Source organism: Tenrec ecaudatus, chromosome 7 (genome assembly GCF_050624435.1).
Source record: "Tenrec ecaudatus isolate mTenEca1 chromosome 7, mTenEca1.hap1, whole genome shotgun sequence".
NCBI classification, from domain to species: Eukaryota; Metazoa; Chordata; class Mammalia; order Afrosoricida; family Tenrecidae; genus Tenrec; species Tenrec ecaudatus.
Window position 1 is genome coordinate 36,517,658 of NC_134536.1, and position 60,948 is coordinate 36,578,605.

General features: G+C 43.1%; 1 protein-coding gene across 1 annotated transcript; it reads left to right on the forward strand.

The window, feature by feature from the left end:
• The first annotated feature begins 18,695 nt into the window (after positions 1-18,695).
• Positions 18,696-55,498, forward strand: SLC18B1 (solute carrier family 18 member B1). The gene is made up of 14 exons (XM_075554528.1): positions 18,696-18,931; positions 21,499-21,638; positions 30,705-30,800; positions 32,352-32,425; positions 33,844-33,991; positions 38,177-38,333; positions 47,644-47,780; positions 49,197-49,298; positions 50,787-50,878; positions 52,366-52,461; positions 53,194-53,268; positions 54,522-54,615; positions 54,715-54,764; positions 54,998-55,498. The coding sequence occupies exons 1-14, from the start codon at positions 18,889-18,891 to the stop codon at positions 55,062-55,064; spliced, it is 1,371 nt and encodes a 456-aa protein (XP_075410643.1). The 5' UTR covers positions 18,696-18,888; the 3' UTR covers positions 55,065-55,498.
• Positions 55,499-60,948: the final 5,450 nt, after the last annotated feature.

Consider the following 60,948-nt stretch of genomic DNA (forward strand, 5'->3'; position numbering starts at 1 on the left):
GATTGTGAAGCTGAGTAAAAAATCACTGGATATAGGCTCTGCTTACATTTCATTAGCATGATTATTGCTTTAACTAGGGCACTGATTACTGTGTTACACGCTCTTTAATCATCTGACACTAGCTCCTTTTACCCATTAATCCTGCTATTTTTGCTGCATAACTTTTAGGACATTTTGTTTTGTCTTCAGGTGCTCTCACTGCAGGTTAAAGCAGAAACACCTGTCACCAAATAATCATATGACATCTACAAATGAGTGGGTAGTTTTAATGACTGCACAAAGACAACCCATGATGGAATTAGTGGCAAATTGTTCAGAATATTCAAGGGCCAAACAACTCCCATCAATCGACGTTTCACATCTTTTGAAACGAGAAAATCAATAGTACACTTGAGTTTTTCCCATAGTGCTGTCCTTGTAAGCTGTGTTCAACATCACAACAGTTTCTGCGGCATTTTTTTTCCAGAGCAAGAAACATAAATTCACAGCCGAACCCTGTTCTCTTAAATTGGCCATCACAAAAGGAGGTTCCAGAGAAAGTGTTTTACAAAAAGATTCACTGTGACCAGAAAGACCCTTCCCAGGCCAGTGGGTGCACTAACACAGATTGAATTGCTTGATGCTCGCCTAGTGGGGAAAAATACATAACTGCAAAAGCTCTGCTCCACCCAGTGCAATTCCGGTTTGGGGGAGCAGGGGCTACCCCCTCGTATAACCTTGTTCAAGGGGAGTGAACAATATAATTGTACATGAAAGGCGATAGTGGATGGTGGAAGACAAGGCATACATAAACAAGAGTTGCTGGGGGTATGGTGGGAGACGGCGGGGATAAAGGGAGCTGATATCAAGGAGTGCAAGAAGGAAGAAAATGTTTTGGAATTGATTGTGGCAGCAATTGTACAGTACTGCTTGATGTGAATTAACTATGAAATGTCTGTAAGAATGCCCAATAGAATTATTTTTAAAGTCTATGTAATATTAGTTTTTGAAGAATGTATGTTGATGTATTTTAAATTTTTTAAATTGCCATAAATAAAAGGTGGAAGGGCATCAACTTAGTCCACATGGATGAAGCACACCAAGGATTGGAAATAATAAAACACAAAACAGAAGGAGGGAATTGTATCAGAGCTTAAATTATGAACACTTGGTTGGCAGAAGGCTATGGATGACATTGGAGATGAAAATCCATTTCCAGGGTCCCCACGTGGGTAAGCCTCCAGTGAATCCCCTCTGACCACAAAGTCAAGGGATATGGAGAGCCGTGCTGTCCAACAGAGCACGCTATAAAGAGTTATGGCAGATGGAGGTAGATAAAAATGCAATACCTGATCATGTGATCTCCCTTTTAACCTATTTAATTTTTTTCAGTTTTTAATATTGTGTACTTTCTCTTTGATTAAGATTTTTCTGTTTTGCCTTGTTGTTGTTTGTGTTCTGTTTGTATGATTTTCTCTTTAGGAAATCCAGGACAGATAGATCTGTAGAGACCGTGACTGGGTGGCAGGGAAGATGAGGAAACTAACAACAATAGTGTGAGAAGAAAATGTTCTGAAATGATTGTGATGTGTTCATAAATCTTTTTACTATGATTGAATAACTAAGTGTATGGTATGTGAAGTATTTGCCAATAAAACTATTTTTTAAGTAACACAAAATAGAGAGGATATTTGTAAAGGCACTGCATCAAAAATAATTGATTGACCAAACCATTTCAGGAGGTAGCATATGGCAGAAAACTGATAGTACTGAAGGAAGGAGTCCAAACAACAATGAAGGCATTCGTGTAAACAAACTCTAGGAATTGATCTAGGAATTGATGGACTATCAACGGAAATGTTTACAAAATCTGATACGGCACGGAAGCCATTACTCATCTATGTCAAGAAATGTCCAAGATAGAAACCTGGCCAAACACTAGAAGAGATCCATATTTGTGCCCATTCCAGATAAAGATGACCCTTTCGAATGTGGAGATTATGAAACAACATAATTAGCATCACTGAAAGCAACACTTTCTGAGGGTAATGCAAGAGTGGTTGCAATAGCACATGGACATGGAGCTGCCAGAAATTCAAGTCGGATTCAGAAGATGTGGAAGGAGGGACATCATTAATGACATCAGCGGGCTCTTGTCTGAAAACAGAGATACTGGAAAGATTTGCTAAGTGTTTCATTAACTGTGCAAAGATTTTTGACGGTGGATCATAACAAGCTGGCATTACAAAGCATTGGAATTCCAGAGCATTTAACTGGGTTCATGTGGAACTTACACATAGAACAAGGGGATGTGTTTTTGGACAGAACAAAGTGATACTGCACAGCTGAAAATCAGGAGAGGGGTGTGTCATGATTGTGTCCTTTCACTACACTGATTCAATCTGTATGCCGAGTAAGTAATCTGAGAAACTGGAATGAAGAAGAATTTGACATCAGGATTCAAGGAAGGCTCATTATCAACCAGCACTATGCAAATGACCCAATCTTGCTTACTGAACGCAAAACAGCCGCAGAGCTCTTAGAAAGATCAAACAATAAAACCAATAACATGGATCACAGCTCAACGTAAAGAAAACAAACAAATCCTCACAACAAATGCAATACATAACATCATGATAAGTTGTCAAGATTTCTTTTTATTTGGATCCACAACCAGTGCTCATGGGACCAGTAGACAAGAAGTCAAGCAATACATCCCAAGGGGAAAATTTGCTGCACGAGACCTCTTTTAAGAGTTGAAGAGCAAAAGTATCATTTTGAGGATTAAGGTCTGCCTAGCCAAAGCCATGGTATTTTCATCACCCATATGAAAGCTGGACAATAAATAAGGAAGGCTGAGGGAGAATTGATGCCTTTGAAATTACAGTGTTGGTAGGAATATTGAAAGTACCATAGAGCGCAGATAGCAACTGGAAACACGGGGAATTCAGGACAGATGATCCCTTCAGGACCAGTGGTGAGAGTGGTGATGCCTGGAGGGTGGAGGGAATGTGGGGTGGAAAGGGGGAATCAATTACAAGAATTTAATATAGCCTCCTCCCTGGGGGGTAGACAGCAGAGAAGGGGGTGGGGGGGAGACATTGGACAGTGTAACATATGACAAAATAATAATGATTTATGAATTACGAAGGGTTCATAAGAGAGGGGGAGTGGGGAAGGAGGGGGGAAATGAGGAGTCGATATTAAGGGCTCAAGTAGAAGGCAAATCTTTTGAGAATGATGATGGCAGCAAATGTACAAATGTGCTTGACACATGTAGTATGTATGGATTGTGATAAGAATTGTACGAGCCCCCAATAAAATGATTTTTTTTAAAAAGAAAATACCATAGAGTGCCAGAAAGTAAAGCTCTCTTGGAAGTGTAGCCAAAATGTCCCTTAGATGCAAGGATGCTAAGATTTCCTATCATGTGTTTTGGACAAGTTGTTAGGAGAGACCAGTCCCTGGTAGAGATCCCTTTCTTGGTAAAGTCGAGGGTGAGTGAAAAAGAGGAAGACCTTGAACAAGATGGGTTGGCACTGTGGTTGCAATGTTGGACTCAAACAACAACTGTGAGGTGGTGGGGGACCGGGTAATGTTTTGTTGCTTTGTGCATAGAGTTGTTGCGAATCAGAACCAATCCAACAGCACCTAACAAGAAACAACAAGCAGGAGTGTTGTTATTACTGGCTCTCTTTCACAAGTCATAAAACAGAGGCTTACTGGGATATCACATCTATTAAAAATGGAAGCTGGCATTTGAACCTAGATGTCAGTATCTATCCTCCTAACCCTTAAACCATTTGAATGTTTGCCCAAATGGGGGAGGAAGGTAACTAAGAAGTCAGGAGATTACCATTCATTTCTTGTGCTTGGAATACAGTGAAAAGTTCAAACTCACTAGGTAAAAGGGTCCCAGAGCTGAAGAAAGGGAATATTGCAGTACAGGAAAGCAGTAGAAATATGGAGTTCTGAATCTTCAAAATGTACCTGTCAAAGAGGGAGTAGAACAGAATAAAAAAATAAATAAAAGGAAACTTTTTTAGAGATGTTTTAGGTCGGAAGGGTGTGGTCAAATGAAATGCATTCCCACTCCTGCTCACTCTGAGGCCTTTGTGCAATTGACTTTGGCAGACTCGGTGCTTTTCTGAGCCTGCAAAAAGGTGACACTATTACACTAGTATTGAGAGGATTCAATAAAATGGTTGTTTGAAGTGTTTACCACTGGGCCTGTGAAGTAGTTGTGGACCTTCTGAAGAAATGAATATGACAGTGTTCATAGATAACACTTTCTTCTGTCCTAACCCTCCTGTGCTAAGGCATTAAACAAATGTATGCTGAGTGAAAGAAGTTTTTGGATAGATGACATACCTAAGGACAGTCATGTTGACACCTACTGTCATAAATTAATATCTGTTGTAAATTCATTGTTAGTGCTGGATATCCAATAAGGGCTACATTTATAGGAAGATTTTTACATGTCCCTACATTTTGGGGGACAAACTACAGACTAAATAAAGAGGATGAAATGCGAGTCTAGAAAAGAAAATAGTTCAAAAATATCCTGAGGCAGCTGAAGAACATATTCATGTCACCCTAATTTATGTAGATATTGGTTTAGACATATTAAAGACAATGAGTTGTAGCTTGAAGAAGGGTTTGAACTAGAGAACAGAATCCCATTATCTCAAGAAAAAAATCAAAGGAGATAGAATTGAGTAAGAGAGAAAATAATAAGCAAATTAAGAATGTGGTAAGTAGGAATGAGTGGAATTAATGAATAAAGATGGATTCAGTACAGGATTCCCAGTGGTACAGTGGGCTGAGGGTTAGTCTGCTAACAACAAGATCAACAATCTAAATCCACTTCTTGCTCATCAGGAGAAAGAGCCAGTCTTGATATGTAAAGGTTTGAAGTTGTGGAAAACCTGCAGGATCTACAACAGTTGCCCTTTATTTTTTTGTTCCTCCCCGTGCCTTCATTTGCCAACACGAAACTAAATCAATAGCATCCCGTTGATCCGAGCTTATAGGGACCCCATTAGGTGGATTAGAAATGCTCCACAGGGTTTCTGAAACTTCAAATCTGTAACAAAGCACACTGTTTAATATTTTATCTGCAGAGCAACTGGTGGGTTTGAATGCTGACCTTGCAGTTAATAGTCCATGAGTCTTGGTGGAGTGAATAAGGTATTGGGTTACTATCTGTGGTAATCACACAATTTCTTGTCAACTTGATAAAAGAATGAAGAGATGGAGTCTAGCCTGTCAATCAGGTCACAGCCTAATGATCCCTCCTTGTGGGTGTGGCCTTCTCATGAGGATTCTGGGAACTTGCTCTCTCTTTCACCATCAAAGAGGTGGGTCTCTCTCTCTCTCTCTTTCTCTCTCTCTCTCTCTGCTTCACCTTCCTGTTGATAAGTCACATGGAGCCATGATGATGGCAGCCAGAGCCATGGAGATAAGTCCACTGCCATTGGACCTACAGGACTTTCCTGCATTTGACATCAGATTCAGGTAGCTGCAGGTCGATGATGTAGAAAATCTAGCCACCACACATTCCCATCTGTAGATAAAGACTGAGGATATTTCAACATACAAGTGTAGGAGGTACATGCACATTAATATAGATACCAGAGCACACAAGAGTTACAGTCAAGAAAACTGACATATCAAACACTTTGTGGGATGAAGTTCCTAGGTTTGAAGCTGAAAGGTTAGACTGGAAGGACAGCTACATCATCTGGTACAGCATGAACAATAGTTCATAACAATCATGTTCTGCATCCTACTTTGGTGATTAGCATTTGGGATCTTAAAAGCTTCTGAACAGTCATCTAAGAGACAGCAGTCAATCTCTTTCCATCTAGAGCAACAGAGAGTGAAGGAAACCAAGACTCAATGGAGCATTAGTACAAAGGACTGATGAACCACAGCTGACATGATCCTGAGACCAGAAGAACTAGATGGTGCCTGACTACCACTATTTAACACTCTGAGTAGATTCACTATAACTGGTCACAGACATAACGGGAGAAAAATTAGAACAAGAAAAATCAAATTTCAAAAAGATTAGACATACTGGTCTGATAGGACTGTAGGAACCCCCAAGATCGTAGCCCTTTGTTCCTGAAACTGAAGCCATTCTGGAGACCATGTTTCAGCCAAATAATCAACAAGCCCAATAAAATACAAAACCCCAGGAGGAATATGTTAGAATAGTCCATGACATGAGAGCAGTCAATGACATGAAAACCAAAGGACAAGATTAGGCCCAAAGCAAGTATGAGAAAACAGGAATGGGTGTAAAACAATGAGGCAAGGAACCAGGGAGCCCAGTGCTCTATGGAGGAGAGTTCTGACGCATTGTGGCAAATACAACCCATGTACAGGAACACTTCTGTCCAAATTAAGTGGAAAATAGACTTATCTGTAAGCTTTCACCTTAAGCACAATTGATTTTTTAATTATTATTTTTTACATCATTTTATTGGGGGCTCTTCTTTCTAAAATCCATTTATTGGGAGCTCTTACAGTTCTTATAATCCATACAAAAATCATCTGCCATGTCAAGCACATTTATACATATGTTGTCATCATCATTTTCAAAGCATTTTATTTCTACTTTAGCCCTTTATATCAACTCTTCATTTTTCCCTCCCTCCCTCATGAACCCTTGATAAATTATAAATTACTCTTTTCATATCTTACATCATCTGCTGTCTCCCTTCACCCACTATTCTGTTGTTTGTCCCCCTGGGAGGGGGTTGCAAATCCTCGTGATCTATTCCTCCTTTATTCCCCCACCTTGTCCTTACCCTCTTGGTATCTCTATTCTCATTATTGGTCCTGAGGGGGGTATCTGTCCTGGATTTCCTGTGTTGTGGGCTCTTATCTGTAGCAGTGTACATGTTCTGGCCTAGTCAGATTTGTAAGGTCAATTTGAGGTCATAATAGTGGGGGGGTATATTAAAGATCTAGAGGAAAGTTGTATGTTTCATCGGTGGTATACTACACCCTGACTCGTCTCTTCCTTGTGACAGCTCTGTAAAGGAATGTCCAATTGTCTAGAGATGGGCTCTGGGTCTCCACTCCATATCCGCCACTCCTTTCACATCGGTATGATTTTGTTCTGGATCTTAGATGCCTGATACCTGATCCCATCGTCACCTCATGATCACATGGGCGGTTGTGCTTCTTCCATGTGGACTTTGTTGCTTCTCAGCTGTTTATCTTCAAGCCTTTAAGACCCTAGACACTATATCTTTTGATAGCTTTCTTCACCACATTTGCTTATGCATCCATTGTGGCTTCAACAATAATGTCAGGAAGCTGAGCATCACGGAATGTCAGGTTATTAGAACAAAGTGTTCTTGCTTTGAGGGAGTGCTTGAGTAGAGACCCAATGTCCATCTGCTACTGTAATACTTAACATAAAATATATGTACATAGATCTACTTCCCTATCCTTATATACAAATATATTTACAGGTGTACATGCCCGTATTTAAGTCTCTATAAATGCCCTTTGCCTCCTATTTCTTTCCTCTATTTCCTTTCCTTTCTCCTTGTCCCTCTATCATGTTTGGCCTTCATTTCGGTTTCAGTAATTCCTGGCTGTTACTTTGCCCTTGATTAAGCACCAGTAGGCATCCTACGCCCTTCTCTCCATCAATTTTAATTCACTTGTTGTTCCCTTGTCCCTGAGTTGATTAACTCCCTACCCCTTCCTTTCTCCCACCTCCCCTTCTTCCCTGTCCCCTGGAACCATGGATTCCATTGTTTTCTTCTTGAAATTGTTTATCCCGCTTATCTTATCTAGATAGACATCAAGACATTAATAAGCGCAAAGACAAGGCAAAGCCAAACAAAACAACAAAGGAAGACAAAAACAAACAAAAATAACAACACAAAGAAAGCCAATGACAAAAAAGGAAAAGCCTATAAAAAGCTCTAGGTCTGGTTTTTGACTGTTAGAAGTGTTTTCCACGTAAGTCTGATGGCATGCCACACTCTGTACCCAAAGTCTATCTTTGGTTTTCGCCAGAGACTTCATTCTTTGCTCCCCTTGCTGCTATGTAGCGTGCCCTTAGTGTTTCACCCACTGTGATGGGGTCATATCAGGCACAATTCCTGCACTGTGTCTTCAGTGTTATCCCCTGTACCATGAAGGTTCAGTGAGGGATGCTGTGTCTTATGGTGGGGCCTGCCCTATATTCTCTCTGTGCATTGTTGGCTCTGAGCAGGCAGATCATCCTGTGGGCTTGGTGGGCCAGGATGTCTTCCATTCACTCTTCTTCCCTCTTCATTTCTCTTGTGTGTTCTGATCAGAGGTGTTCCTCTCCCCAAGCTGTAGCTTCAGTGCTGTCCTCTGAAGTGCATTCTTCTGGTTGCATTCATATGGTTGAGATTGGGGCTGGCCCCATAGACCTCTCTATTGGTTCCCTGCTACATGCTGGTTTGTTGTATTCACATTTTGGCACACTGAGTTGAAGGCTGGTCTCTCTCCTTCTCCTGTGGAGATATAAACAATACCCTCCCCTTGGGTGGGTTAGTGCCCTGCTCTCTGCATATACATGCCTTTTCTTCTTCTTCTCTTTCTTTCCCCCTCCTATTTAGTTGGCTGCCATATGTATCCCTGGATTACCTGCCGTAGTACCTGGACCTCACCCCAGGGAGATATGTATACAGTAGCTTTTCCTCTATGCCCCTTTTGAATTTTTAAGCTTACTTCAGTGGACTCATGTTGTACTTGTTCTTTTGTGCTTGACTTACTTTGCTTCACATAGTTTCCTCCAATTCTTCCCATTTGGTGATGTGCTTCATGTGTCCATCACTGCTTTTTAGGGATGCATAGTACTCCATTGAATGTATGTACAACACTTTTTTAATCCATTTGTCCATTGATGGAAATTTGCGTTGTTTCCAACTCCTTCCAATTGTGAACTGTGCCACGATGAACATTGGAGCACAAATGTCTGGCTGTGGCTTTTTTCTTGCCTTTTCTGGGTATATGCCCAGTAGAAGAATTGCCAAGTTGTATGGTACCTCGAACACCATCTGTTTTAGATATTGCCGAATTGATTTCCATAGTGGCTGTATATACCTACAGGTCCACCAGCAGTGGGCGAGAGTTCCTAGCTCCCCACAGCCCCTCCAACACTTGTTATTTTCTGATATTTTGAATTGAGCTACCTTTGAGGGTATTAGGTGGCATCTCATAGTTGTTTTAATTTGCATTTCTATTATGGCTAACGATCATGAACATTTTCTCATATGTTTATTGGACATTCAGATCTTTCCCTTGTGAAGCTTCTATTCAGGTCTTTTGCCCATTTAGGTAGCATAATACTGTAGATTTTAGTAAGAAGGCCTTTGTCGGATGTGTCATTGCTAAAGATGGTTTCCCAGTCTGTGGGCTGTCTTATTACTCTCTTAGTGAATTCTATGTTCACAGGTGTTTTATCTTCAGTATATCCCACTTGACAATTTTTGCCTACTCTGTAAATGTGTCCTTCCCTATTTCTGATAACCTATGTATTCCCTGCATCAAATTTCTAAGGATTGTCCCAAATACCACATTGATGATCCTAAAAGTTTGGGGTTTTACCTCAAGGTCTGTCATCCACTTTGAGTTTATTCTTGTGCATGGAGTGAGGTAAAGGTCTTGCTTCATTTTTCTGCAGGTAGATATCCATTTTTTCCAGGACCACTTGTTGAAGAGGGCATCTGCTTCCCATTGATATTTTTGTGGCACTTATCAAAGATCAGTGGTCTGTATGCTTATGATTTTATTTCTGGGTTTTCAGTTATTTTCCATTGGTCGGAGTATCTATCATTATACCAATACTACGTTGTTTAGACCACTGTGACTGCATAACAATTGCTAAAGTTAGGTAAAGCAAGCCCTCCCACTTTGCCCTTCTTTTAAGGAGATTTCTATTTCTGGGCTTCTTCCCTCTCCAAATGAAGTTGGTAATCAGCTTTTCCAATTCTTTGAAGAAAGAGGATGGTATTTGTATTGGTATATCATTAAACATAGATAGTACCTTGGGCAGAACTGACATCGATATTGTATTGAACCTTCAGATCCACGAGCATGGGATAGCCTTCCTTTTGTTGAGGTCACTCTTGCTTTCTGGTACTAGTGTTCTGGAATTTTCCTCATACAAATCTTTTGTTATTTTAGTCAGGTATATTCTTAGGGATTTCAATTGGTGCTTGCCTCTTGTGAAGGGTACTTCTTTTGTGATCCCTTCTTCCGTGGTCTGGTCCAATGTGTATAGCAGTCCAATAGACTTCTGTTTGTTGATTCTTTGGAGCTTTCAGGATTTCCCATATCATATCACCTGTGAATAATGATACTTTCACCTCTTCCTTCCCCAAAGAAATACCTATGGTGTCTTTTCTTTGCCTAGTACTGTGTAATAATCCTTTGATTTCATTAGGGTCCATTGTGATGTCCCCCGTTTTCCCTCATCCTGGCTATTGATGGCTATCCTTCCTTTCTTGGGTTAGGTTTGCCAGCAGTCTGTCACTTCTGTTAATCCTTTCAAATAACCGTCTTTTAGTTGCATTATTTCCCCATCGTTTTCTTGTTTTCCCTCTCCTACATCTCAGCCCTAATTTTTATTACTCCTTTCCTTTTGCTAATAGTTGGATTGTCCTGTAGACTCTGCTCTAATGGGTGTAAATTTTGTGGCAGCATATCAAGCATAAGTCTGCCTTCCTTTTTACTATGCACATGCATTGCTATAAAACTTACAGTGATAAATGTCTTTGCTGTATCCCAAAAGTTGTGGGGTTTTGGGGGACAGGTGGGAATTCTCCAAGCCCTTTGGTGTGTTGTGAAGGGCAGTCCTGATTTCCCCAGTGGAGTGTATGGCCACTGAGTGAGGGCAGGATCTCCCCAACTGGGAGGTTGTAGTTGCCCTAGCTGAAGGGGAATGGCCAGTGTGGGGTCAGGTACTGGTCGGGGGACATTAGAAAATGCCTGCCTGTCCCTATCCGACCAAGACAGCTAACTTCAAAGGGCCCCAGATCAATGAGCCATCTGTTCCACAAGGCGGAACAATCAAAGCACCACCCTACCTCACAATTTTTATGGATGGAGGTGGCTTAAAGCCCCTGTAGCTGCAACTCCTTCTTCTTCCTTGTTTGCCCACCTGTGGTTCCTACCCCCTCCCTTTATTGTTTGCCCACCTGACAAGCTTAAAACTTCCTCTGCACCACAGATAAGCATGGCTTCACGGGTTCCCTGCTGGAGGCCCTTGGAGCTCACCTGGAAGTGCAGGGCTCCCATCTCTCTCTCCCTCTCTGCTCCCATCTCCCTCCTGGGCAGCACAACTTCACTGACTCCTTGCTGGAACTGTGAATCTCACCCAGGAAGTTCAGAATAAACTTCACCTTTTCCTTTTCTCTGCCTTGGCCTCAGTTTCTCTTTGAGGTGAACCTAATAGCCTGGAGGCCAGAAGTGGTGGTTGAAAGGAAAGAGAGGGGAAGAGAAGAAACAGAAAAAAGGAACAAATCAAAGAAAAGGCAAAAATAAGAACAAACAAAATGACAAAACAAGCAAAAAGAAAGAAAGAAAAAACAAGCCTGCTGAAACTGATGATAAAAATAGAAGAAGAAGGAAATAAAAGAAAAAAGAAATCAAAATGAGAGATTGCTGAGCCTTGATTACCTGACTGTGTGGCTGGAGAGGTTTAAATCCTGCTCAAAGATATCAGGTCGGTGTTGCTGCTTTGGTGTACAGCCCCACAGATGCTGGGTGGAATTACCCTCATAGGCAAATGGCAGCAGAAGTCAGGCAGAAGCTCCTGCAGCTGCGTGTATTGCTGGAAATGACTGGTGTAGCTGCCTTGTGCCGTATGCAGCACTGCACTGGTGGGAAGAAGTTCTCTCAGCCATGGGTAGGGCTGTAGGGGACAGGCAAGGGATCCCCCAGCCACGAGAAGCAGCGTAAAAGGTGGACATGATTTCCCTAGCCACGTGTAAGCCCACCAATTGTGGACAGTAGCTTTCCCCGCTGGGCATGTGAAATTTCCCTAGTTTATGTTGTGAATGGTGAATGCCCCAGTAACTCAGAGAAGTGTTTTGTTTTGTTTCAGGCCAACTGGAACTGAATTCACCCCCTGGCTATGGGCTGTAGTTTATGGTCTGAGAAACTGTGTTCTGAGACTGATGTTAGCCTCAATGGCACTTTGTTATGTTGAAAGCTACTATCAAATATCTCCAATCTCCTAAGGAACATCATACTTCTGGAAAGTTAGAATTTTTAAAGATAATTAATTAATTAAATTTTGTTGACATATCATTCATGTACCATAGAATTCAATGTTTTAAATCTATTCAAAAGAATTGGAAGCTGCCTCCTAATTTATAATAAAAAAATTAGTAAATAACTTTTTAAAAAGGAAAAAAAAGAAGGAAGCCTCTAGGCTTTGCTCTGGAGATTACTTCTGGCATCCCTTAGTTCTGGCTACCTTGTTACGCTAATGTATACTAAAGGACAGTGTTCTGGGATTGGAAGTTTTTACCAAGAAAATATTTTTTCTCCTTTTTATATTGGGCTTGTTGGGTGCACTGATTTGGGGGCTGTCATGCTGACCCCCCAGGGAAGAAGGACTATCTTATCAGAGAGGTTGTTTCTTTTTGGCCAACTGGAACCGAAATTTCCCCCCAGTTATTGGCTGTCCATTTGTGCTCTGCCAAAGTTCAACTTGACTCAGGTAAATATCGCAGCATTCTTCAATAGCTGCAAATCGATGACTACCGTGCCAACCCCTAGCCTGCAAGTGCAGGGTAGCTAGCCCCGCAGGGAACTCTGGTGGATGGGGGCGTGTGACTAATTTCAGAGGCTCTTTTTTGAGTCTGGGATTAGATAACAGTCTGGGGTAATCACTGCTTGCTGTGGGGCTAGGAAACAGGGAGGGCTCAGGCCCAGTGGAGCCCCCAAACCAGGACAATGAATCAAGAATGTTTCAGCACATTCTTTATTCGTCTTGTGAGTGAAAATATTTTAAAAAGATGAGGGTCTGGGCCGGACACTAGGCCCCTGATTCTATTTTTAGATTCTATTTTGGCCTCCCAGTCTTGGTCTCCTTACCTCTTAATTTTATGATGTGGCAACAGGAGCTCCAGAGTGGGTAACTCTACCTGGACGCCATCTTGGCTTCTCTCCTATTGGGGGCTCTTAAAGCTCTTATACCATTCCATACATCAATTGCATCAAGCAAATTTGTACATATTTTGCATCATCATTTTCTAAATATTTACTTTCTATTTAAGTCCTTGGCATCAGCTCCTCCCTTTTTCCGCCCTCTCTCACCTCCCAGCCTTGTGACTTCTTGTTAAATTATTATTATTTTCATATTTTACATGAACCACTGTCTCCCTTCACCCATGTTTCTGTTGCTACTCCCCCCACACTCCTGGTATTACTACTCCCATTTATGTTCCTGAGGGGTTTATCTGACCTGGATTTCACGTGTCATGACCTCTCATCTGTTCCAGCGTACAAGCTCCATTCTAGGCAAAACTGAAAGGCAGGACTGGGGTCATGATAGTGGGGGGTGAGGGAGTCTCATAGAACCAGAGGAATATTATGTATGTCATCAGTACTATACTCTTCCTTAGCTGACTCAGCCCTTCTTTGTGATCCTCTGTGAGGGGATGTCTTATTGTCTACAGCTGGGTTTTGGCTCTCTGCTCTGACCCTCTTCATTCTCAACAATATGTTTTGATTGTTTTGTTTTGGGTCTTCTGGTGCCTGTTACTTGATCTCATGAAACACCTCAGGATTGCACAGGCTGGTGTGCTTCTTCCATGTTGGCTTTGTTGCTTCTCTGCTAGATGGTCACTTGCTTAACTTCGAGCATTCAAGATCCCAGATGGTATATCTCTTGATAACCGGGCACCATCAGCTTTCTTCACCACATTTTCCTGTGCATCCATTTTGTCTTCAGCGATCCAGCCTGAAGCGTGAACAACACAGAATTCCAGGATGCTAGAACAAAGTTATTCTTGCATTGAGGGAGGTCTTGAGCAGAGACCAAAAGTCTGTCCACTTCCTTAATGTATTGTCATATAAATATATGTACATAGGCCATTATCTCTATTTTTATGAATTTATTTGTTAAGACTTAAAACATTTTTTAAACCAAAAGACTTTACATATTAAAAATAAAGTTAAAAACATATATATATTTAAAAGCTGGTGGTGGCATTGAGAGCCCCAGAATCAATAATCACATGTGACCAAATAGAACAGTCCAATAGATTTTCTTACCCAGCATGTGGATGCAAGCAGATCACTGGGCCTTCTCATTTGGAGTTGCAACCTGGGTACTGAATGGTAGCTTTTAGGTTAACAGTGGAACATTTAACTATCGTTTCTTCAGACTCCTTTAAATAGTTTGTAAAGTTAGAAGGTCACTCCAAAAAAAGTCTCCAATTGGAAAACCCAGTTTATTAAGGGGGTGGAGGGGTGGGGAGTTGTACCTGGGAGTGGAGCTAGACTATCAAATAGTCATGCATGAAGCTCATCCCAATAGTATACAGAGGCTTTGAGGGTTTTGTGTAATTCACACCTAAGCTTTCATAAATATGACTAAGACTGTTTCCTCATACCCATGTTTTCATTGCTAGCTCATGCTGCCCAGAGCTCTGTTTGGTGCTGAGGCTCCGAGCTACCGGACTATATCAGAATTCACAGGAAGGAGACACTCTGAGGCAGATCATACTGAAGATGCATCAACACTCAGACTCACTGCTATCACTGACTTTGAGCTCACCCCTCTGGTTTCTGAGACTGTGACTGTTAGGGGACTAGAAAGCCCAGTCCTTTCCCCACGGACTGCTGCTGGCTTCAAACTGCCAACCACAAGGCTTGAAGGCCAATGAGTAACCACTACACCACCAAGGCTCCTTACTTGGGATATATGAAAACTAATTATAAAGCAGTAAAACAGGACATTTATAAATGAAGTGGAGATTAAAAGTCAATAAAGCAAACTCTAAATTAACATTAAAATGGTTTCTGACACCTCCCCCTCCCCCGAAAACAGGATGTGAGGCTATCTGGGAAGCTATGGCTTAGAAAACAGACCAACTAATTTAAGACATTAAAAATAAAAATGACCCAAAGGAATCATATGAAAGTAGGTCAAAAATATTGCTACAAAATCATAGACACTTTCATTAAACAGAAATACCCACATGTGCAGCTTTTGCTTCTGTCTTTCCTTGGAATTTAAACTGGTAAGTTTTATTATCAACTGTAACAATTCTACAAAAACTCTTTGTATTGCAGCAAGCATACTTTCTATCAAAGCTTTGGGCGGACACCACTTTGAGGCATCAAGTACAAAGAGTTTCTTTCTTAAGTGCCAGTTTTCTCACACACACAAACATGAGGTTTTTGGTTTTTTTTTTTTGCTTTCCCTACTGTAGTTAAAGGGTCGCCGTAAGTCAGATGAAGTGGGAAGTATTTGGTTCTTCACACAAGGTGTTAATCAAAGGGAACGCAGCTCTTGTTTCTTGACGTATTTGCCATCCAGCCCTATTAATTTCTGAAGATGGACTCTCCATCTGTGTGATCTTTCCCTGAAGAATCCTGTGCCTTTGATTTGCACGCCATTAAGATGGCAGCTTTGGCAAACTCCAGGGACTCAGCTTGTGTCCCGTCAAATGTGTTTTGCGTTTGGGGTACACAAAGAAGTGTAAGGTGGATGGGAAAAAGGTATCTCAATGAAATTCTCAAAGAACAGCTTGAAGAATGTGAGATAGATTGTCATGATGTAAAAGTGTTTTAAAATTCCTTGAGGCAAATTTCTCGTCTTTTAAAATTTATGATGCAGTTTTTAATTTTAAAAATTATTCTCATAAAAAATACCTGTGATCATCCAGTGTCAAAGAAAATCTATCATTAGGATGCTTGGAGTCCCCAATAAACAGTTGTCATAATCGTCTGAGCTGATCTTGCTCAAAAGCCGCTCTTAAATTAGGTTTTTGTTGTTGTTAAAAGCACCCTGATGAGACTAAGGTAAGCATTTCACAGAGAGAACTTACCTGTTTGCAGCCCATCACTGATCCGAGAGACAGGTTTAAACAGGGTTTTTTTGGAATAAATTTATCCGTGTCTGAACTGGATACCTAATGGCAATACTTTTGGACTTTACTTCATCTGTGTGTGTAACACAAATACCCTTTATGTAAATTAAAACCACATGGACACAAAACAAAAATGCACACATTTATGAGAATGTTTGCAAATAAAAACACACATATTAAATATGCCAGAATGTTTGCAAATGGGGATGGTGGGGTAGAGAGAGTGGAAAATAAATAGGTGACAACAGAAATACAATTTCAGTGGAAAGGGTGGAAAATAAACTTGGGGAAAACTCCCTCGAAAAGGTCACAAAAAAGAAAAAAAAAACAGGAGAGAAAACGTGTAAGAAATAAGAGACTGCCTTTACAATTTTCCAGAAAAGAACCGACACAAAGGGATGTAATCATCAAAGAAATACTTGCAGAGCGTTTCCCTTTATGGTCTGATGTTAGATTCCAGAGGGCACAGGAGCACAGGGTTACATGAGTCGGAGAGGCTGGCAGGGGTCAGATGATGATTCTGCTGGAAGGCTGCCGGGGGAGTCTTGGCTGGAGCAAATCCTTCTGTTGATTGAAATCTGCTCTAAAGGCTCTGCTTGCCCACCAAGAACTTGTTCAAACCCTTCAAGACCCTGAGTAGCATCACTTCCTCAGGAAGCCTTCCTGGGCCTACTCAGATAAAGCCAACTGTCCTTCACATCCATTTTGATGAAGCCTTTAACCCATTGCGTTCTATTGAATTGCTGATCAATGTTTGTTTTAGCTAGTAGGCAGAGAGAGCTTCATGATGGCGGAGGCTGGAGGAGGCTCATTTGCCTTTAAACTCACAGTGCCTGGTACACAAGGTAGGAGCCTGGTGGCCTAGTGGAAAAAGTGTTTTGTTGCTAACTGCAAATGACCCACAAAGAGTTACAGTATCAAAAACCCACAGAGACCTGTCTACACTGTCCTATAGGGTCGCTATGAGCCAGAATTAAATGGGTGTCAATGAGTTAAGTTTTTTGTTTTTTTGGCACAAAGTAGTCTTTGTGTTTCACCCTGGCACCAAATCAATAATTTCTCAGTCTCTGAAACTTAAGTCCCTCCAGATAATAAACAAGACGAAATTAGATTTTACTTCTTTTCACTTCTGTTTTCTTGCTAGAAAACTGAGTGTAAGTGCAAGAAGCAGTAATCCGGCTGGCGTGTCAGTCTCATGCTCAGCACTAATTACAATTGGAACGGCCTGCCGCTGCACTGGCTAGGCGGTGTAATCTCAGTTATAGAGAAGAGGAAGCAGGCAGTCCCGCGGGTCGGAAGGCCACATACAGCTAGTGACCCAGGCCTGCCGGAATCTCTACTCCTCGTCATTCCCACCTGCTTCTTCCTAGTCATTTTTGCCAATATTTATGCACTCCGGGTGCTTGGAACAGTTAATTCATGCACAGTTTTGTAACGCATGGCTTGGGCGAATGCAAACACCACAGCGTTTACCCACAGTGAAAAGTAACACACTCTTCGAAATAGTCGGTTCGGGCCTTGTTTTCTGATTGATGTGTGTCTTTGAATTCAGGCACTCGCTACTTTCACTTTTCTACTTCCATGATTTGAAAAAGCGAACAAAATAAATCCACTGCCCTTTCCGCCGCATAGTGATCTGATATAGGGTTTCCGAGTCTGTAACCCTTTACAGAAACAGTCTGAACTGCCTCCCTCAACCCCCCTTCTCAGGCAGGTGGGTTTGAAACCCTGACCTTGTAGTTGGCAGTCCAACGCTAACCCTACCGCGCCACCAAGTCACATTTGATAGTGTTCTACAAGCTGAGTAGGAATACGCTGAATGGCAGTGAGTTTTTCAGTTTGTTTGTTTTTTAGGCATTTTATTGGGGATGCTTACAGCTCATATAACATTCCATACATCAACTGTATCAAGCATATGTATGCATAGGTTGCCATCATCCTTTTCTAAACATTTATTTTCTATTTGAGCACCCCCATGACCCCTTGATAAATGATCATTATTTCCATATCTTACATCGACCGCTGTCTCCCTTCCCCCACGGTTTCTGTTATTCATCTCCCATGAGGGTGTGCAGCTATGTGTCCATCGTTGTGATTGGTTCTCCTTTCCTCCCCCTCCTCCCCCCACCTTCCCCCTCCTGGAATCACTGCTCCCATTTCCGTTCCTAAGGGGCTTATCTGACCTGGATTCCGTGTCGTGAACTCGTACTAGTACCAGACTTCAGGCTCCGGGCTAGCCAGAACTGAAAGGCAGGACTGGATTTTGTTTTTGTTTTAACAACCTAAAAAGAACCCCCCAAAACCGTTCCGTTGTACTCTGTCCCATGGGGGTCGCTAGGAGCCATCATGGACCCCCTGACCCAACCTGTTCTGCGCATGCACATGGGTCCGTTTTACTTGGGGCAGAAATACTTGACGCTCATTTTAAGGCTGTTGGGGCGAAACTACAGGGGATATGGGATCGTCCTACTTTGTTAAGCGCCCGCACTCCTCCCCAAGAGCTAGTACTGAGTTGATGGCAGTGGGTTGGGTTTGGGTGCTGTCATGACAGCGCAGCGTGCGGGGCAGAGACCAGCAGACCTGCCCGAGGCACCGCCCCGACACACCCCGGCCTGGTCCGGCCCGGCCTGCCCCAGGCGGATCCGCGCGCTCCCGGGCCTCTCGGAGCCGGGCCTCCGCGCCGCGGGCCGCACGACAGGCATGCGGGGCACCGGCTGAGCAGGCCACCGGCCGATCCGCCTGCATCCGAGTCCAGCCGCAGTGCGCGGGGAGGAGCGGCGGGGGCAGCCCGAGCGGCATGGAAGCGCCGGGGGACCCCGCGGGCCGACGCGCCCCAGGAGGTAAGAGCAGGCGGCTGCACCTGGGGTGGCCGCGGCGCAGATCGCTTCTCCAGATCCAAGACTGAGTTCGTTTTCGCTTGCTTTGTTTACGAGAAATTCGCAAAGGAGCCTGACTGCTTTCGGTACCTTCCGGGAGGGGTTCAAGTTCGGAAACGCGTTGTCGCTGTTGATTCTCATTACCATTAACTGTTTCAGAAAACACTGGAGAATGAAAGTGCCTGGAGAGATGCGTTAACCGCTTCGTTTCCAGAACCTCCCTTGGCGTCCCCCCCAATCCACCCCCTTCTTCTCCCTGCTCCCTAATTGTCCCTTCCTCCTCTACTCTGAAGCTTCCTCGGGATTGCTGTGGCGGATTGTCTTAACCTGGGCCGCAAAGCCACCCTGAAGAAAACAGCAAATCAAATCTCTTTCCCCTCTCCCTCTCCTTCACGATCATTTAGGTGTTAAATGGTTAGTAGATTGGATAGATATTTCATGTTCTGAGACGTTTCCATGTTCACTTTACGTTAAATGAAAATTTAGCCTTGAAATACATGAATGGATGGAAAATGTAGTATTAGCTAATGGATTTGTTAGGTTTCTCCGGGTGGAAATACCTCGGTCCTTGGCTTCGCATGAGAAAGAATTCACACTGAAACCTGGTTTGTGGTCCAGGTAAAGGAGAGAAGGAGTTTCAGGTTTTACACGGGCACCATCAGGGCACTCCCACCCACGTGTGGAAACCGGAGGCCAGAGAATCCCCCTGCTCCTCTGGCTCAGTTGCAGTTGGAAAAAAAGAGGAGTTGCGCTTCAGATCCCGACTTTTCAGGGCCCTCTGCAGGGAGGCGTGGTCCACAGTACTGGTTGACCCTATTGGCTGAATTAAGCTCACCTGGCTCAGATTGGGGTCCACCCAGGTGTACGGCCCACCTAGGTGTACTGCCTCTTCCTGGCCTGGAGCCTGAATTTGTGCATGCCCTCTGGCCTTTATGGCTGGCTGGGCTGGGCTGGCCTGACTTTCTGCAGCATCCTCCTGAAGGGGCCTAGAGAGCCATAACTCCCTATCTGGCTACCTAGCAGATTGGAGGGTCTTGTCTCAAAGGTTATACCACTCTAGGCATGAATTCAGCGTTTGAATCATTTACATTTCACTTGGCTTCAATGCCTCCTCAAGAAAACAAACAAACAAACAAACAAACAAAAACCTCCCTGCCATCTGGTCTGTTCTGACTGGTAGTGATCCTGCAGGGCACAGTAAAACGGCCCCTGTGGTTTTCCCAAACTGTAAACCACCAGGAGCACCTCGCTGGTGGTTTTGAACTGCTGACCTTATGGTTAACAGCCCAACTGGAAATCTGCTAGCCCTCAGAATCATATTGTCCTAGAAAGCCTAAGAAATAGTTAACCATACATGCTTAAAACACTCTTGAGTCCATACAGAATGTGAAGGTTGTTGTGTTTAGTTGATTCTAACTTATATTAACCCCGTAAGACAGGATTGAATCCCTTCCTAGGTTTACCTGCACTGTAATCTTTCAAGGAGCCGACCAACAGATCTGTTTTTCAAAGTCACTTCAGTGAGGGCGGCTTTGGTCACCTACCACTGGGAGCCTTAGCAATTGCTCCATGAGGGCTCTTGAAAAACATGACAAGGGACATTACACGATACTTCAGAGAACAAGTATTGGGTGGGGAATCACCCTGCTCCTGCATCCTTGAAGAGATTAGTTATAGACAAAAGAAGTGGACCATATGGGGAAGGCAGGCCAGATGAAGTGGTTTGATAAAGTCTGCTTTGAAATCCTAGTATAGTGACTAGTGGGTGTTTTCAAAGTTGCAACTGTGTACAGAGTTACATTCTATTTGATCAAAAGTAGTTTTCTAAAAACAGCTCTTGGCTTAGTAAATATTTTCCCATGCACTGACATGACAACGTGGCACCTTAATCACTAGTCCATGTTCCCAAACTCCTGCCATTGAATCGATTTTGACTCATAGTGGCCCCACGTGTTACACAGTAGAATTGCTCTGCAGGTTTTGGGGGATGTTATCGTTACAGGAGTGAATTGCCAGACCTTTCCTGGTAAGAAGCCAAGAGCAAATTTTTATGTCACCAGGGACCTTTGCTGCTATTGTGTCACTTGCAGGATGGGGTGCCCTCTTGTGTATCAGAGGTTTTCAAGGTTGTGACCTTTCTGAATCACAAGGCCAGGGTTGTCTTCGCAGGTGCCTCTGGACAGGTTCAAACTACCAGCCTTCCCAGCCCTTAACTGTTTGTGCCACCCAGGGACCCCTCCTGTCAGCAAGTGTACTCCGACTCAAAGAGTTCCCTGGACTGTGAAGCTTTCCAGGGGCAGAGAGCCTTATTGTTCTCATGGGGAGCTGATGGTGGGTTTGAACCACTGACCTGTGGAGCCACCAGAGCTTCCCAGTGTAAGGGTTCTGAGCCTGAAGGAGCACACAGCCTCATCTCTCTCCCATGGAGAGGAGTACCTGGGGAGGTGACTGGTGGGCGACCCAGTGCGTACCCACAGCCCACCAGTGCTCGCTTCCTGGGGCCTTTAACTGAAACTTGTTTGCATTTCAAGGTGATGACTCTCCAGAAACGGCAGCAGTGCCTCCCAGGTGGCTTTCAAGAGAACAAGTTTGCACACTGATATCAGCAGCTTCCATGAACTTGGGATGCAGTATGTCCTATTCCATTCTTGGGCCCTTTTTCCCCAAAGAGGTAAGAACTGGTTTCATCTTGGTGAACTGTAGTTCTTAAAAAAAATTTTAAAAAAGGTTTCTGGATTCTTTCATATTAGGTAAGATATATAAAAATCTGCATGATGTATAGGACTTAAACAGAATACTTCTCACAGAATATTTGATACCTCGGGGAAAATCGTCAAGATAAATGTCCAGTTTTGTTATTGTTGTCAGCTTTTTTGGTTTCTTTGTCTTTTGTTTTCTATGTTTCTCTGTGTATGAAATCCAGGATGGGTGAATCTATAGAAACAGGCACTGACTGGATGGCTCTTTCCACCATCTTTCTGTGCTGCGGAATGAGAGGCAAGCGCCAGGTTCTTAGTGGACCATGCTCCAAAGTCATTGTCTGGTTTCTAACTGTGATGACGAAGCCTGGCTACATTGGTGAATTTGAAGTCATTGATGATCACAGAGCTGGGGAAATTGTAACGAACCTCACAGGCAGATTAAACCAGTGTGGCATGCTCGGCCCTAGATTAGACGGGCAGCTCAGAGATCTAGGAAAGTGGCAGAACAACCTGCTCCCGGTCTGCCATGTGGTTTCATCATTATGAGGACCGCCGCCAGCATCATGGACCACAAGGATGTCAGGCGAAAACACACAGGAGGGAAACTCCTGGGCTTCTTTTCCTAAGGATGTAACACATCGAAACAAATACAACGCTGAATTTGGGGGAGGGGCATAGAAAAAGAAAGAAAAGAAACAGCCACCAGGCGCTGAATGAATGGTGTCTTGGCAGTGCGGCTGGGAAGGTTGCAGGGATGGGGAATTAATAACAAGGAGGACAAGAAAGGAGAAAATGGCCTCAGATTAATTGTAGTAATGATCGTACATCTCTTCTGGATATGACTCAACTATTGAATTGTATGATATGTGGATTATGTCCCAATAAAAGTGTTTTGTTTTTTTTTTAAAGGGCATCCATTTAGGAGGAAATTTGATTTAAATACAATTGCCTTTCTATGGATAATTTTGCTACCTATGTAGTTGGATTAATCTTTATATGGTTTCTGAAACTTAAAAAAGAGGATGCAGAGAGTAAGTGAGATTGAAATGTTGCTGTCAAGTGTCTATATTAATGTAATCCCTTACACTTTCTCCTGTAGTTTCTGGTCTCTTAAGAGTTTGGAATTAGGAAGACATGGTCTACCACATTTCCATTTCTGGCTCGAATTGCGAACGTTCCTGTCTGTCTGTCTGCATTGCATACACTCACAGATGGCCTCAAACTTCCAGGCAGCCTTTAGACGACTAGGAATGAGCCACAGACACTCACTGGATTTGGCCATCACACATTCTGGGAGTGCTACATTCACCTCCGATCAAGTTGGACACATGAGACGAACAGTGCTTGCAAAGTGTTGAGAGGCCTTATTATTTATAGGAAATAAACTTTACACTATAACAATGGATGCTCGAAGGAAAACCTTTTCCTTTCCCCCAAATTACCTACAGCTATTCTTTCTTTTTGATTTTGTAAAATCATTATATTTTAAAATGATTTTTTTATCACAATCCACACATACATCCATTGTGTCAAGCACATTTGTACATTTGTTGCCGTCATCATTCTTAAAACATTTTCTTTCTACTTGAGCCCTTGGTTTCAACTCATTGTTTTCCCTCCCTTCCCCACCCTCCCTCCCTCATGAACCCTTGATAATTTATAAATTATTTTTTTTCATGTCTTACACTGACCAATGTCTCCCTTCACTCAATATTCTGTTGTCTGTCCTCCTGGGAGGGGGTTATATGTAGATCATTATGATCGGTTCCCCCTTTCTCCCTGCACCCCTTTCCCCTTGCCCTCCTGCTATTGCTACTCTCAATATCAGTCCTGAGAGGTTTATCTGTCCTGTATTCCCTGGGTTTCCAGCTCTTATCTGTACCTGTGTACATGCTCTGGTCTAGCTGGATTTGTAAGGTAGAATTGGCGTTATGATAGTGGGGTGGCAGGGGGGAAGGATTAAAGAACTAGAGAAGAGTTGGTGCTATACTGCACCCTGACTGGTTAGTCTCTTCCTTGTGATCCATCTGTAAGGGGATGTCCAATTATCTACAGATGGGCTTTGGGTCTCCACTCTGTACTCCCTCTCATTCACAATAATAGGAATTTTTTGTTCTGGGTCTTTGACGCCTGATACCTGATCCCATTGACACCTCATGATCACACAGACTAGTGTGCTTCTTTGGGCTTTGTTGCTTCTCAGCTGGATGGCTGCTTGTTTATCTTCAAGCCTTTAAGACCCCAGAAACGCTATATCTTTAGATAACTGGGCACCATCAGTTTTCTTCACTATATTTGCTTATACACCCATTTTGTCTTCAGCAATCTTGTCTTACCCATGGTCATTTTTATGTTGCTGGGCAGGTGTTGACAATGCTGTGTTCTTGCCACCTGCCTTCAACTACCACCACACTGTACAACTCCTGACACATCTGTTCTGCCCCAGGGCCTTGCTGGCCTGTCTGTTGATGGGAAGAACTTGGTAAAGGATCTCCTGAGTCTCTGCCACTGGGCTCTTCTGAGCTTCTGCACTTACTTCCACCATCTGCCTGGGCCAGCAAGGTTCCCTTGCTGCCATGCTACCAGGACCCCTGCTGCACAGTAGGAGCCGTACTGCTCCTTCATGGAGTAGACTCAGACCTCCGCCCAGTACAGGCAAGATACAGCTCTTTTAGCTCGGCAGGCAAGCCTCCTCCCCAATAGCAATGAGCTCTCTAACCACAGGCTGAGCTGTGCTGTCTTTCCCTATCTTCAATTTTCATTCTTTTTGGGGGGTTTAGAAGGTTCTCAATACAGGGACTAAGAGTCTAGGTCCAGAGAACAGACACGTTTTCTTTTTTTTTTAAGGGTGAAGTAGTTCTTATTTTTTCCAGACACTTCATTTTGATGATGGTCAAGGCCCCCTGTATCTATCTGGCATTAGCCCTTTAGTGTTATTTGCATGTTGTTGTTGTTGTTAGCTGTCAAAACACTGGTTCTGGCACATAGCAACTCTGTGCACAACAGAACAAAACTTTGTCTGTCCTGTACTATCCTCACAACTATTCCTACAATTGACCCCATTGTTGCATCCATTGTGTCCATCCATCTCATTGAAGGCCTTCCTCTTTTTCTCTACCCCTCAACTTTAGCAAGTACGATCGCCTTCTCCAGGGACTAGTCTCTCCTGACAACATGTCCAAAGTAAGTGAGATGAAGTCTCTCCATTCTTGCTTCTAAGGAGCACGGTGGCCTTACTTCTTCCAATACAGATCTTTTTGTCCTTTTAGCAGTCCATGGTACTTTCAATACTATTTTCAAACACCACAATTTCTATGCATTGGTTCTTCTATGGTCTTATTTAACATTCAACTTTTATAAGCATATGAGTCCATTGAAAATGCCATGCATGGCTTGGGTCATGCACACCTTAGCCCTAAACGTCACATCCTTGCTTTTAAATGCTCAAAATAGGTTTTGTGCAGCAGATTTACCCAGTGCAATGTGTCTTTTGATTTCTTGACTGCTGCTTCCATTGACATTGATTATGGAACCAAGCAAGACAAAATCCTTGACAACTTCAACCTTTTCTCCATTTATTCTGTGTGAGGAGGATCCAGCCCTCTCACAGATGGAAGCAGGGTGGAGAGGGGCACAGTTGCCATTCAGAAAGAGAGATAAAAGAGAGGATAAGGTTGTGAGGTTGGGGTCTCTGGGAGCATAGCAAGTCCAAGGCCTAGCACTTTACTCCAGGCAGGTTTGTATGCAGTCCTTATCTCACATCCTGCTTTCCGTGACAAATACTTACACAGAGGATTTATCGACAATTTCTTTGAAGGCAAACAAAAAAGCGATCATATTCTAGCTAATGTGTCCATAGTCTGGAGGGGAAGATAAAGCCCAAAATAGGGAGTATAAAGGAACACCCGCCGAATGCTGGTTTTCAGCAGTTTCCCAGGGAACCGGATAGAAAGTGGCTACTTTATCTTAGTTGACGGTCAGACCTTCAGCGTTTCTGCTCCCTGGCTTTGAGCTGTCAGCTGCTTCCCACAGGCCTTGCCTCAACCGTGGAAAATGGTGATGGTCTTGTCTTACTTGGAGAAGGAAATGCGTTTCAAACTGTCCCATCGCTGCACTCTTACTCAGAAGCCTGGGTCAGCGGCTGCTCCAAGTTCTCTGCATTCCGAGAACCTAGGACAAACGCCACTGCATTCAGAGACTTGGACACAAGTTCCTTGCTCAGGGTTCATCTTCAGACAATGTGCTAAGAGTGGCACCAACCAATGGTAACATGACCACTGTGTGTTTTCTGTCAGACGCTCGAGAGCAACACGCTTCAGATCTATTATTACACAATGGCCCATGAATACTTCATTCAGAGGTACTTGACCATTGGATAGAAGAAATAAAATCTTCTTTTACAGTGACATTTCTGTTGTAGACAGATCATTCCCTCATGTGGTTGAGTGTTGGCAAGGAGGTGGTTGAATGCTGAAACTCATTGAATTATGGGTTTCAATCCAGCCTAAGCAAACACTGCAGCATGGTGGGCATCTGTGCCATCCTCCACTGTCAGCTGCTTACTAAGCACCGTGGGGGACATTCCTAAAGTTTAGATTGTTGTTTTTGTTACTTGCCGAATCTTAACAGAAGGAAATGCTGTCCAGCCCTGCACCATCTTCACAATCATTAGTATCCTGGAGACCCTGAGGATGGTTATTGTATCAACCTGTCCTATATAGAGTTTCCTCTATTTTTGTCAACCCTCTTCTTTAACAAACATGATGTCCTCTTCTAGGGACTTATCGTTCCTGACGATGTCTGTACAGTAAGCCAGCCAAGCTCTCTCTTACAAGGAATATTCTCCTTGTATCTCTTAGTTTAGCTTGCTGTTGTTCGGTGCTGTCAAGTGGATTCTGATTCATAGGGACCCCCCACGGACAAAGAGCAGGAAGTTCTGTCTGTTCATGCGCCATCCACACAGTTGGGATGCTTGAACCCACGCTGCAGCCACTGTGTCTCCCCATCTCACTGAGGGTCCTCCTCTTTGCTGCTGCCTTTCTACTTGACCAAGCACGATGGCCTTCTCCAGTGAGTGGTCTCTCCTGATAACCTGTCCAAAGCATGCAAGATGAAGATGGAGACTTGCCATCCTTGGTTCTAAGGAGCTTTCTGGCTGTACCTCTTCCGAGACAGATTCATTTGTTCTTTAGGCAGTCTATGATATGTTCAATATTCTTTATCAGGACTGTAATTCAAATGCATCTGTTCATTAGTATTCCTTATTCAGTGTTCAATTTTCACATGCACACGAGGTGATGGAAAATACATGGCTTGGGGCAGCGGGTAAGGGGGAAGGTGGGGAGAGAAAGAGGGAATCGATCACAATGATTGACATATAATCTAATCTCCAGTGGGGCAAACAAGAAAAAGTAGGTGAAGGGAGATAGCAAATGATGTAAGATATGAAAATAATAATAACTTATCATTTATCAAAGGTTTATGAGGGGGAGGGTAGCAGAGGGAGGGAAAAATGAAGAGCTGATATAAAGGACTCAAGTAGAAATAAAATGCTTTGAAAATGATGATGGCTGATCGCTTCTCAGCCTTTTGGCTAAGATCAAGTGAAAATGATGATGGCTGATGCTCACATTCCCAACACAATCACTGAAGACAAAGCGGGTGCATAAGTGAATGTGGCGAAGAAAGCTGATGGTGCCCGGCTATCAAAAGATATAACACCTAGGGTCTTAAAGACTTTCAGGTAAACAAGAGATCATCTAGCTCAGAAGCAACAAAGCCCACCAGCCTGTGTGATCACGAGGTGTTGAAGGGATCAGTTATCAGGCATCAAAGAACAAAAAATCATATCATTGTGTGCTCACCTCCTTGATAGGCTGAAGACAAATGGGTGCACCAGCAAATGTGGTGAAGAAAGGTGATACTGCCGGCTATCAAAAGATATATTGTCTGGGGTCTTAAAGGCTTGAGGGTAAAAAAGAAGCCATCTAGCTCAGAAGCAACCAAGCCCACATGAGAGAAGCACACCAGTCTGTGTGATCACAAGGTGTCAAAGGGATCAGGTATCAGGCATCAAAGAACAAAAAAATCATTGTGAATGAGGGGGAGTGTGGAGTGGGAACCCAAAGCCCGTCTGTAGGCAACTTGATATCCCCTTATGGAAGGATCACAAGGAGGAGACGAGCCAGTCAGGGTGCGATGTGGCAACGATGAAACATACAGCTTTCCTCTAGTTCCTAAATGCTTCTTCCCCACCCACTATCACGATCCCAGTTCTACCCTGCAAGTATGGCTAGACCAGAGGATGTACACTGGTAAAGATGGGAACTGGAAACACAGGGAATCCAGGGCGGATGATCCCTTCAGGACCAGTGGTAAGAGTGGTGATACCGGGAGGGTGACTGAAGGGTGGGGTAGAGAGGGGGAACTGATTACAGGGATCCTACATATAACCCCTTCCCTGGGGGATGGACAACAGAAAAGTGGGTGAAGGGAGATGTCAGACAGCGTAAGATATGACAAAATAATTTATAAATTATCAAGGGTTTATGCGGGGAGGGAGGGAGAAAATGAGGAACTGATGCCAGAGGCTTACGTGGAGAGCAAATGTTTTGATAATGATGGGGGCACCTTCCCCACATAAACGCTGAAGACGAATGTGTGCATAAGTAAGTGTGGTGAAGAAGGCTGATGGTGTCTGGCTATTGAGAGATATAGGGTCTGGGGACTTAAAGACTTGAAAGTAAACAAGCGGCCATCTAGCCCAGAAGCAACAAAGCCCACATGGAAGCAGCACACCAACATGTGTGAATCATGAAGGGCTGAGGGTACCAGGTTTCAAGCAACAAAGGCGGGGCGGGGGTGGGGAATCATATCGTGAATGAGGGGAGTGCATGATGGGGACCCAATGCTCATCTGTAGACAGCTGGACATCCCTTGCAGAGGGGTAGTGGGGAGATGAGTCAATCAGGGTTCAGTGTAGCAATAATGAAACTCACAACCTTCCTCTAGTTCTTAAACGCTTCCTCCCCCTCAACTATCATGATCCCAATTCTACCTTGCAAACCTGGTTAGACCAGAGGATGCACAGCAGTACAGATGGGATCTGGAAACACAGGGAATCTAGGACAGATGAACCCCACAGGACCAATGGTGAGAGTGGCGATACCTGGAGGGAAGTGGGGGTAGAAAGAGGGAACCAATCTCGGGGATCTACATATAACCTCCTCTCTGGGGGATGGGAAACAGGACAGTGGGTGAAGGGAGATGCCGGGCAGTGTAAGATAAGATAAAATAATAATTTATAAATTATTAAGGGTTCATGCGGGAGGGAGAAGGGGGGAGGGGAGGGTAAAAAGGAAAAGGAGCTGATTCCAGGAACCCAAGCGGAAGGCGAATTTTGAAAATGATGAGGGCAACGAATGTATAAGGGTGCTTTACTCAATTGATGTTTGTATGGATTGTGATAAGAGTTGTATGAGCCCCAATAAAATGATTTAAAAAAAACAAATAAGAAAATGTTCTCAAATTGACTGTAGCGATGATTGCACAAATGTTTTAAATATGATTGAAATATTGGATTGCATAATGTGTGGGTTTTATGTCAATAAAACAGTTTCTTTACAAAAAAAACCTTATAGTGGTTCTTTGGGAATTTACTTAGCATATTCTCCATCATATCTGATGAACAGGTAGTATTACTGACTCCACTTAGAGATGAGGAAACTGAAGCCACATGAATGTGATTCAAATCTCCCACTCTTATCACCACCCATCTCTGGAAAAGAGACTTGCCAGAGCTTGGTTGTGATGGAACGAGGCTGTGAAAGGAGAAATAAGAATACTACTGGTCTTGATACTGCAGTTAGAACATAAGAAGATTCATCAACATCAATAAAAACAACAGTGTGTTCTTGCAGTGTGGGCACATGATTTGTAGCGTCACTGTAATTGAGAACAATGCTAGCTCTGACATAGGCATTTAGTAATTAAAAGCAAGTTAGTATATAGTCTTTTAAGCATATTGTCACATATAAATTGGGGTTATGAAAAATGTTTTTGTTGTTGTAACTGATGACAGTGCTATTTTTACTAAAAAAAATAACTTCCTTCTGAAATATTACCTGAAAAAAAATGATGAGGGTAACGAATGTATAAATGTGCTTTACACAAAAGAAAAAAAAAAGAAAACCATGATGGCAACATATGTACAAGTGTGCTTGACACAATGGTTGTATGTATGAGAGCTGTAAGAGCTGTAAGAACCCTCAATAAAATGATTTAATAATAATAATAAAAGTCAAGGGGACATTTTAGAATCTGTGTTTTGCATGTCAGGAAAGAAAACATTGTCTTCTCCAAATTGACAGGTTCCAGTGAAAATCAATCACCATCCTGTCAACCCTGACTCATGGTGACCGCATGCGTCTCCAGGTAGATCTGCTTCACCGGTGCTCTCAGTCATCAAGCTTTGGGATGCAGATTGCCAGGCTCTTCTTGCAAGGCATCGCTGGGTGGGCTTGAACTGTCAACCTCTCTATTTGCAGCCCAGGACATTTGCTCTGCCAAGAGTTGTTGGCACTTGTGGCAGACACGGAGGACCAGTTTAAGTGGGCTTCAGATGTGGCCGTGGTCCAGCTTACGGGATCTCCACTTCTCGAGCACCTGGCCTGTCACAATGACAGTGATGTCTGCCCCTCCTTCAATGTGATCGCAGGATCAGGTGTATCTTCTGTCTCAAGGGTGAAGCTGAACCCCCCTAGTCTCATCCAAGAGTTTTAGTGATTGTTCTCTATTTAGAACTTACGGCCACAGCCAACGCTTCCTTATAAGCTTGGTGGGCAAATTCTTTTCATGGGAGAAACCAGATTTCTCTAGGGTTTCTTTTCCTTCCCTAAGACATTTGTTTTAAGGTGATTGTCTGGAATATATTGCACAAAGGTTATAAGAGATTCTCTGATCCAATGGTTCCTTCTTTTTCCATATCAATACTCATTTGTCTTTCCAACTTTGTTTTCTTTCCCATTTATTTCAAGGCCGAAAAGAAGGGCACTAGCAATACAGTTATTGGTATGATCTTTGGATGTTATGCTTTGTGCGACTTGCTGGCATCTCTGGTATTTGGAAAATACGTAAGTATTAAGAATTGTGTACACATTTTGATGTTTAAAAATTGTGTGTGAATTATTCCAATTTATTGGTCTACAATTTTCACAGTTATAAGAACAGCTATCATGGTGTGTATATACAATATGTGCATCTATAATTTAAAAACATGTGCTTGGATATTAGATGAAACTAAGTTGCTTTCACCAATTTGTATACGTGTTCCATGTCCTTGGTTGTAAATTTTGCACGGTGTCAGCATTCTCATTTGCACTGGTTCTCTTTCTATCCTAGTTTCCTTTCTCTACCTTCCCATCTCATCTTTACATTTGGGTAAATGTTGGTCATTTGGTCTCATATAAGGGAGCATCAAAAAGTCAATGAAAAGATAATGGAGTTCCTCTTTGAAATTTTTATTGTAAATTAGGTGGAGGATGACAGAGCAGCTCATCAGTCTTATGTTCAGCAGTTCGTACATATTTTATTTCAGCCCATCCGTAGCAATCCCCTCAAAATTATTCTGCCTTCTCCCCATAGTCCGTTTCCATCACTCCTCCTTTCATAACTATCTGATATTTGTTGCTGGGTAAATACTGTCCTTTTGGTTTTAAATGGTCGATTATTCTGCCATAGGGGTGTGTTCAGTTGCAGACTTGAAGGGTGACTAAGGGCCATAGTCACCTATCCCCATCTGACCAGGAAGCCTGGTCTCTTCTATGATTTTGAGCTCTGTCCCACATTTTTCTCCCACTCTATCCAGGGCCTTCTGAGAAGTTGGTAGTGGAGGCGGGGGGGGGGGGGGGGGGGAGGTGGGGGTGGGGTGGGAAACGCACCATCTAGTTCTTCTGGTCTGAGGATTGTCAAGACTGAAGTGTATATATTGCACCCACTTTGAAGCCATTTAAAATAATGCGTTATTTAAGGGAGTACATTATTTTGAGTCATATTGTTTCCTTTATAAACTAATATATTATTACCTGAATGGTGACTATAGAAATATTTTCAGTTCCAAGTTTAAAGATAATCCTAGGGTGATAGCCTCAGGGGTTGCTTTAGTCTCTTCTCAGTCCAATTATCTGGCTTCAAAAATTTTTTTTCTAAAGCCATTGGGGTTTTGTTCTATCAACATTTCTCTCCCCTTCTACCATTCTTTCGGTAGTGCAGCTAGGTACTATCTAGTTTTTCGGATCCCATGTTAGAGAAGGCTGCGGTTTGTGTAGAAACCAGCATTACGGCTGAGGTACTGTGCTACTGTTGGATGACTGATTTTGAATCCTTCCATGTTTGTAAAAAACGTGCGATCATTTCATAAAGATGCGTGAATTTCATTGAAAAGCATGATCTGTGCTAGCTGGTTGTACAACCATGTGTATTCACAGCTCTGATCAGAGATGGTTTTAGGTGGATAATTAATGATATGCAGAGTTTTTCATAAGTATCTAATTGGCCTATTGTAATACTCGCCTAACTTTGCACGTCATGCTAATGTCTTCTCGTTCCTGACACAGTGGATTTATGTTACTATAGATGTGTGTCAGCCACCACTACTGACTGCTTTTCTTTGGCTTTCTTTATAGCTCGTACGTATTGGAGCAAAATTTATGTTTGTGGCAGGAACATTTGTCTCCGGAGGAGTTACAATCCTCTTTGGGTAAGTAATTTTCTAATGTGTTGGTGAGTTTGAATATATGTCAGAAGGTCTCCAGTTTAAATGCGAATGGCTTCTTTCAATGGGTTAATCAAGACGAGTAGCAAAGGGAGTCTGGTGACAGAGAATGGGAGAGGACATCACTGAAAGGGTCTTCTGGGAGGGGCCCCTGTAATGCTGGGTACTAAATTTACTTATTAGGACCCTGGTGATTGTGACAGACATAAACCTAACTCAGATTGGTCTACGCCAGAATGTGAGTTCCTGACCTGAAGAACATCAGGATTCAGCAGTTGAAATGAGGTCATCAAATATATTTTTTCCAGTGTCATGGTTTTGCATTCTTCTCTGTCTGCTTTGTTCTTGGGCAAATCTCCCCCTGGTGCTGGCAGGATGGTCCCAACAGCTCCCGACGAATGAAGGCCACTCTCCTCATCGCCCCTGCCGGGCTTGCACAGGCCTGCTCTGAGCTGATGGCCACATCTTGGCTCTAGCGCTGTGTCCAGATGGAGAGGGTGCTCGGTCAGCAGGCCAGGGTCATGTGCTCACTCTGAAAGTATGGGTGGGATGAGTCCCCAGTGAGTAGCTCCGGAAGAGGAAAAGGAAGTGTCAGCAGACAAACAGCTCTGGAAGAAGATCTGAAACACAGAGTCCCTTAAATTCGCCACCACGTCATTCGAGTGGCAAATTACACGGAAGACCTGGAACAAGTCTTTGGGGGAGGGGGAGGAATCAAAGATTATAATGAAGTTAAGATGATTTCAGCCCAGAAAATCCTTCATATCAAACACAATCTAGATCCGTATTGTCTTTTTAATTATGATTGCTTTTTTAGGGAGTCTTCTATGTTTTGCATTCATTCTTTTTCTGAAGCTTTGTGTTTCACCAAGCAACCTGGGACCATTCTGGGTTCTTCGTTCTAGGCAGATTCTTATCCCTGTGATCCTACAAGGCCTGTGTAGTTGTTAGTTGCCATCAGGGCCCTGCACCTCCTGGAGACCAGACGGGCAGAGCAGAACTGCTCCTTAGAGCCTTCGAGGCGATGTCCTTCAGAAGCAGATAGTCACGCCTAACTTCTGAGGCTTCTCTGCTGATCAGCCTTTTGCTACGTAGTCAGCACTTCACCATTAAAGCTAGTGATCCAAGGTCTGTTCCGTGTGATCGTCTCCAGGCCCAATTATGCCAGCAGACAAGGGCAAGTGAACTGTGTCAATACTACTTAATTTTTTTTCAGTGTATATTTTTGTCTACGGAAAACATGACAAAGCAATTCTTAAAAAAAAAACTCACAAGCAGACTTAGCCTAGTAACTATGAGTTTTTATGTACTGCCACTTTCAGTGGATGAAGTTATGAAAAATAAAATATGGAAGAAATGTCATATCTAACTGGATACTTGAAAAGTGTCCTCCATCTTTTCAGTGTGTTGGACCAAGTTCCCGACGGACCGACATTTATTGCTATGTGCTTTCTGGTGAGAATGGTGGATGCCATTAGCTTCTCGGCAGCCATAACCGCGTCGTCGTCTATTCTTGCGAAGGCCTTTCCCAACAACGTGGCTACCGTAATGGTATGTGTCCTTGGGTTGTATTCCAGGCTGCAGTGTCTAACTTTCCAGAGGAAAGCTGGATCCCGTTCTTCCATGCCTACTCTGTCCTCTGCGCTCTCTGCTTCCATCATTTCCCTTTTGCCCCGGTTTCTACTTGGAGCAGCAAGCCTTTCAATATGCACAGCCTCCTTTGCATGTGCTTCCTGAGCTAAGAGTTTCTGAATCAGGACTTTCATAGGCACATGTGGTCCAAACCGAACAGCCCTTCTTGCCAGAATATTTTTGAACCATTCATTCCTATTTTGCTGTATTTCTGTAGCCTAGATTGTGGCTGAGAAGCCTAAAGCAGTCATGTCCTTTGGAAGAATTCTCTCTAGCACAGAACTCTGAATTACAGCCAAACCCTGCCTCCACTCCAGCAGACCATACACAAGACCTGAGGCATCAAGGCCTCTGTAGTGTCTCCGGACTCTCAGTCTGAGGAGCATCCTCTTCTATTGCCATGAAAATCCAGAACCTGGTGGTTGATGTACATTCTCATATATGCCTAGAGGCACAGAGGTCCGATCTTAGTGACACAACAGCTCTGGCCTCTCTGACCCTGAGCTTTCCTGCAGATCTTTCCTATGGGGTCCTTCATCACTGACCTTATGATCGAATCAACCAAGGAGCCCCTCTCACGTACCCAGTTTGAAAGTCTTCTCTCTCAGTACACGACTGACTTCTCACTGTTCACTAAGCATCTCTGCATCACGGGATGGGTTTCTTTTAGGCTCTGTGACCACGAGGCATGTAGTAGAAGCCTCATGGAGATACCGGGTTCCCTCACCCCTGAGCATGTCCCATAAACAGGGTTTTGCGGCGGCGGGACACTTTTGCAGTTCACATTAGTGTTGAAGGCCCCGAGGCATCCTGTAGTAAAGGTGCGTTAAATAACGCTCCACATCTCAATTTGATCACAAACTGCTTTCGACCGAGCAACGCCTGTCGACCTCTTCAGGAGTGTGACTCTGCGGCGTGTACTCGGAGATGCTGCCCAACAGCGTCCTAGGATGTTGGCCACAGTCCTCTGGGTTTTCTAATCAGCCAGGGGGACCAGGGTTGGCATACCAAGTTTCTCTGCAAGATCGCCCCCAAAGACCAACACTCCTGATAGGGTAGTTGAGCAAGACAGCTTTATTGTTAGTACATGCGGACATCCCCTGTTGTGGGGTACCAGCCCCCACAAGGTCAAAGGGGTGGTTGTGTAATTGAGGGGTGAATTAAAGAGACATCAGACAAGATAAAGTATGTAAGTGCTCACCTCTGGGACCTCCAGGAGCCAAGTCCACACAGAGAGACAGAATATATTTCCAACTAAGACTTATACATACTCAGGGGGTATGAAAGCCCCCCCTAATTACAAGTAACCATATGCATAAGAGGAAGGGGTGTCAAATAGGCACGTGTAACAGAAGGGGCAAGCTTGGGGCACACATGTGACAGGAATACATATACATAACAAGGTGGGAGGGCTTCAGAGTTCAGGTGGCAGCACAAACTTGGGCGTCTGAATTGACTTGACCTTAGATATCTTTGGGCTCTCCTTCAGGGGAACAATCCATTATCCTTATCAGAAGGGAGTGGGCCCTACTGAGGGTGGGACAGATGGTAGAGTCTGGATTCCTGAGATGGCTAATAACCTTTATGAAGTTAGCCTGTAAGCAGCTGACCTCCAAATGTCTAGTCAGTGACTATGTGTTTGCAAATAGCACCTTAGGTTTGGCATTACTATGGATGGGGGGCATCATGGAGCAAACTTTTACTTAGGAGAATGTGAGTGGGATGCATCTCCCACCCACGGACGTGAAGGTTTCCTCCATGGGAGCTAGACTCCTCAACCTGTGAATGGTGAGAGTTTGTCCCCATCCACTCTCTTCCCGCTTCTGTTTCCCACACCCTATGTGCTACAAAGTGTCCACAGCAAAGCGCTACTCTAGTGTGTTCCAGGAGGTCTGAAGGGATAAGGTTGCAAACATGAGTCTGCTTAGACTCCTCAAAACCAGCTAGATTGAAAGCAGACTTCTTTCTGAAGTGGTTGTAATGTTGCAGTCCCCTCACGGTACCCCTTTGCTTATCTCACATTTACTTAACAACAACACTGAAATAACTGTCTATGGTCCAAAGCTCAGAAGTTATATATGGGGATACAACTGATCCCCAACTTACAACGTGTTTGAGCTATCACAAAGTGCACCGACAAAAAAGCTGTGCATGCTTTTTTATTTCCTTCTCTTTTATCTTTTCATTAGGAATATGTTCCGCATATAAATTCTGTGCTGTGTCATTTGCTAATATTATCAGTCACAGATATGCACGCACAGCTAATGTTCAAAGATCAGATTTTATAAAGATATTGATCATAAAAGACAGTGAAAATGAAAGCTAAAAACTAAAAGAGAGACATATTTGAATTATGTCAGGACAGAATTGGGGCAGGGTCATAAAGGGATGTTGTTTTAAGTCAGGGATCAGCTGGAGAGTGAAAGTTGCACTTCTACACCTGCTGTGTGACCATTTAGTCCTGTTAACCTAGGCTCATTCCCAGTGAGTCAAAGAGCTGCTACCGGACAGGGTAGAACTGCCGCGGTGGGTGTTCGAGACTGTCACTCTTCATGGGAGTGGGAAGCCTCCTCTTTCTCCTGCGGAGTAGCTAGTGGTTTCGAACTGCTGACTTTGTGGTTAGCAGGCCAACGTGTAAGCCACTCTGTCACCAAAGCTCCTTTATCCTCCTATTAACCAGATAAAAATGCCCTCCCAAAGACAAGCTATGCATGTATGGCGTACACATTGGAGAGAGAGACAGCACAGTTCTACTTCCTACCTTATTTTCTTTATTCAAAAATTTAAAAACTCTGCACTTTTCAGTACCTTTCATCCTAGAGATCTGTCCTGATCTCCACAAGAAACACAATCCTAATTTCAGTTTCCCCTTGCCTGCTAGTATTCACTCCATGGAGAAAATCTAATTGATCCAGGCCATCCCCAGACAATGTAGACCAGGGCTGTCTGCACCTGGTGGTCACAGACAGTGCTGCAAGGCATGACTTGTGCAGAGGTCGCATCTGTATGGCGATTTCTATACGTAAAATTCATGAAATAGCATTCGGTGGAAGAGGATTTATGCATTTGTAAATTTGAGGGATTTTGCAAAACTGCCCTGTGATAGTCACTCTCCTCTGAAGGAGCTTGGTGGCCCAAGTGCTTGGTTGCTAAGTGATAGGTCAACAGGTTGAAACCACTAGCTCCAGCCTGGGCCATCCTATGGGCAGTTCTACGCTGTCCTGTGTGCTCACTATGAGACACCCACTGGGCCACATGTCGGCAAGTAACTCTTCCCACATTCTGGGTAGCACTGAGAGTTGCTAAGTTTATTGACCATGTCAGTGTCATGTGTGAAAATTGAGATCTTGGGGTTTAATGTTTATTTCTTTTAAAATTGAGGGTTAGCTTCTTGTTATATGTCTAAGAACTATTGTATTTCTTTTGATGTGTTAACAGTTTATAATTCCTCTTGCTCACTTGCTTATTGAATTGTTAGTTTCCTCCTCGTTGATTAGTAGTCTCTTCTATATTTGGAAAATTAGTCTTTTACCAGAGTTTGTTCCTATTAATCATTTGTCTTTTAACTTCCTTAGGGATGTATTTTGCCATGGATAGTTTTCTGTAATCCATTTTATCAAATTTTTTCTCTTATGTCAACCTTTTCCATCATAAAAATGAAAAAAAAAAACCTGAGGAGGGGGTAGTGGGAGGAAAGGGGAAAAATGAGAAGCCGATATCAAGGGCTCAAGCAGAAAGCAACTGTTTTGAGAATGATGTTGGCAACAAATATACAAATGTGCTTGACACAATGGATGAATGTATGGATTGTGACATGAGGTATACAAGCCCCAATAAAATGATGTTTTTAAATGAGAAGAAAACCACATTTCCCGTATTTAGAACTTTTATGGCTTCAATATGTATTTTATGTTTTGGGTCCATCTTAAATTATCTAATTAATCTTTTTTATTATTTAATTTGTTTGAACCAACTATTTCTGTGAAGTGGATAGAAATCTTTTTTTTTTCTCTTTCAGGTAGATCCATTTAGTATTTATTTGTTAACTTTTCAAATAATTATATTAACACAATTTCTTTTTCTTTCTTTTTTCTCCATTTTTAGGGAAGTCTTGAGATTTTTTCAGGACTCGGCCTAGTGCTTGGGCCTCCGTTAGGTGGCTTTTTGTATCAAACTTTTGGTTATGAGGTGCCTTTTATTTTTCTGGGATGCATAGTTCTGCTGTTTGTTCCACTCAACATGTATATTTTACCTAATTATGGTAAGAGCACACTTAACTATTTATATTAAGAATAATAAGTATAAGGATTTTTGTGCATCTGCAGGAGGTCAATTTTCTATATAGTTATTTAAAAAAAACAAAACCTTTTAATAGTGAAGAGGGTGAAGGTGTACAGAGCAGACCACAGGTTTTACATTCGACAATCCACACATATTTCATTCATCTCCGTCCCCCGGGGAACATCCCTGGCACCGTCTGTCCCCGTGTTTCCTGGTCCCTTTCCTTGGCCTTTTCGTAACACTTCTGAACTTTGTCCTTGAGTGAATGCTGCCCTTTGATCTCCAGTGGTAGATGATTGCTCAGGTGTGGGAACCTGCCTCCTGTTGCTGCCTCCCTTCCTAGGTCTGTTCTATTGCTTGACTGAACAGTGTGCAGCACTGGGGCGAGTTCATGGCCAAACCCTACGGTTGACTAACGAACAGGCTTTCAGGAGTTCCCTCAGGCTCTGTCGGTAAGCCCGGACCACTTTAGGAATCTAAGTTTTGTTCCAGGTCTTTCTCCCCCTCCAGGCAGGACCAGCTCTCGTTCCTCGCAGAGTAGTTGGTAGTAGTGGCTGAGCACCTCTAGGTCTTCCGGTCTCGGTGCCGGGGAGCAGAGCCTTGCTTTCATGTTATGCGGTCCCTGACAGGGTTTGAGCGCATCCTGCAAAAACCTAGTGACTTTTCAGAAGTGGTGTTGCAGAGCCTGTTCATTGGCATTTCTGTGCAGGGATCGCTCGCTCCGAAAGTGCGATGTATGTCAATACTTTAATGCTTGTTTTCACTACCTGAGTGAAATTCAGAGAGAATTTTAACTTTTTTTTGTCAATACATATAACATTTTAATTCAGAAGCTTCATATTGTATTTTGGGTTGACATGTGATTTCAACAGATACACCAAACACATTTGATTCAAAAAATAATTTAAAAATTATATCACATTGTTTCAGCATAATTTTGGGAATTTTATTGATCCCGTACACAAGGAGGTTTTAAACAGTCATTGGAAAAATGCCATTATCTTTAATTCCATTTTCCCACAAAGTTCAAAGTCCCTTCAAATTATTGTATGATTGCATGATTTTTCACATTTGATTGTTTTTTTAAGAATTATAGTTGACTTCTTGCTACACACACTGTCAGCTGCTTCCCCAGTATCACTCTTCTTACCTCTCTTGCAAGGAGCTCTGGTGGTGCTGTCTGGTAAATTTGGCCCTGTTAACTTCAAGGTGCAGGGTTCAAACCCAGCTGCCACTCCAGAGCAGACCACATATTTAGTAAAGTAATTACGGAGAAAGTCGGGAGAGAGAAGCAAGCCTTAAACAAAGAATACTGATATTGGTATTTGTCCACATAACCCAAGGAAAGCTTCTCATTTACTGACAATTACTGCCCATCTACATTGAGTTCTAAAACTGCCTTTGCGTGGTCTCAGTCCTAAATATGAATGGCTACCTAAAAATAACTAGTTATGCAGCCTAATGTATAGCTAACAAGTAACAAGATAAACAATAAGGGGGGGGGGGCGAGAATCAGGTAAACAAAGGGAAATCCAGGAGATGAAAAAGAACTTAACAAACAAATCCTCAAGTGGTTAGCCTGTGAAAAATTTCAGAGAATAACATATTCATAAAACAAAAGCAAGGTTATTAATACAAAGGAATAATTAAAGAACTCTTAGACATTAAAAACTTGATTATTGAAGAAAATTTTAACTTTTAAGAAATGAAACAATTCACTTAATTTCAAAAAGAAAAAAGGTGAAAAGCAAAACATGTGTTGAGCCTATATTTTTCAGCGAGCCACTACGGAGGCAGCTTGACCAACCAGCTCCTTCCTGGGAAGCTGCCCTCATTGGGAAGCCTCCACAGAATGGAGAACTGTGTCTGAGCACCCCGTCTGTGAGTGAGCAGTACCTCAGGATTCCTGTGATGTTTGGTGTGATCTGGGGTGCTGGGATCCTCAGAGCATTCTTCCTATAATGATTATGAATTGCTCCTTTGCTCTATGCCATTTCACCTTCCAAAAAGTTTTATAGGAACACTTTACTCTCAGGTAGCAGAGGGAACCCAGGCATCTTCAGTTCTCTCTGACTTGTAGAACTGGCAAGTCCTTAGTTTCCAATAAATAACTAGTACCTTGCAGCCTTTGGCAAAGGTCGTCTTGACTTCACCTAACCTTTCACAGCGGTGTGTGGCTCCAGCAGCACCAGGTCTTTAAGGAAAGGCTAAGGGCAGTGCCAGGTCTTCCTCCCCAGTGCAACAACACAGCCAGGGGCCAGGACACAGCCAGGGGCCTAGCGGGACACAGCCAGGGGCCTAGCGGGACACATCCAGGGGCCTAGCGGGACACATCCAGGGGCCTAGCGGGACACAGGCCCCATCAGGTGGTGATGGGAGTCACCTGGCTTCAAAGCATCCTACTCTGCAGGTGTGATGAGACTCAGCACACTCCGTGAGGTGAGGCTCAAAACAGGGGTCTTCACCAGGTATTTCAGCTTCAGGTGTATGGCTTCCTCTCTCCACAGGCCATCAGGGATTCTGTTTTTCATAAGGAATAGAGCCCTGGTGGTATGGTGGTTATGCCTGGAGCTGTAGTCCACACGGTCTGTAGTTCAAAGCCACCAACAGCTCCGAGGAGAAATGCTGGGCTTTCCCCTTATTCCCTGTAAGCATTTACAAGCTCTGAAACCCACAGGAGGGTGCAGTGAGCCAGCACTAACAGTTGACTTTTGATCTTTACCAGGTTGCTAGGGCAACAGAGCTAGAGATGAATGGATGATATTTTATGGGGCAGGAGAATGTATTGTTAAACTCTCACTGAATCATATGAAGGGCAAGGATTTGTTCCGGACCTAGAAACCAGGTGCCATTCCGTCTGTTCCAACTAATGGTGACTCCATGTGTATCGGCGTAGGACTGGGCTCCTTGGCTGAGTTTTGGGGAGAAGATAGCCAGACCTTTCTTCTGAGATACCACTGAATGGACGCTAACCTTTGACGTTTTGGTTAGCAGTCAGCCAGCATATTAATCTGTAAGGATTTAGTTAATGGGTGGACACAGTGCTTAGAAGTTACATGACTAGATGCTGGACTGGCCCACCATCTGAGATGCTTGGAGGTTTGGCTGTGGACCTAATCCTATTTCCTGCTTCTACCTGCCTCCCGCCTTGCTGCCTGACACTCCTTGTTATTCATTTCCATTCACACTCAGTACCATTGAGTCAATGCCAACTCATCCTCACCCCGATAGGGTAGAACTGCCCTTTGGTTTTCTGAGTACACAGTCTTGTCTGTCTCTCATGGTGGTTTCGAACTGCCAACCTTGTGGTTTGCAGCCCAATGAGTAACCAATATGCCTCCAGGGCGCCTGTCACTTCTGTGAACACTCAGTTATAATCCTACTGCTATCTTTATCAAATTTCACAATGCTGTTTTTCTACTGAAGATTCTCTTCTTGAAACGGAATTTTAAAAAGAAACTGATTTTTAAAAAATCTTCTAAATTACTAACAGAAGCCCTGGAGGCACTGTGGGTTAGATTGCTAGCCTCAAGGTTAGTGGTTCAAAACTACCAACTGCTCCAGGGGATACCGATGAGGTAACTGGCTCATATAAAGTTAGACAACCTCGGGGCCCTATTCTCAACCTTCCTAATGCTGTGACCCTTTCATACAGTTCCTCATATTGTGGACCCCCACCCCAACCATAATTATTTTCATTGCTACTTCATCACTATAATTTTGCTACTGTTATGAATCAGATGACCCCTGTGAAAGGGTCATTTGACCCCCAGAGGGGTGGCGACCCCTAGGCTGATACAGCTGTTCCAGAGGTTCACTACCAGGCAGAATCTCCTCCCTGGCTATGAGAATATGGATGACAATAAACCATCCATATAGATTTAGGCGTGGCTATTAAGAATGGTTTTGTTTAACTGCTTGATTATCGTAGCAAGCCTATACATAGGAGCTAGAATAGCTACATCTTTTGTTTTGCAAGTTGGCAGGAAGGATGTCATCCTCCACACTGCCTAGCTTGCTGACAGACCTGTAGACAGACTGGCTGAGAGTCACCCTGGGCCCCTCACAGTCTGACATCCTTTAATCAGCTCATTAATCTTCTCAGTCACCAAGTCCCCTCTTCTATGCTGGTCCAGGGAGCCCTGGTGGCATAGTGGTCACCCATTGGGCTTCAAACCACAAGGTGAAATCTCCAGTTGCTCCGAGGGTGAAAGATGGGGCTTTCTAATCCCATAAAGCATATCAGTCTCAGACACTCACAGGGGTTATTCTACCCTGGCCCACAGGGTTGCTTTGAGCCAGCATCAACTCACTGCCAGCGAGTGAGCTACTGGTCCAAAGAAATCATTCTAAAACACTGTGACCAACAACTGCTTATTAAGATTCTGACGTTTGTGCAATGGGAACTTTGTCCTGAAACCCATTGGGGTCTGTTTAAGCAGAGAAGTCACATGATCTGGACCAGCCTTCCCCACTTCCACTCGACCTCACCTGACTTCCTCATTGTCCACACGTCATTGGTGTTACTGCTTCAGGGAAGTTTTCTTGATCCTCAGACTAGATGTGGAGAAAGTGGGACCTGGGCGCCCAGCTTTTCTCCTGTCCCCTCGCATCTCAGGGGTGCCTCCCTGTCCAACATAGACACAACACAGTTATGACCTGCAGGAACAGACCAGAATTCCTGAGGAGCAGAGAGAGAACTTGGAAAAGCTGCCCACACGGCTCTGCTGTGTACCTTAAAGTTCCCTCTTAAATTTCCATCACTTGAGCTTCCTCCAAAGCTTCTTTAAACTCCTGCTGGTTTCCACGGGAGGCGCTCTCTCTCCTTGGTGTGGTCGTCACTCTTCCCTGCTTGGATTTCAGGGACCGTTCATGCCATCATGGTACATCTCATACCATAAACCCACAGCATGTTCTATGTACATGTCTCATCAAACACCTACGATGTATATTTTAATGCAGACTATTGACCTTAGTCTTAGAGTTGCCGGGTGCGGCAAGTGATTCATTTTAGCTCTGCTGCTGACGGAGGGAAAGAGAGGTCAGAGGTTGCAGGCTACCCAGATGTCCCTCGGGAAGGCAGACTTTAAGAAAACCAACCAGGAAAACCCTGTGGAGCTCAGTTTTCCTCTGACACCCAGGGGCCGCCAGGAGTCAGAATCAACTCTGGAACACCTGGTTCACACCTGCTTCATTCACATCTCCCTCCACTGCAATTCAAAATTCACTAGAGTCTCCCCGACAGCACTACCACACGGAGCCACATGGTGGCACCTGTGCCTGTCAAATTGTAGCTGCCTTGACTGGTTTGGTGAACAACTTTCAGAGAGTTGGCTGGTAATTTAGAAACCAACACCCCAGGATAACGTTTTCCCTCATCTCATGGGACAGTCTAAGTTGCAGCACTTAAAATAATGTAACTACACTGTTTTAAAAAATATTGGCCTTACACCTCCTAAAAGGAAAACAAACCCCTATCACTGTTGGGTTGGTCTGGACTCCTGGGGGTCTTACAGCATGAGCATAACTTCCCAATGGCGTGTCCATCTGGCTGCTCTGTTCTCCCGCGGAGCAGCTGGTGGCTTCCGACACCTGGAGGCTACCAGCTGAATGCTTTCACCACTGCCACCCAGACTCCTCCCATGGGAGCTCATGATTCAGTAAGCCCTGCTGCCTAATAGATTCTCCTGGGTTCTGCAGGAGAAATGCGGTCGCATGTACTGAGCTAGGACCTCCAAGCACTTCCGCCTGTGCATTCATGCTCTCGGGCGGCTGGAACAAATGACCACCAAGTGGAGGTCTTTGATCAACAGCCATGGATTGTCTCATGTTTCTGGAATCCAGTGGTTTGCGATCAGGGTGCTGGCTTGTGAATTCCTTGTGGGGCTCCCATGCTTTTCCCTGACCTTGTGGTAGCTCTTGGCATCCTTTGGCTTGCGGCTGCTGCAGCCATGACCTCCTGCTGCTGTGTCTCTGCTTCTCTGCCTCTTCCTGTTTAATGACAGGACTCAGACAGGGTTAGGATGCCTTCTACTCTTGTGTGACTACCTTTGACCTATAATATCTTATACCCATAATTACCATCACATCATAATCAGACTCTTCCTCAACAAAGTCATGCTCATAGGGACTGGCGATTTTACGGGGCCCTGCACTATCGGGTCACTACATACTTCTGCAATATGATTTCTTCCCAATGCCTGGCACCCCTTCTCCGTGTCCTATTACTCAAACCCCAACCCTCCAAACATTCTCCCTTCATTTCCTCAAATAGGGGACTTGATTTCTGAGTCTCTGGATACGTCATTATGCCATTACTGGATTAACGGGCCTGGAATTCTGCTTCCTCCTTCCTGTATTTGTTCTTCTCAAAGTGATCCTTTCACCCCGCCCCCAGCTTAGATCGAAATTGCCTGTCCTACAAAGCACTTACTGGGTGTGTATGTGTGTGTGCGTGCGCGCGTGTGTTTTAAGATAACTTCCAAGTATGCTTTACCAGGCAGCCTCCTATCCCTTTTCCGTTCTCCTTTTCAACTTCTGGGTAACGAAAGGGTCTGATCTGGGCTGAACTACTTTCCAAGGCCCAGCATTTGATACAGTCTGGGACAGCAAATGTTTGCTCTATTAAATCAATTAGAAGTTCGAAAAGTCGTACAACATTACTAAGCGATATAAAGTGGGATATCCGTGTGAGGATAAATCCAACAGATTTGCTTCAATGTCATCGACCCCAAGATTAGAAACAAAAATGTCAAGCAGTGCAACTATTGCTCCTCCACTTCATCTTTCCTCTAGGCCTGTGCACTTCTGAAGGCATGGTTTCCATCTGTGGGCTGGGATGAGCTCTGGGCAGTGGGTTTTGGGGAACCTTTCCACAAAGAGTTCTGGACACCATGATTAATGCCACATCCTCATGACAGGTTCAAAGTCTATGACACTTAAGTCGTGGCAGTCCCTCCTTTAAATGGTTCTCTGGCTGGACTTCTTCGAAGCCATATTTATTTGTTCTTCTGGCAGTGCATGCACTTTCAGAATTCTTCACTGTAACACCATAATTCAAATGCATCAGTTCTTCTGTGGTCTTTCCTATTCATTGTCCAATTTCACATGCACATGAGAGAACCGAAAACCCGGGGTTGTGAGTCAGATGTGCCTCAGGCTTAACGTTGACATCCTTGTTCGTCAACACTTTTAAGAGATCTCGTGCAGCAGATTTGCCAAATCCAGTGTGTCCTGTGCTGCTTTGATGAGCACTGGTGGTGGGTCCAAGTAAAAGGACAGGGCAGGACTGTACAAATGTGAGGTGTCTGTGTCCTATCACGAAACCGCTTTCCACCACGTGTCTGTCTGTGGCCTATCATGAAACCGCTCTCCACCACGTGTCTGTCAGTGTGCCACTCCGTGGGGCTTGTGTGTTGCTGCGATGCTGGAAGGTGTGTCACTGGCATCTCAAATACCAGCAGGGTCACCCAAAGTGAACAAGTTTCAGCAGAGCTTCCAGACTGAGAACAGCCTACAAAGGAGGCATAGTCTGTCCACTTCTTAGGAAGTAGTCACCCTAAACCCTATGGATAGCATCAAAACCTTGTCTCATACTGAAAAGCTCATGGATAGAAGCAGGACATTGTCGGAGAGGGGCCAGAAGATGAACCCATCAGGACAGAAGGCACTCAAACTCTATCTGAGGCAGAGCCACCTTCTCAGAGTAGAGTCGACTGTGATACCGCGGATGGAGTACAGCTTCAGGACCTTCATTTGCTGCTGGGGAACAACTCAAAATGAGAAGAAACAACTGTAAACATCAGTTAATAATCGGACCTTGGAATGTACAAGATATGAACCTAGGAAGACTGGAAGTTGTCGAAAATGAAGGGGAACTCATGAGCATTGGCATTCTAGGCACTCCCGAGCTGCCGTGGGCTGGTAAGGGCCATTTGAACAGCAAAGCCCACGCTTCTCTATGTGGGGTGACCGCTTCAGGAGGAATGCCATTGCTTTCATCTTCAACATGGACACTGCGAGGGCTACCCTTGAAGTCAGTGCTGTCTGGGAGGAAAATGTCTATCTGAATACAAGGAAATCCAATCAACACAACTACCAATGTCTGCTATCAAACATGCCAGCAGGATGGTTGATAATTATTGGCATTTGGAATGCAAAAGTTGGAAACAAAGAGGAATGAACCGTAGTTGGAAAATCTGATCTTGGTGAAAGACAGAAAGCTGGAGCTCACATGACACAATTTCAGAAGACCAATGACTTCATGGTAAATACCTTTTTTTCAACAACACAAACAATGACCATAGATGTGGACTTCTCCAGATGGAATACACAGAAATAAAATTGTGTATTCATCTGTGGGAAGACCGATGGAGAAGCTCATTATCAGTAGCTAAAACCAGGCCAGGGCTGCCTATGAAACAGACCATCAATTGTTCACATGTGGGTTCAGGTTGAAGATGAAGTAATTGAGGGCAATTCCAGGAGAGCCAAAACACGATCTCGAGTGTGTCCCATCTGGGGACATCTAAAAGCAACAACATAAAATACAGATGCAGTAGGAAACCAGAGAAGATAAATTTTCCAAAAAGAATTAAGGCCAGAGGCAGACCTTACAGTGAACAGAGCTTGGAAAATCAGCTAAGAAAAAATAAATGATGCGCAATATGGCAGGAGGCTGGACCGCAGCCATGCCTGGTGCTTGAAACTGTGAAGAGATCGGTAACTGTTGGGGGATGTGGGAAGTAAGGTGGGCCCTCACCTGAATGCCAGAGGTCACTTGCTCTCGCTTTAGCAGTGTTCTCTCGATCCAGTGTTTGCTTTGCCAGCAGAATTGCCTGTTGTTGTTAATTAGCATGTGTGTTTCCCCTGGGCAGGCACACACGAATGGTGCTTGGGTGCCTTGTGGTGATACTTCTCATTTGTACCAAATCAGGCTCTACATACTCTCTGCGTCCCACCTGGGCAATGCTTGCTCTCCTTGTTTCTAGTCAATGCTCTCTTCTACTAGCCTGCCACTGACGATCCCTGCTTCCCCTCCCTCACAGGCTAACCTTCGTTGGTTCTTTGTGTGTCCGAGTCATTTTTGTGAAAGGTGACTGTGTGTGCTAGATGTGAATATCATGTGCACTTGCATATGGTATTGGATGATAATCCAATTTTAGGCAAAGCTTTGAGTGCAATTATTTTGATATTGAATTGTTTTAAAAGGCCTTGCTGGTTTTAGTTTTGAAAGTTTAGAGAGTTGCATTGCTAAGATTTTTTGCCCCCATTTCATTTTTTGGTCCCAGACGCTACTCCCAGTGAGCAGTCATTCTGGAAGCTCATCACTTTGCCCAAGGTGGCCCTGATAGCCTTCGTCATCAACTCACTCAGCGCAGGCTTCGGCTTCCTGGACCCAACTCTGTCCCTCTTTGTTTTGGAGAAGGTAAGCCGACCAGAAAGCTCTGTCATGCAGCCCAACCCAAGCGAACTCACTGCCATTGAGTTGATGCGGACTCATGGTGAATCTGTGGGGCAGAAGCCCCGTCTGTCTCCCCTGGATTGGCTGATGGCTTTGAACTACAGACCTTGTGGATCGCAACCCAACAAGTAACCACTGTGCACACAGGGCTCCTGCTGCTATGTAGCAAGTCAATGTTATTGTTTGCTCTCTACTCCTACAGGGTAGTCCTCTGTGGGTTTTCAAGACAGTAACTTTTCAGGGGAGTAGAGAGCCTTTTTCTACTGCTTTCTCCTACGGAGTAGGCTGGTCATTTTGAACTGCTGACGTGACCGCTACGCTACAGGGCTCCCCCAGTGCAGAGCCCAGGGGACTAACTGTGGGGCGTTTCCCCGCCACCTTACAGGTTTGCTGTGCGTCAGAATGGATTGGAGGGCACACGGCAGCAACAAATGCTGAGAAACACATTACATGTTTCATACAAAATGCTACCGAGACAACAATCTAGGTCTTCTGACCTTGGTTTAGTTTTACTGATCTGCTTGTTGTTGTTTTAAATATTTTTAATTGGCATATACTTCGCATATCATTTACTTTCCTCTGAACCCATGGTATAAGCCTCTTTTTTCTTCCCTCCCTTCCCCCAGCATTATTTTCTTGTGCTAATAGTTGTTAGCACTCCATGCCCCCCACAAAGGTAAACAGGAAGCAAAAAACTAGCAACGTCCCCACCCAAAAAAAACCTATAAACAATAACAAAACAGAGAGAACACTCAAAAAGAGAGCAGATATTATTAAAAACTGAAAACAACTTTAATAGGGTCAAAAAGGGAGATCAAATGACAAGGTATTACATTTTAAACAAAAGACATCTGGCGCAATTGACTTTATAATATTCTCTCTCTGATAACAAGGCTGCTTACGTCCCTGGACTGTGGTCAGAGGGGATTCACCTGAGGCTTACTCCATGTGGGGACCCTGCAAATGGATTTTGGGTTTCTAGGGATGTGGTGAGAAACACACAAAAAGTGCTGTGATTTAGAGACAAACATTGTATGTTTACTGTAAAATGCTGTAGATGTTTAATATAAACTTCCCCAAGAAGTCACAAGATAGGAAGTTCCATGATTGGCTTCAGTAGACTCATGGTAAATAGCAGTACTGGAGACATGGTAGAAGGAAAAGATGGCTGTTTATTCAGTAATGGAAAAGTTAGCAATGGATATTGATGTTTGCACAATATGATGGATGTGATTGATCCTTCTGCGTGGTACATAGGAAAAATATTGAAATGACCATTGTGTTATCGGTATTTTTATAACAATAAGAGAATGTGAAAATATAAAAATAATATTTCTTCTAAAATGACAACTATGTAATTGAATTCCATTTTTTTAACAGTTTAATTTACCAGCTGGATATGTGGGACTCGTGTTCCTGGGCTTGGCATTGTGCTATGCTATTTCTTCACCACTGCTAGGCCTTCTGAGTGATAAAATGCCAGTATGTATACTTCACTTATATTGATACACTTTTGCATGCTTAGTGTCTTTCCAACTGTACCCCTGGCCCCCAACTCCGTGGGTCCATGGATTAGATTGGCAGCGTGTGTGAATGAGAGAGAGGTTCCTGTGTCTTCCAACCTGCATCACCCTCAGAAGACCGACTTTTAACTGCTTCATTTGGGAAGGAGGAGTCTTAAGCTAATCATGGTGGAAAATGATTCTTTTATACATCTTTAAAGGAAAAAGAACCCTTTGTGTCGATTTTGCAGAGGAAAAATGACATTCACCTTCAAGTTGGGCAGAGACCCAAAAGGAATTAGGGAAATGGACCAAACTGAGAGGTGCTACATTGCAAGGAGCTGGTTTAAGCTTTCTGTGAGAGTCAAAGAGTTCATCATGCAAATGTGCACAGCTTGTCCCATAAAACCCAATGTCATCAGGTCACTTGGCTCATTATGACCCTGTGAGATAGAGAAGAACTTCCCCAGAGGTCTTCAAGACTGTCGTTTTCTACAGAGCTTTCTCCTCTAGAGCAGCTGGTGGGTTTGAACCACTGGCCTTTCAGTTTGCAGCTGGGTACCTAACTGCACTGCCAATCACCCACAGACACCCATATCCCATAGCTATAGCCATCCTGGTGGAAAACTATTTTCCTTTAACTGGGTCAGAATCATTAGTTCTAGTTGACTAGGACCCTTGGTAGCATAGTGCTTACTGACTGGGCTGCTACTCTTGAGGTCAGCAGTTTGAAACCACTAGCTGCTCAATGGAAGCCAAAGTTTTCTGCTCTTGTGAAGCTACAGTTTCAGAAACCCACAGGAGCAATTCTGCCCTGTCCTGTAGGATCGTGAGAAATCAGCATTGACTTGATGACAGTGAGCTTTTTTTTGAGTATACAAACTAGTACTGTTGGTCCAAACTCAGACTTGTCTGGCGTTACTGCTGGCTTTTCATTAGATTTTCATATAGATGTAACAAGATTTAAATTTCATGGAGATTGCTTTGTAATCCCAAGGGATCAAAAGCCAATGCTTTTAGCACTTGGTTTTAGGCCACAGCCCAATATAAGTGAGCAGCAATTACAAGCCTGGGAGTTTTAAACTATTATACTCAAGTGTCTTATTAAGGAATAAATTCACTCACAATATTGACTTGTCTGGGAGTTTGACCTACTTGAGGGGTAAGTTTTAAAATGTAGATTTTGGTATTTAAATCATGAATAGCTCATATGAAAAATCTGCAATTAATCCTCGGCCTTTTTAAGGAATGCCCGTCTGCTGATTTGCCTCTTGGGGAGCAGTCAGTGCCATGCTGCCCGTCGTCGATGCTGAGTTCACCCTCTACTCATTTTCCCTCTGATAGATGTATTTTCTTCAGTACAGCTGGGTTTTTGAATGGTGGTCCTTGAATGCTTTTTAAATCTTCTTTTGTAATGGAGAGTTTTGACTTGTAAGACGTTCTGAGGACCCTTGTTTTTCCTTACCAGTATCTAAGGAAATGGTTTCTGGTCTTTGGAAACTTAATCACAGCGGCCTGCTACATGTTCTTAGGACCGGTCCCAATCCTGCATATTAAAAGGTAATCTCTTCCTCTGCATTTCTGGACAAAACACATTCAGTTGTGTTTGTTTGTTTGTTTTAATTGGTGTGGTACTGGGAGGGCTTGGTACTTTGTGCTAAATAATTACCCTGACTTCTTTGTCACACGTATTTTTCCTCATTGCAAACAAATAGCAATGCATGTTGTATGAAGTGAGAAAAAATGCCTATTTTGTGTCTCATGTGGATAGGTTTTGGGGCTTTTTGTTTTAACAGCCTGTTGTTCCTAACCATTAGCTGATCATATTTATTGTATATCTGTATATATCTTTCTATTATTGTTATTTTTTCTATTTGTCCTTGCTCCTTGAGACAGGAACCCAATCTGTGTTTGTTTCAGTGTCATCCTTAGCATTCAGTACATGTACGTGTTTTTATTATAATTTATTTACTAAAATGAAGTAAGCTCCTTAGGTTTTTGGGGGTACTTTGGGATGAAAGCATGGTGTCAGGGAAAAAGCATAGCTCTCAATTCTTATTCTGACTTACTAATTATGATTCAGAAATGACTCTAAGTTAGTGCGTTGAGCTACTAAACACACAAAACCACTTAATTTCCAAGAGCCTCCATTTTCTTATGTATAAAAAGGAATTTATAACAGTCTCAGGGTATATTTTGTAACATCCCAGGGTTATTACAAGGATTAAATGTGAAAATAAGATATAAGAAATCCTGATGGGGTAGCACATTGAACTGCTTATCTCAAGGTCAGCAGTTCACATCCGCCATCCACTCCGTAGGAGAACAATGAGGCTTTCTGCCCCCATTAAGATTTATAACTGTGAAATTCAAAGAGCAGTTCAGCTCTGTAGGATCACTATGACTTAGAACTGACTCCATGGCTGTGGGAAAGTCCCGTATGTAAAGTAACTCTTTTACTTTTTACCTTCAACTCAAAATTTTAATTTATTTTCTAATCAATCCAGTATTAAAGCCAAGTCAAAAGGGAACAGAATTGATGTTATCCTTTTGGCCAACTCGGAAGGATTTTGTTTGGTGAGAAGAAGGCAGGATGCCATACTGCCTTCTTCTCCCTCCACCCCCAATATAAGGAACAAAATGGTGCTTTAATGAAATAAATTGTACCTGGCGGTAATGAAGATTCTTTTCTCAAAGGCAACACATATGGTTGGGTTCTGTTAACAGATAGGTCTGATCAGTGCTGCATGTGTGCTAAACTACCAGGAAGATAACCAGAACCTGCTGCCATTGAGTGGACTAAGTCATGAGCACTCCACATGTGTCCAAGGTGCTCCGTAGGGCTGTCAAGGGCTGGTGGTTGGAAAGTGGGCCATCAAGTCCTTTTGAGGATCCTTTGGGTGGACTTGAACCTCCAACTCTTCAGCTAGAGGCTGCACCAGCCATGGGCTCTGTCAGGAAGAGACCAGTTATTAAACTCTTATGACTGACCTTTGAAATGCTAACTTTTAATTTTTATTTTTTAAATCTCAACAACTGCTATGCAGTCAGCTCTGGCTGCTAGTGCTGGTGTTGGTTATCAATGGCATCTCTGCTGGGATGAGCATAATTCCAACTTTCCCGGAGATTCTCAGTTGTGCACAGTAAGTTACTTTGGTTGTTTGAACAGCTGTCTTCTAAAGAATCATGAACTTTCTTGAATTTCTCCATTTGTGGGGGCCGGGGAAGGGTACATCATCTGAGATATTTTTGTCCTAAACATTTCATCTTCAGGATATTATATCTCAGAGTATTTTGATTAAAGTCATATCAATTATAAGACAGTATTATAAATAAGACTATATTGTAATGCTAAAACTTTAATGTGTAAAATGGGCCATGCACAGTGACTTGGATGGCGCCTTGGTTTGTATTCATAATTTGAAGTCAAAGCCAAATGGAAAGGCTTCAACATTGTTCTTCTCTCATGGAGGAGATCCACAAAGGCACCAGATGTCCATCTCTGGACAGTCATAGTGGTGAAATGAGACAATGTGACATAAGGAAGAAAATGTACGGTTGAGAATGGAGAATCTGGCAAGGCAGTATCTGGATCCTAGAGAGAGAAAACCCTATCTCTGTATCTCCATCTCTATATTTAAACTATATCTTATAGATGCCATCAAATTATTTTTAGAAAATCATAGCATAAATGTAATATGGGAAATCTTTAAAACCAAGTGAGCCTTTTCAATCTCAGAAATGGAATATGTTTCTGATGTGGGCTTTGTCCAAATCACCCCTGGTTTATCTTCATTAATTTATCATGCAACACTCTTCTTCTTGCACGTGGACTTCCCTCTGAGTCACCATGGATACACTTTTTATTTTGACAGTGAAAATGGATTTGAGGAAGGACTGAGCACTTTGGGACTTGTGTCCGGTCTCTTTGGCGCATTGTGGTCAGTTGGGTGAGTGGTCCTGAATTGTATTCAAACCTGCAAGATAGGAAACACTGTCCCCATTTTACAGATGGGAGATGAGATGCTGAGACGTCAGATACATTTTCGCAAAGATTCATTCAACAAGGGCACAGCCTTGTTTGTTCTTTATTTTAAGGGCAGAGTTCTAATCCATACTCTTTGACTTCAAAACCAGTGATTATACAATCATTTTCAACACCTAATCCAAATAGTCTCGTATATAGGATTTTAATTAAGTGATATTTTAAAGTTCCTTCAACAATGTTTGAAATCATTTATCCACTCAATCATTTATTTTTCACGCTCCACTATATTAGTCACGAGTTGGGCTATAGCGGCCAGGTCAGCAGTTCACAACCACCAGCCAAGCGTTAAAGTCCGGGCTTTCTACACCAGAAAGAGCTACAATCTCAGACACTCACAGGGTCAGTTCTGCCCTGTCCTATACGGTCGCCATGAGTCAGAGTTGACAAGAGTTTTTAGTTGGGTTTATTACATATAACACAAGGAGCCCTGGAGCTTAATGGCTTCATATTTGGGCCATTAACATGAAACTCAACCATTCTATTTACCAGCAGCTCCGTGGGAGAAAGATGAGGTTTGGGCTCCCCTAAAGATGTATGGTCCCTGAGACCTACGGAGCAGTTCTCTCTCCCATAGGGTCTGTATGAGGTGGAATTCATTCAGTGGCTGTGGATTTGGCTTTCTCTTTTTTGAGGGGTGGGGTAGCAGAGAGGTAACTATAGCAAGCACTGTCGCTAGTTTCCATTGGTTGATGCCAACACATGGCGAGCTCGTGTGACCTTTTGGTGGTTTGTCACTAGGCCTTCTGGGTGGGTTGGAGTGTCAGCCTGCGGGCTAAGAGTTGACTTTTCACCATCCAGGGATGTTTTAATAAGTATATACTGAATTAAGTTATTTTAAATGTGAATACTGAATAGAATAAATTGTATTTCATGTAGAGAAGAATGGAGAGTTAACCAAGTTTCCTTTGAAGTATCTTTTATTTTCCATAAGGTACCAATTTTTCAGAAAGAGATAATTTTACACTTGTTTGAAAATTCTGTGCTTTATTATTACCAGGTAGAATATTTTTCTTTTGCCCAAGCTATGTTTATAAATGGTTATTTTATTTAAAATTCAAAATTCCAATTTGATGAAGATTTATGATGGAAGGGTTATATAGCTTTTAAGAACTAATTCTGTTTTGCACTATTGAACACTCATTTTCTCTTTCTCAGTGCTTTTTTAGGACCTACCCTGGGTGGATTTATGTATGAGAAAATAGGGTTTGAGTGGGCAGCAGCTATACAAGGTCTGTGGCCTCTGATAAGTGTAAGTAACCAGTCTTTTGCGTGAATGTTTACTCTATTTATAGAGAAATTTAACTTACAGAATTATATTCATTAACCAATACCTTTAATTGTGTTAAAGGGACTATCAATGGGCTTATATTATCTACTGGAACACTCAAGGAGAAAAAGGTATGGTCATCACGTTTTTTTTTCCTATTATGGGAGTAATACACACACACACACACACACACACACACACACACGCTATTTTCCATTAAAACCTCTAGTCAGAGAAGTTCTGCGCATTCTGACCTTAATACCTCGCAGGTACATTTAAGGAAATATTTGGGTGATGTAGGTCTTGGGTGTTTGTTGAAGATGAGAAATACTAAGGCGCTCTTCTCTTCCCTGCCTCCCTGTAGATCCCTACCTCACGGCATTCCCAGCACAGAGGAGGAACGGACCACCCTCTTGCCTAATGAAATCTAATCCTCTGAAGCCTGGAATGATAGGAGTCTGGGAGGCAGAACCTTCTGATGCTGTGCTTCCCAGCTGGTTTTCAGAATCTTAGGCACAAGCTGCATGGATCAGATCCCAGGACCGTGGAACTTTCAGGACCACGCATACTTCAGGCTACCCCTGCCGTGATTGTCAAAGCTGGCCTGGGGAACCAGCCTTAGTTGAAATATTAAAAATAAGAAGCGCAGTGGAGAACCAGCACAAGGTTACTGTTAAGTAGCTCAGCTTTCCCTTGAAGGTGCTGTTATTGACTCCACCTGACCGGCTGCTTCTTCTGTTTACCGTTTGTCCTAAGTGCACTGATTCTGTAAATGTACTTTTTTCCCCTTAAGCGGAGAAGGAAAGGAATCAATCTTATAAGATTAAAATGTTAAAAATAAGATTCAAAATATAAAAAATAATTAATAAAAATCTATTTCTAAAAGCGAAACACCTCTATTTCCTGAGATTAAGTTTCTTGTTCAAAAAGCAAAATCCCTGCATATCACTCAGAAACTATAGCAATTCCTGGCCCTGAGCTTTTCTAAACATTGAATTTGCATGACAGATACAAGAATGGTGTTACTGGGTGTGGAACTGAGGCGGTATGCTAGCTGGAAACTCCATACTTCCCTCTGCAACTATGGTTCTTAACCTTCCTCATGCTGAGACTCTTTAATACAGTTTCTCATGTTGTGGTGATCCCAACCATAAAATTATTTTTGTTGTTACTTCATAACTAATTTTGCTACTGTTCTGAATCGGGCGACCCCTGTGAAAGGGTCGCTCGACCTCCAAAGGGGTTGAGAACTGCTGCTCTAGAACAAAGATGTGAGAAACCAGGTGAAACAGCTATAAAGGTAATCCTGGAACCCAGAGCTTCAAGAGAAAGCATAAACACGTCCAGCTGGTATCGACCAGAAGAAGAAACTGAAAGCAGTTTCTTCCCATGAAAGCAGCGAACGAGGGGTCAGATGAGGGGGCTGCCTGCCCAACCACCCTGGGATGGCATGGTTTTTTGAATTATAGAGCAACAACTTTATGAATCCCCTCGTGAGTCAGAGACACAGCGAAGATAGACCTAGACCAAAGCAAGGTGCACACATTATAATTGAGGAAGGGACGTTCTGGAAGACTAGCTAGAACTCTAGACACTCAAGTGCCCACCGGACAAGGAGGTGGCCAGTCAATAGGGACAGAACCATTTACCAGACTCACCCACTGGAGAAGGCCTGCGAGGTGACTTTTTCGTTCTCAACTGGATATGGTGGCCTCAGGGTGGCCTCTTCCCTTACACTCAATCCGGGCAGGAGTCAGTTACTTGGCCGCACTCACAGAGGAGAGCACCCGTGAGCACAGCCGTGAATGAGAGGAGTGCCTCATCCCTCCCATGCCCTCCAGGTGACCAGAAGTGCGTTGACTCCGCCTCCACCCACCTTGTAGCTAGAGGTGCTTCACCTGGTCCCTCCACCACTCTGTGTTCTGCCTCACATTGTCCTTGCAGCCCGTGGCACATTCCTGTGGAAGAGTGCAGCGTGCCCACCCCATCTGCTGCTGCTGGCGTGCCCTGGCTGTTTGTGCCATCAGCAGCACGTGCTCCCAAGGTCTGAGCACCTCAGGGCGGCTGCCTTCTTGGTTGGCATCTAGTGTGTGTGCCTGCACTGCCATGCTGCTTTCTTCTTTGTTCTCCTCTCTTACATGCCTAGCTTTTATTGTTTGTTTTGCTCTCTCAGGTAGGAGGTAATGATCCCACTCATCCATACCCACCCACCACACCTGACGTATCAAGTGCCATCAGCAACACCAGTAAGGGAATTTGTACAAGTTAGATCACCTTCACAAGAGATGCTAAAGAGAGTTCTTTGTAACCATAAGTAACAACAACAGATGAAGATTAAGACACATAAGAATATCACTCAGAAAGCAGCCTAGATAGATAACTTTTGAAAATAAAGGTGGAAAACTGAAATTGGAGAGTCAAAGACATCAATGTGCAGATGACAACTACAAAGCTAAGAAAGGCAATACATCGTACAGTTACAGAACTTCCAAATGGAGATGACGTCAAGATGGCATTAAGATAGACTGTTCCAAACTCAGAAACAGAATACTTATAGTGTGACCGCAACGAAAGTAAACTTTCTAATAAAGACAAGTGTAAGGCTCAGTAAACACAAAATCAATAGCAATGAGAGAAATGGCAAAAAGAAAAGCAAACAAAATGAACTTAGCCGAGGGAAATATATGGAATAAAAAAATAATCAACACCACAAAAAAGAAAACAAAATCACAACACAATGACATCACTAAATTCATACTTACCAAGAGTTACACTGAATGTGAGTGGACTAAATGCATCTGTTGGGGCACCGATGTCAATGAGTGACACATGACCCCCCCCCCCACACACACACACATCCAGGGGGAAGAACAACAGAGACCAGAGGGGAAAGGAGACTGCGGTTGGTGTGAGATTTGGAAATAATTAACCATCTACAATCTATCGGGCCACAAGGGTTGGGGGGGGGGGGAGGAGGGAGGGAAAAAAAGAGCAGCTGATCCCAAGGGCTCAATGGAAAGTAAATGGCTAGAAAAGAATGATGGAATATGTGTATGAATATGTCAGGTACAATTGATGTATGGATTGTAACAAGAGTTGTAAGAGCCCCCAATAAAATGATTAAAAAATAAATAAATGTATCTGTCAAGAGACGGGAACATAATGACTGAGAAAACTTGACCCTTCAATGCTTCCTATAAGTGACACATCTTAGCAATACAAAGCAGAGAAAGGCAATAAATCGTGTAGTTATAGAAGATGACATTAAGGTAGACGGTTTCAAACTTAGAAAGACAGGTAAAATATCTATCTTTACAAATATAGATGGACATAATATAAGGATCAAAGCATGGAAAGCAACGTATTAACCACAAAGGAGCAGGCAGCACTGATTTCTGACAAACTGAACGCGTAAGGTAAACATCAACCTAGGAGACAAACAGCACATTATATAATGACAAAAGTGTCCATTGAACAGGCAGATGTAACTATAATATACCTACACACCCAGTGAAAGAGATTCAGAAAACATGCATCACACATTACAGAATTGAAAAGCAAAATACATACAACTTTATATAAAACCAAACTCATTGCCATTGAGTCAATTCAGACTCAGCAACCCTGTAGGACATGGTAGAACTGCCCCGGGGGATTCTGAGACTAACACTTCATTGATCTGTGAGTTTCTGGTGATTTCAGACTGCCGACTTTGTGGTTAGCAGCCCAGTACATAATGCTGTGCCACAAGGGCTCATAAAGGGTGTAACAACTAAGAAGAAACCCAACACAGATGTAGATGATCTGAACAACGCAGTCATCCAGCTTGACCGCAGAGAGATAGAGAACGGCACCAGCAACAGCACGACACACACACAGGGACCTTTCTCCAGAATGGACCATGTGCTGGCCACAAAGTAAGTCTCAATAAATTAAAAACTTATGAAAATGCTACAAAACATTATCCAAGATAACAATGTTTTAAAATTAGAAGTCAATAATAGGAAAAAACAAGGGGAAATGTCAAATACATGGAAACCGATTAACATCCTGCTTAAAAACTGCAGGGTAAAGAAACATTTTTAAAAAATGAAACTAAAATTTCCCTGACTCAAACAATGAAATCACAACATCCTAAAACCTTTGGAACACAAAGTAATACTCAGAGGCCAACTTGTACTACGTCCATCAAACGACGATAGAGCCAAAAACCAACACCGTAACCCAATTAGGAAGAGAGCAGCACAAATAAACAAGTCCACAACCCCTAGGAGAAATAAAATAATAAAGTCTAGAGCAGAAATAGACCAAACAGAAAGAGTAAACAAGAGTAGAAGTTGGTTCTTTGAAAAAAAAATAATAAAAGAAACCACTGGCAAATCTAGCCACAAGAAAGTGGGAGAAAATTCAGGTAACACAGATACAGGATGAAAAGGGTGATACCACAGCTAAACCAACTGCAAACTGATGACAGAATATTCGGAAGACTTCTACTTCCACAACTCCGAAGAAATGGACAACTTTGTAGAAACACACTATTTTCCTGAACAAACACAGATGGAGGTAGAAAACTTGACCAGAGTCTCAACTCAAGGAAATGAAGAGATCATAATAAAAATCCCAACAATTAAAAAAAATACTGACCCTGATATCTTTACTGGTGAACGCTATCAAACCTCCGAGAAAAACTGGCATCAGTTCTTGACACACTACTCCAGAATATTGAAAAGGATGAAATTCTGAGCTGATTCCATGAAGGAAGCTTAAACGTGATAACAAAGACAGGCAAATACACTACTAAGAAAAGAAAACTATGGACCAACATCATGAGCACACACACAAATGTTCTCAATAAAATTGTAGCCAATAGAATATAACATTAAACCCCCAAAAATAATATATCATGAACATGTGGGATTCACATTAGATATGTAAAGGTGGCTGGAAATTAGAAAAACAGTCAGCATAATCTGTCACAAATAAAACAAAGGAAAAGATCATAAGATCATATCAATCAACAGAGGAAAAAGCATTTGGTAAAATCCAACACCTATTTCTCATCAAAACCTTCAGCAAAATGGAAATGGAAGGAAAATTCTGTAGTATAATTAGGGATACATACAGGAAACCAACCGCCAACATCATTCTCAGTGGAGGGAGACCAAAAAACACCTGTGGTAGTTAGATCATCTGGTGTCAATGTGAGGATTCAGAGTGAAGGGGTGGAGTCTCGGCTGTCAATCAGATCATAGCCAATGAGGCCTCTGTGTAGGCATGGCCTTCTCCTGAGGAATCTGACAATGCTTGTATTCCTCCTGGGAGGAGGTGGGAGACCTCTCTCTCAGCTCACTCCCTGTGAAACATTTCTGAGACAAGACACAGCAAGCTATGCTGATGCCACCAATGCCCTGAACTGGAGGAGCCACATGGAGACCCCTGCCAGTGCTGAGATGCTTACACCACCATTAGATCCACAAGACTTACCACCCACTGGCCTGTCATCTTCCTGCAATCTGTGTTTTGTGAATCTGCATGTGTTTTGTGAATCTGAAGAAGACATTATAGATTTATATCAGACATATGGGCTGATATCAGGCTTATGGACTTGATCTGGACTGGGCTGGAATTATTTCTCAGTATTTAATTGCTCTTGTACATAAAGCTCTGTCTCATACGTGTGCATATGAATTTGTTTCTCTAGCTTACCGGGACTAACACAGCAACCCCCTTATGAATGGGGTCAGCACTCCCATTCACTTCTATTTAAATTGTATTATAATTTCTAGCCAGAGCATTAAGACAAAAAGGGTAAATAAAAGTATCCAAATTTGGTAAGAAGTAAAATTATCTGTATTTATTTTCAGATGGTATGATCCTATACAAAGAAAATTATAAAGACTTAAAAGGTACTAAAATAGTAGGATTCAGCAAGGTGGCAGGGTACCAGATCAATATACAGAAATCAGTTGGATTTTTCTACATTAACAAAGAGAACTCTGAAAAGGAAACCCATAAAAAATATCAGAATAGCCACCAAAAGGATGAACAAATGATGAAAAAATGAGACTTAAAGAAAGAAGACGTCAATACATGACTACAAGAAACCAAGAAATCTATAAAAATGTAGAAACACACCATATTTATGGGTAAAATCTCAAACCAAACTCAGTGTGATTGAGTCAATTCCAACCCAGAAACCTTATAGGTCAAGGTAGAACTGCATGTTTCTGGGACTGCGGGTTTCTGGGACTAACTCCAGATACCAGTAGAAAGCCCTGCCTTTCTCCAGTAGAGTGGCTGGTGGTTCTGAACTCC

Excerpts from the sequence above, each read along its gene's own strand:
- SLC18B1 (XM_075554528.1), top strand. The coding sequence starts at position 18,889 with ATGGAAGCGCCGGGGGACCCCGCGGGCCGACGCGCCCCAGGAG. Across the intron at positions 21,639-30,704 it reads GGCCCTTTTTCCCCAAAGAG|GCCGAAAAGAAGGGCACTAG; the intron begins GTAAGAACTGGT and ends ATTTATTTCAAG. Across the intron at positions 54,616-54,714 it reads GTCTGTGGCCTCTGATAAGT|GGACTATCAATGGGCTTATA; the intron begins GTAAGTAACCAG and ends ATTGTGTTAAAG.